The sequence below is a fragment of the Chenopodium quinoa genome, unplaced genomic scaffold, assembly GCF_001683475.1.
Source record: "Chenopodium quinoa cultivar QQ74 unplaced genomic scaffold, ASM168347v1, whole genome shotgun sequence".
Lineage (NCBI taxonomy): Eukaryota > Viridiplantae > Streptophyta > Magnoliopsida > Caryophyllales > Amaranthaceae > Chenopodium > Chenopodium quinoa.
The window spans coordinates 2,613,299-2,685,387 of NW_018743850.1; the positions used below are offsets into that span (position 1 = coordinate 2,613,299).

Sequence of the window (72,089 nt, forward strand, 5' to 3'; positions counted from 1 at the left end):
TTCAGATTGTATTTTACCTAATTATTCTTTTCTATTCTTTTTTACAAAAAATTTATATAGACATTTTCTCTTTTGTACTTTGACAGGTGATCTAATTGGAAAATTATTAAAGATGTCTAAAAAAATTTTGAACTACATCAAGATGCGTCATGAAGATGTGAAATGGAGATTTTTATGTACTACTTATTAATAGGTGGTTATTAACTTCTTTTTCTTTTTTTTTTTCTTGAAAGGTGGTGGGATATTAACCAAAAATGTTGATTTTTTGAAGAATGCGGAAAAAAAAATTTGCAGGAGTTTATAATCAATTTATTATATTTAATTTTTCTCTTTAGTATCATGTTAGTGGTTTTTTACTGTCCTTCAAAAGAAATTAGTTTCAATGCATTATTAAATATAGTGTTATGACAATTTATGCTATCAATAATACTACATTAAATGAATCAGTTTTTTAATTCAATAATAATATTAGATTTCGGTGGAATAAGAAAAAGAGCATTAATACTATGAAATTGTTGTCTTTTATGCATAGCCCTTAAGACTATGTATAGCAAAATCCTTAATTTATACATTTCCAAAAAGAATTACCTTGCAATTGAAAAGTAAATTGAGAAATTAGAATAGCCAAAAGTCTTCAAAAAGCTAAAAACCAATCAAATAGCTATTCTTTAAACAAGGTAGATGTTTTTGTAAATTGTAAGGCACTAATAACCCTAGTCTTAAGGACCCGTCTGGTTTATCTCCGAAGTATAGATTCATATCGCTCTCAAATGTATAAATTCATATCGCTCTCTAATATATAGGGACATTGTTGTTACAACAAGACATGTTAGTGTTTATCACAATGTGCATATCTCAGAAATAAATTGGTACAAAGAACAATTATTTGCCGCGATTCATCTGTTGTAACTTGGTAACTTATCCAATATGCAGCAAAATATGCCTCAAATTTATGTTTTTTACACAGCAGAAAAAAAAAGTCACAATCGATACTAGTACAATTTTGAACGGTATGGCTTAATTGTTTGACAACTGGTTCAGCAATTACAAGCTTAATAAAGCTGCTCACCTAGCAAGTTATTGATCAACAGACTTTTCATCGGCAGATTTGGGCACACACAAGCAGCTTGAACTGGAATGACCACAGTACAATGTTTATATATAGTATAGTACTTTCTTTTCTTTTTTTTTTTTTTTTTTTTTTTTGGTAAGTAAGCAATTTTATTACCAAAAGGAAAGAGGGCAAGCCCTCGCCCAAACTACAACAGTTTTAAAGAGCCATACAAACATCACACAAAAAAACGAGGCTAAACAAAAGAACCTAGGAAAGAAAACAGTACACCAAGCAAACCACTACCTAGGAATACAACGTTTAAGATCATAGAGCCATTTACAATGCTCCTTCTTCCATTTACTACTAATAAGCTGCTGAAATCTGTCAGTAATAGAGGTACACAGTCTGTTACAAAGCTTCTTGGGGTCATAAGATTCTTTATCAGATATCAAGAAAAATATGGTAGACTAGCTGATATTTATATCAGTTAATGAAAAAGCCCAATGCAAAAAAATGCATGTTGGGTTTTTGAAACAGTTCAAATATGGAGAACAGCTTTATACCAAAGAGCTTCATTCCTTTCCATCCATATAAAGTAAACAAGTCCTGCCAGCACAGCATAGTATAGTACTTTCAATGGTCTCAGTTGCCAGCATAAATTTCTGTGATAATCATCAACACATCGGCAGATGTACTGGTCCCAGGCAACCTCGTATAACATATCGGTCCCAGGCAACAACTAGTCGTAGCATCAGAGTAAAAGTAGTCGATGACAAATGATGAATATTTAACTAATAAGGAGAAGCATTAGGACTTATCATTCTCTGGTTAACATAAAAACCGAAATACTATATTAGCAATCAAAGTTCGACAAGAAGCTAGTTACTTCGTATAATATATATCTGAGGTTATTACCCTTCGTGTGTAATTTGATCAGCTAATATGAACCTCACAAGCACATTAAAAGCTTAAAACAGCTTTTATACCATTTTAGATGCACAATAGTACTATAATGATCATGAAGGCGGCAAGGCAGTGTCAAGCACGACTAAGAAAACAATAGTAGGTAAAAAATGTAACAAATATGGGTTAGTAAGCTATCAACAAAAATGTAATGCACAAAAAGGAATTCAACTGTCAGGGTTAATTACCTCCCACAAAGTTTGCACTTATGAGTATTGGGTGAGAGTTTCAAGATTTCATCATAGGCAGTAGAGTCAGCATCTGACATGTCGTGGTCCTGCAGCAAGACCATACTCAGCTCCTTTATATTTTTCAAATTTGTTGCTATTGTTTGTGCATTCTGCTACATCTCGTACTTAATTTTTCTCTCAAATCTTCATACTATAATATCAGCTAAGTTGTTTCCCTTCCATCACCACAACATTCAGAGGTTAGAAAACCCGTTCATTGGATTTCGTAGCCTCTCAGCAACAAACTGCAGCATTACCCATTTCCCTACAGAAAAAATCCTTATTGATAAGAGAATGAAGCCACAATTGAAGATAGCAACAAATGGAGGCAAACAGGAAAATGATGAAGCAGAACCAGTATCTCCTACTGGACAATACTTCAACAGCAAAGTGTTGTCTATTTGTATCATTGCCGTTCTGGAAACTGAAGTTCCCGTAAATGAATCTTGTGTAATGCCACAACTTCGAGATGTCTTCCTACCCCTGAACCCCAGATTTTCATCTGTCATGGTAATATCTTCTTCTAGTCTTTTGTTATTCAACTTTAAACAATCACTAACATAAACCTAAACAAAAAAAGTGTCCCTAACTAGTTAATATATGGCTTCTAGCAGGCATCTGACAAGAAAGATGTAAAACAATGGAAGCGAGTGGAAGTGAACCTGCAAGATCATGTTGTTGTCCCTAGCTTCCCTGATGGCTTATCGGTTGAGTCATATACCGATTACTTCGATGAATATCTGACGAAAATCACTGGGGATCAATTACCACAAGATAGGCCTTTATGGGAACTTCACATATTTAAGTACCCAACAAGCAAAGCAGCTAATCATATAATCTTTAAGCTTCACCATTCACTTGGTGACGGCTATTCTCTGATGGGCGCACTTCTGTCCTGCCTGCAAAGAGCAGATAATCCTTCTCTTCCAATAACTTTTCCTTCAACTCAAACAACCAAAAAAATCAAGAACAATAATGCAATGGAGTTCATCAACTGGATGCCAAGAATTATGTCGTCAATCTACAAAGGAGCCTGTGATTTTGGATGGAGTTTTCTTAAAAGTACTTGCAAGGCAGATGATAAGACACCCATCAGATCTGAGAATAAGGGTCTGGGCTTCAACCAAATCAAGATTTCTACTATAGAATTACCCCTAGACCAAATTAAACAGATCAAAACAAAACTAGGCTCAGTAAGTTCTCCTTTTCTCTTCTTGTTATTTTACCCCATTAAAGTATATACTTTTATTTCAGATTAGAAAAAAATGGCTTAATATATAAATTAAATAAAACCAACTATCTATTATAGCATGACCATTGTAAAATGAAGAGAGCTTAGGAAGCTTAAAACACATATCTATACTCCCACCATATAATCATGAATCAACATAATAACAATTGCCCAATATTAACCCGTCTCATGAGGTCTAGATGTATGCAGAACTCATCCATAGTTGATCAGAATGGGTAGAAGCAATCGTAGATAACAAATGTTCAAAGGGATGTTGTGAAAGTCTGTCACTTTTGACCAATCATTTTAATCCTTAAGAATGTAGTAAATTGAATAGTGACAATAAACTGGCTGTCTTATCATAACTAGTTTGGCTACCAACCTATGAAAGTTTTTAGAGCATAAGCAACTCTAAAATATTTCCAAAAGGATTAAACAAGGTGAACAAAAAACAACATAATCAATTCGGAAATTATGAATATGTTTAACTTTAACACATTGGTTGGATGGGGGGAAATGAAGAGAAAGAAAGGGAGGGGGACAAGTCACCTTGTTTGGTTAATGGCTTAAGGGAAGGATGGGGAGGGAGAGGAAGAGATTCATTTTCCCTCTTCTTTTAATAAACACTATCCCTCCAAAATTGGAGAGATTTGGAGGGAAAATGAAGCTCGGCATTCCCCCTCCCTTTCTTTCCCCTTCCCTTCCTCCTATTTCCTTCCCCTTCCTTTCCCTTCTAAATTGTTATCCAAACATGCTGTAAAAGTCACACTTTCTTTCTCCCAAACTCCATAATAAATGTTGTTCTGCAGAAAGGATCATGTATGAAAGGGATATCTGTGCAGGTTAGGAATTATACTAACAAGTTCAGATTTATAAAGACTTTGCTAAAAAACTTCAAGAAAATAACAATCTAACAAAATTAGTATTCCTTAAGTCAGTGAAAGATACGCGTCATTAAAGGGTCATCAGTTCTGACTTTATCGTGTTTACTTCTTGTAGACAGTAAATGACACTGTTGCAGGCATAATATTCCTCGGTGTTCGAAGATACATGCAAGAAACTGACATAGAATCCAGCAATTCGCAATCAACAGCATTGGTGCTTCTCAACACAAGGAACGTTGGAGGTTATATGTCAGTAGAGGAAATGGAAAAAACACATTCATGGGGGAACCAATTTGCATTTTTGCATATAATGATGCCTGAATTAATCAACGATAAAAACTCCAACATTCTGGATTTTATCTATAAAGCACATAACCAAATCATGAGGCTCAGGAATTCACCAGCAGTCTATCTCACCGCTCAGTGCCTAGAGCTTATAAGGAAATGCAGAGGACCTGAGGTACATAAATGACCAAATTTCTTTATGCAGATATATCTCCTTTTACATTCTTCCTGATCACGCTTAGTCTTTGATCTCGATTTAAGTTAAACTGTAAAAGTGAGGTAATGACACACTAAAACTTATTACACACGATGAGACGTGTGTTTGATCATTACTATCTTAAAATGTCTATTAGTAAAATTCCAGAAAATTGATATTATAAAAATATACATTGTGATTAATCCAATAACATACTATACAATAACATTGATTTTTGTTTTATATACAAGTATACAGAAATGAAGTCAAAGCTAATATGTGAAAAGTGCAAAAAATCATAGTGTCACTTAAAAAAACAGAGGGTGTAATTGACAATAGATACCTACATAGTACCAGTGTTCCCTGATTTCCCAAGGCAGTTTAAGGAATCAGTTTGTAGATTATAAATTAAAGGAAGCTATGGTTGATGATAAGGAAGTTGAGAGTTAACATAAAATATTTATCTATTGTCTTAAGCTTGGAGGGTGGTAGTTCCCTAACAAACAAGTATTTTGTTGAAAAAAATTATTGTTTTGACTTGGGAACACCAGGAAATTTTGAAGCATGGTTATATTGTCTTTCAGGCAGTAGCTGAACTCGTCCATAGTACACTGAATAAATCAAGCATGGCAATAACAAACATGATAGGTCCAGTTGAACAAGTGACGTTGGCTGATCATCAAATAAAAGGCATGTACTTCATGGTTGTGGGCAGCCCTCAGGTAAGCAAAGCAAAATGTAGTCATCTAGTCATTCAGACAATGTTATACTTCCAATTTTTTCTCTTCGTGACTTCAAGTATTTAAACCAACTGAAAGACCTTTCCATGTCATTTTGTAAAACAAACCTTCAAAAAAAGAATCTAACTTTCTTTTATCATTGTTACACTGTAACTGTAAGAGTCGACATTATGTAATCTCTCTAATTATTTCATATGAAAACAGCTCAGTTCTCTTACTTACACATTATTTATCTTGATTCTTCACATTTACTATCTGATTAAAAATCTATGCACATAACCAACTATAAAATCTCTATTTGTGTCAGCAATCTATTTCCTGTAATTGACTCTTTAGCTTGCTTTTTCTACCAATAACGGTTCTATGGTTGGGATTTTCAGAGCCTGGTAATAACAATTATGAGTTATGCACAAACTTTGAGGATTGGAATAGGAGCTGAAAAGGGCTTCATAGATTCACAGAGGTTGAACTCGTGCATCAAGAATGCGTTCAACTTAGTATCAGAGGCAGCTACAAAGACCGGATAAGATCATCAAACAACGAAAAATGGTCAACAATGATCTCTAGCCTTTTAAATCAAGAATTAGTTCAACTACTATTTAAAATGTGAGTGTTGGTATGGGATGGATGTGACTCTGCTCAGATATTTCAGTTAGCTATAATCTTTTGGTCATTTATAAAGGTTGTCTTTGTTCATTGCTCAACTTTTATCTATATAAGCTTGTATTTTTAAGAAGGGTATCCATCCTATTCTGGGTTCAAACAAAAATTCTTTCACATTCTTTTTCCCATCCATGAGTCTACACATGAGGCATGCGGGGAAGAAAATGTGAGAAAAACACAACAGTGACTCTAGCATGAAGTAAACGAATAAGGTTATACCCCTACAGTAATCAAATGAAGCATACTCTACCTAGAAATACTTGATGTTGGTTCTTTATGGCTCATGCTACTTAAAAGTAGATTTTCTACTTATATTTCAAATATTTATAAGCTTCCCACAACCTATCTATAGACGATTTTGTTATTTGGAAAGCAGTAGCAGATGTAGTATGGAGCAAATATAATTAGTCCCGCATCACTAACCTTGGTAATACCATGGTTTGATCTTTAAGCAAGCCATAAGTTTGGCCTACTATCAGCTTATCTAAAAACCCCACATGCTAAAAATCCTCAATATACCACAGGGGAAAGACACAAGAAAAACATAAAGCAGCAAACAATGCCAAAGAACCACAATGCTAATCGAATACGATACACAAAGTAAGATGAGTCCAGTAAAATGGCAAACCAAAGATCACCCAAAACAAACTTATGATACAAGATTATCTCCGTGATAAACAAAACTTAAAGTGTAATTTTTGCATTAAAAATGGGTAAAACCGCTACTTGAGGTAGCGATTTTGCCTTAAAACCGCTACTTGAAGTAGAGGTTTTACTCCATGATAAACGAAATTTGTTTATCACGGAGGTTAACCAGGGCAGCCTCCTATCCCCATGCTAGAAACTAACTTTCTTTTTTCCTATACATTCATAAAATTTGGAAATAGAAGGTGCTTCAATTTGCCTAACCAAAATCTTCTAAGCAAATGAATTCTCAAAATGACAGTTTCGTGATACGATGAAATCAGTAATTCAACAATATGACTTCAAAAGCAAGAACTTAACATTTATAAACCCTAACTACAAAGTAAAAATAAAACTTATCAATATCAATCAACAATAGTGCTTTGCAAAATTCAATTCAATACTCAAACATAAAACAAACCCAATTACAGTGTACCAGAGATAAGGTGCGAATTTAGACTTTATCAAGTAGTAATTGATAAAAATAATTTTAAAAAATTTAATCTATAATCGGCAGAACACAATTAAACCATAAAAATATAAAAAAAATCAAGAACAGATAAACATAGTAAACAAGCAATTCAATTGAGAAAACAGAGAAAACAGATTTTAAAGAAACTCATAGGGAGAGATAGAGGATGATTACCTGGCGAAGAAATCCATTGAAGATGAGCTTTGACTTTGAGCCTTGGATCAACATTACCGACGATGATGTCCGTCATTAATGTCTTTATACTCCGTACACTCCCATTTAGAGGGGTCATTTTGGTACATGAGTCGGGTTAGGTAGGTCACATCGGGTAAGGTGTATTTAGAGAATTAGAGTTGAATCATACAAAATTAAGCCAATTGACCAAATTGGTGAGTGAAAAAAAAAAAAAAAAAAGTATTTTTGTCTAAATTGATATTTTGGCTCGAAGCTCGCTCATACTTCCTGATAATATCAGCAATTTTGGAGCATTCCTGTAAAATAGCTCTCGTAAACAGTATACTATCATCTGCAAAAAATAAGTGAGAAATTCTGGGAGCAACCCTACAAACTTTCGCACCATGTATATCTTTTTCCTTAGCCGCCTTATTTAACAAACAAGAAAAAGCATCAGCACACAATAAGAATAGATACGGGGATATAGGGTCGCCTTGTCTCAGCCCCCTCGAAGGTGTGACAGCACCATAAATCTCATTGTTCAGTTTAAAAGAGAAAGCCACCTTCGAAATACAATCCATCACCCTATTGCACCACCCATCGGAGAAACCCAGCTTCCTCATAACTTTCTCCAAAAACATCCATTCCACCCTGTCATAAGCTTTACTCATATCCAACTTCAAAGCCAAAGTCCCCGATCTTCCCTCCCCTCCCCTCTTCATGGCATGAAAAATCTCAAAGGCAACAGTAGCATTGTCTGTTATGAGGCGCCCTGGCATAAAAGCGCTCTGATTTGCAGAAATGATGGTGTTCAGGAAGGGTTTTAGCCTATTAGCTAGAGTCTTCAATATTATCTTATATAGGACATTACAACAACTAATAGGCCTAAAATCCTTCATGTGCTTAGGTTCATAGCATTTTGGAATTAGGACAATACAAGTCTTATTCAACATAGTAATATCAAAATTCCCTTCCCACCAATTTTTAACCATACAGACAATATCATGACCAACAATATGCCAGAATTTTTGAAAAAATAAAGCATGCATACCATCGGGGCCAGGGGCTTTGTTAGGATGCATCTGGAATAAGGCACTCTTCACTTCATCAGCTGTAGGAATTTTATCAAGGCAATGATTCATTTCAATAGTTACTTGTGGCATCACACCTTGCAGCGCCTCTTCTATGTCCGAGGGATTATCAGAGAGGAAAAGGGATTCAAAATAAGATGAAACAGTACTTTTGATTCCCTCCTCATCCTCTCGTCATACGCCCATAGAATCATAAATGCCATCAATCCAATTTCGTACATGTCTGTAACTCGCCTTTTTGTGAAAATAAGCAGTATTTTTATCCCCATCTTTCATCTCATTTGCTCTAGCTCTTGCAAACCAATAAGATTCCTCCATCCTCCTCAACTCGGCAATCTCCTCCGCAAGACTCTCGCACTTCATAAGTGAAGGACCATCCAAGACCGCCTCTTGTGCCTCTCTTAATTCATTTTCACGAGCTTTCAATTTCTTTCTTACATCCCCAAACTTCTTACCAGCCCATGAGGTAAGGGAGCTTGCACATAGAGCCACTTTTTCATGCGGCAGAGCTGCTATATTACCCTTCCATGCCGTATCAACCACTTCTTCACATTCTGCACTAGATAACCACCAAGCTTCAAAACGGTACGGCCTGCTTCTTTTTCCTCTATCAAAAACGACATCAGTATTCATCATTATGGGCGCATGATCAGAAGCTATTCTCACCAAATGTTTAACCTCAAATTGGGGAAAAAGCTGGCACCATGCATCATCCCCTAAGAACCTATCAAGGCGTTCTCGGATTACAGTGTCCATTGTTTTCCCACGTTGCCAGGTAAAAGCACAGCCTTTAAACCCCATGTCTCTCAAGTTGCACGCATCAATGGTCTCCCGAAAATCCTGCATAAGGTGCTCTCTCCTCATTATACCCCCTTCTTTCTCCATAGAGCTGTTAAAAAAGAAAGTAACCTTCACGACAATTTGGTAAAAAATTACTCTCGCGACAATTTGGTAAAAAGAGTTAAGATTTATGCAACAATTTGGTTAAAAAAAAAAAAAAAAAAACCAGGCGACATTTAGACCAAAAAAATCTGCTTCTTTTCGGCAAACTCTTCAAAAGTCCTAATTAAATTGTTTTGTGTTTTTTTAAATTTATTTTTTTCATTTAAAATTCAAAATTATTGTGTCATCTCCTTTTTATTTTGCTAAATTTTGAATTACATAAATTTATTTCCAACCCTTTTTAAAATTAAAAAAATGGTTAATTGTTAATAATGGGTAGGAAAATTAATTGAAAATTAGTATTTAAACCTTTTTTTTTTCCTTCAAATTTTATTTCCCAAGGGTTGGAAATTTAGGTTATACCACGAAAACGATAGCAATAGCAAGAAGTTTATTAAAAATTTTGAATTTTTAGGCTTAATTGTCACCTGTGAGTTTTTTTTTTTATTTTACCAAATTGTCGCTTAAGGTTAAGTTTTTTTACCAATTTGATGCTAAGTTTAGTTTTTTTTTTTTTTTTTTTTTTTACCAATCTAGTCAATTGTCCTACAAAATTAAAGCCTGCATTTAGTTTGGTTAATTTAAAATTGAATCATGCCAAATTAACGCATTCGTTTAAAATTCAAATTTATACATGATTAGTGACATGAAAAACCGGTTAATTATTTTAAAAAACAAATAATATTATTCATGTGTCTTTGGTTGGCTAAGGTTGGTTTTTTTAGGGTGGGGGAAGAGTTTAGGGCGGTTTTGGGGTGTAGAAAGGGAGTCGGGGGTAGGGGAAGGGATGAGGAGTCGATTTTGGAGTGAGGGAAAGGAGAGGAGCCAATTTTCGTGGTGGGGGAAAGGAAAGGTGGCCGACTTTCATGGTGGGGGAAAGGTGGGGGAGCGTTTTGGGGTAGGGGGAAGGGGGGTTGTTTTCGTGGTAGGGGAGGGGTGGTTTTCGAGGTAAGGGGAAAGTGAGAGGGGTTGGTTTTAGCGTAGGGTAAAAGGAGGGGGTGGTTTCCAGGTGGGAGAAAAGGAGGGGCAGGTTCTGATGGTCGACCTCGGTAAGGGGGTTGTTTTCGATGGTAGGGTTGGGGAAGGGGGGTCATTTTAGGGATTGGTGCTAGGGTGGGGGGTTGGACGTCGACAATGGGGATAGTTTCTTGTTAATGTTTAGATTTTGGTTTTTTTTTTTTGCTCTTTTTTTACCAATAGATTAGTGGCATGTGTCTAATGACCTATTATAACAGGCTTGATAACTGTGAGCCCTGATAAAAGTCAATCCTCCTAAAATTGACATTATTCAATAATAAACCAATGTTGGGATTAATTAAAGTACCGCAAAAGTTGGTATTATTTAAACCAATTTTTCTAAAATATACAATACTCCCACCGTTTCTTGAGTTCTACTCAATGACTAAAGCTATGCAAACAAAATAAAATGTATGGGTACATTTTATTTAATCTAATAATTAAACTCAATAAAGTGGGGTTATACATAATTGAAAAAAAAAAGTTGTCATTATAAGAATAAAGTAAAAGTAAGTAGAATTTAGGAAAACATATGAAAACGAAAAATATGTAGAACTAGGAAACAGAGGAAGTATACTGTAATATCCCGTATTTTTATACGTATTTTAATTTAAATAAGTATTTCTTAAAGTATTTAAATAATTCGAAATGAATTATTTATGGTTTTTCATTAATTTAAAAAGAATTATTTTAATTAAAAGTTTATTTTTAATAATCTTGAAAATATTTTATTTCAAGATTTGGAAATATTGGGGCATATTATTTTGTAAAAGGAAATATTTAAGTCAATGTGTTTTTAAAGAAAGTCAAAATACTAGTTTGACTAGGAAAGGGATCATTAAAGGTAGTAAAGGAATTTTAAGTAGGAGGGTTATTGAGAGAGAGTATAAATACCCACCATATGCCCAAGGTGGAGTGCACCCAAAGGTAAACTCTCTCTCTCCTCTTATTTTCTTTTCCCCTTAATTTTTCCCCTTCCCCTTTATTTTATCTTTGCTTCAATCACCACCCACACACCACCACACACGTCGGCCACCATCACACGCCGTCGGCCACCACTGCAACCACCAGCAGGCGCGCGGCAACAGCCCTGCTGTGGTGTCGATGCTGCGGTATTCGAAAAAAAATTATTCTTTTTGATTTTTAATTAAATCTACCCTTAATCTAATTATTGTTTTGGTTTTTGTGATGTTTTTTATGATGTTTGATTTTAAGTATGAAGTATATAAATTTTCAGATTTGGTTTTTAATTAAAAAGCCCCAAATTATAAACCCTAGGTTTCTAAGTTTATGTATATTGATGGAAATTGTTAATGGATGATTTAAATTATTGAAATAAGTGTTTTCTTGAAAGGATTTTTAATTACACATTAATTGGGAATAAAAGTAAGGGTTTTAAATTAAATTTTAGCTTGTTTTAGAGAGTCTATGAGTGATTTAAAGAGTGTATATATTGCTGGAAATTTAGGTGGAATAGGTGTTAATGCCTCTTTGTAATTTTGGTTTGTAGGAGACTTTCAAGTGAGTGATTTTATTTAGTCGTGGCGATTTTGAGATCATATTCAATGTACGTTCGCATACGTGGTAATTATTTGAATATGTCGTAGAAGCATGCTAGGCTTTGTTTAATTAATTCCAAGTAGTATCATGATAGGTACGGTGTTGGTTGGAATTTGTTGATTGGATTGATGTTGGTAAATGATTTGTGATGTATGAATTATTTGTGATGAATTGGTGATTGGAATTAATTATGTTGGCATGTTGATTATGAACCACACTTTTATTATTGGCATGATAGGGAGCATGTTTAATTAAACTAAATGTTTAATTTGGTTTGGAATATGAAAAGGAAATTTTATTATGGTTCATATAATTTTTAGGAAAAATTGCTTTAAATAATACGAACTTTACCCCGTCCGCTAAAAACAAGTTGAACTTTTGTTTATTTCAGAATAATACGAACTTTGGGGGGTGTACGCTTTAAACAGGTTATTTACCTACAACCTGAGTAACCGGTTAATTTTTTTTTTCTTTTTAATAAATTCATTTAACAATGTAATTAAGATTGTAATTAATCTTAATAACAACTTTAATTATGATTTTATTAATAATTAAATAAAAAAAACTTTAAATTAAAAAAAAAAAAACCCCTAACCAAGCCCCCCGGAAACCACCCCTAAACAACCCCCCACCCCACTTGACTACCTCCCCCACCAGAAACCATCCCCCTCCCAAGCCCCCATCCCTGTTTCCAACCCCCACTCCCCTCCTCGTCCCCGTTTCCGGCCCCCTCCCCTTCTCGTCCCCGATTCCGACCGCCCTCCTTTCCCCATCTTAGATTCCGGCACCCCCTCCCTTTCACGCAAGATGAGTTTCGTTTTCCGGCATGTGGGGGTTCGGTTTCGGGTTTGGGTTTGGATGCTTTGGTTGTGGGTTTTAGGTATGTGGGGCGCCGGATCGCAATGGAGGAAAGGGTGGGGGGGTCATTTTCGGGAAGGGGAAGGGGAAGGGGAGGGGATTCGTTCAAGGGTGGTGGGTAGGTGTCAGGAAGGGAAGGGTAGGGGTACAGGATGGGCTGGGTGGTCAGGGTGGGTTGGCCGATGTGAGGGAGGGGCATGGGGCGGCGGTAGGGGGTGGTGGCTAGGTTGGATAGTCGGAGGGGGGAGGCTGGCAGGGTGGCTGGGTAGGGGGGAGGATTTTTTTTAATATTATTACCTATTAAAAAATAAAAATATTAAATAAAAAAACAAATTAAATTTTTTAACCCAATTAAACATTGACACGTATCCCATATACCTATTAATCAAGTCAACAACAGGTCATAACCTGTTTAAAGCGGACACCCCCCAAAGTTCGTATTATTCTGAAATAAACAAAAATTCAACTTGTTTTTAGCGGACGGGGTAAAGTTCGTATTATTTAAAGCAATTTTTCCTAATTTTTATTGATGCTATAAGCATGATGAAGGAGCTATTTAAGTGTCTTAGTACATAAGAATAAATTATATTGCGGTGCTTATGTGCACTTAAGGTGTTTCTAACACCGAGCGGGATAAGATTTGCGGTGCATTATGCGTTTAAGATGTCTTTGACACCGAGGTAGATTAAAAAGGGTTCAACAATTAAATTTATGTGGTCACTAATTATTCAAGAATTAAATTGGTATGTTTGATTGCTTGAATGATTTATTATGATTGATTGTGTTATGGTTTAGAGTCATCACCAAGTATAATAATATGTAAACAACATAAAGAGAAAGAGATTGCGCACCAAAACTCTTGGAGCGTATATACCTTGAGTATGAACATATGGGGGGAGTTATGGGGTTTTATAATTAACCATGACTTCTACTGGGAGTACAGGACGCTGTATTTTCCTTTTTTTATATATGCGCAGGATGTCTAGTCACTTTATGTGACATTTGTCTACCCGGTTAGCTCCCAGTGTAGTTTACCTCAATTTATTTGACGCAGGGATTTGGTGAGAAACCCGTTCGATGCGTAATCAAATTAAATAAGCAATTTAGTTATTTATTTATTTATTGGTTGGTTGTGTTGTATGTTGTATGCTTATAAACAGGTGTAACAAGGTAAGTTGTGTGTTGATAGGATGAAAGCATGTTAGTGTGTTTTAGTTACGCTTATGTACTCAGAATTGTTGATTGTGTGTGTTGTATGTTTGTTTGAACTTGTCTTTACCTTGGCCCTACGACGACCCATTTCTAATGGCGAGTAGTGGGGACAAGTAGAGAGAAGCTTTTCAGGTGATAAGCCGTGCTTTGTGCATGTTTGTTGTCTTCTTTTTAGTTGTTTTTATTAGTCTTGTTTAGTATTTTAGTCCATTTTGGTTTGATTTGGTTTAGTTTCGATGATTCGATGCTTTTATGGGTAGTTTCGTTGTTTTTGATGTATTTCAGGATTAACGAAGCAAATATGGAGATTTTTATGAAGTCATGAGACTAAACTGAGGCCCATGGACTTTCACGAAACTCGTTGGTCGAAGAACGAGTCATTTAGGCCTTTTTGGAGTCAAGCACGACCATGTTTAAGAGAGGCACGCCCATGTATTGTTGAAGAAAGAAAGAATAAGTAATCTGGAAGCTAGGCACGTCCGTGCCCAATTTAGGCACGTCCGTGCCTAGGCCTCAGAAACTGAAGAAAACTCTCTGGAAGTGAGGCACGTCCGTGCCCCTGCTGCTACCTCCGAATTTGCATATGAGGCACGTCTATGCCCAATATAGGCACGTCCGTGTCTGGAGTCCAGAAGATGAGAAGAATTTCACTCGAAGCGAAGCACGTCCGTGCCCAATATAGGCACGTCCGTGCCTCTTAGGAAGATTACGCGCTAAACTTTCTTTTGTTTTCTTATCTTTTTGTTGGGAGTATAAATACCCCAAAACTTTATTATTTTGGGGGATCGAGTATTTTCTTTTTAGACCTAGTTCTCTCTAAAACTCTTACGTTGCTTTTGTAATTCAAGATTCAAGTTCTACTTTTGCAATTTTCATTTATTTCAAGATTCGATATTTTCCTTTCATTCTTTATTTCTTAACTATGTTTTCCTTGATTGTTTTTGCTATTGTTTATTTCAATATGTGTGAGTAGTTCTTATATTCCAAGATCTAGGGTAGCCCAATTATGATTGATGCATGAATCGATTCTTTAAATTCTCTAATGACTATTGCAATTATTTATGCTAAATCGATTGTGGTTATGCCAATACTAGATTAGAGATAATTAGTATTGTTATTATTCCATTGTTTTAATCACAACGAGAGTTGGGTTTTAACGGAATTAGGTAGATTAATTTAGGGTTTGAGATTCATCACGAGAGTAGTTGAATTGATAATTGGGAAGTGAAGTAAAGTGTTTAATGTCTCTAATTTGCATGATTCCATGAGAATAGGCTTGATTGTGGTTAGAGAAGCCATTGATACTCGAGAGAGGTCCGTGGTGTTAATTAGGGTTTGCTTTTCCCCATGTTAATTGGATCTGTATGTTAGGGGTAGATAGTTAATTGCATCGATCATAATTGTAGTGATACTTGATCTTGGATATTTTAGATAATTAATTCATCAGTTTTATTTAGATCGTTAATTCTACTTAGTTATTTAGTCGTATTTATTCATCATTTTCATTAGTTACGTGCTTAGTAATTGCTAGAGTCTAATTAATTAGTTAACCCTTAGTCTCTTGGGACTCGACCCTTACTTACCCTACTACATATTAGGAGGATAGTTAGGTATTATTATCTTTGTTAGGTGTGCGGTCGCCTATCAAATTTTGGCGCCATTGTCGGGGACTAACGGTTTCTTTCTGATTATTTGTGATTCGTTTTTGCTAAGCTTTATTCGTTGCTTCGGCTATTGTATCTTGTGTTTTTGATACTTTGCTTTTAGTTCCTTGTTGCATGCAAACACGAGGTTCAGGGTCAGACGATTTAGCACCTTTTGATTCTAAAATCGAAGCAACTGCAAGGAGACGAAGAGGTAGAAGAAGAAGGAGAAATCAGAACAATAGAACCATGACCGACCAAGCAGCGAAATCCCTTCTGGAGTACGGTATTCCTGATACGACAACCGGACTCCTTTCTAGCATTGTCAGACCATCCGTCACAGCTCAGAACTTTGAATTGAAACCGCAGTTCATTCAATTCATCTCCAATGATTCATTTGCAGGCATACCACATGATTGCCCTGTAAGTCATATTGATCGTTTTCTGGAGAAATATGATACAATGAAAATGAATGGTGTTACAGATGATGCTATTAGACTACGCCTTTTCCCTTTCTCATTAAGGGATAGGGCAAAGGAATGGTTGAGAGATGAAGGCATTGGCTAGTTCGATACATGGGACAAGCTAGTGAAAGCCTTCTTAGTAAAGTTTCTAGGACAGGAGAAGACTGCTAGGTTGAGAAACGAATTATCCACCTTCAAGCAGTCAGATGATGAGTCCTTATACGATGCGTGGAGGAGATTCAAGCGATTGCAGAGTCAATGCCCCCACCATGGTATTCCTGAATGGATGTTAATCCAAACCTTCTACAATGGTCTAACTCATGAGTTCCGTATCTACATTGATGCTGCGTCCGGGGGTTCTCTATTGACTAAGAACCCAACTGAGGCAAAGGAACTAGTTGAGAAGATGGCGGCCAATGATAACTATCACCCAGGAGGCCGAAATAATGTGAAATAGGGTGGTAAATTATATGTTGATGCTCTAACTCTTTTGACTAGCTCTGTGCAGACATTAACAAGCAAGTTTGATAAACTCCAAGCTGGAACATCCACTAGCTTACCTGAGACTTGTCAAATGTGTAATGTGCAAGGTCACATTGCACCCAATTGCCCATAAAATTCAAATGACATGTCAATTGAGGAAGCCAATGCATTCTACACTTCCAACCCCAAAAGGCCATATGACCCCCACTCTAACACATATAATGAAGGTTGGAAGAATCACCCAAATTTTTCCTACAAGAATACTCAAGCCCAACAAAATCCACCTCCACCACCACCTCCTCGAAACAACAACTATAATCCACCACCTGGTTTCCAACCAAGGCCACCTCCAGTCCAACAACCTATGCAACCACCTCCTCAAAAATCCAACCTTGAACTAATGATGGAGAATTCTATCACCACAACCAACAACAAAACAGTTCCATACAACAGCTATAAGCCCAGAGTAAGCTCATGGAAAATCAGATAAGCCAGCTTGCCCACCAAGTTGGCCAATCCTTAAAGACACCGGGCACTTTTCCGGGCCAAACAGAGCAACCACAGAAAGGGCATATGAATGTTGTTACTTTGAGGAGTGGAAGGCAATTGGAAGATTCTCCTACTAAGGAGCCATCAAAGGAGGTCATTGAAGAAGTAGATGAAGGTGAGAAAGTGATCGATAGTGCTAAGGTCGAGGATGAATCAAAGGAAGCAACTCCAAAGCCGCTTGCTCCGTACGTGCCTAAGGTTCCTTTTCCACAAAGGTTAGCCCAAGCTAAGCTTGAGAAAAAGTACGGTAAATTTCTTGATATCTTAAAAAAAGCTTCATATTAATATTCCGTTCTTAGATGCTATATCCGAGATGCCTTCTTATGCTAAATTTTTAAAGGATATGCTTTCTAACAAGAAAAAGCTAGAAGAGAATGCTACAGTTGCTTTGACTGCAGAGTGTAGTGCTATTTTGCAGAATACTCTCCCTAAGAAATTAGGTGATCTAGGTAGCTATTCAATTCCAGTGAAGCTTGGAGATATTGAAGTTAACAGGGCATTATGCGATCTTGGTGCAAGTGTGAGTCTCATGCCACTGTCCATCTGTAAGAAGCTGCAAATGGGTGAACTCAAACCCACACGCATATCCTTACAACTTGCAGACAGGTCAGTTAAATTTCCTTTGGGAGTACTTGAGGATGTACCTCTTCGTGTAGGTAAATTCTTTATTCCCTGTGATTTTGTTGTGATGGAAATGGAGGATGATGCACATGTTCCTATTATTCTTGGTAGGCCTTTCTTAGCTACTGCAGGTGCAATCATTGACATGAAGAATGGTAAGATCACCTTTGAGGTTGGTGATGAGAAAATGGAATACTCACTTTTAAATTCTATGGGTACTCCCTCTATGGGGGAGACCATTTATCAGGTAGATGTGCTTGATGATCTGCAGAGTGAGCAACTTCCTTTGAGCAAACCAGATGATGCACTTAAAACAGTGCTAGTAGGGAAGGATGATGATGGAGATTGGGAATCAAGGGAGTATGTCAGGCTACTTGAAGAAACAAAGGCCAACCCAATCGCTAATCCAATCAGAGAAATACTTAGTGCAGTGAGTATTGGGGAGAGTACTACGCCTCCCGTAGTAGAGTTGAAACCTCTCCCTTCTAATATGAAATATGCATATCTTGGTCCTAATAATTCATACCCTGTTATTGTTAATGCTGAACTCAAGGACACAAAATTGGAGCAATTGCTCAGTGTTTTAAGAACGTATAAAAGTGTAATTGGGTACACCATTGATGATATTAAGGGTATTAATCCTTCTTTCTGTATGCATAAAATTATTCTTGAAAACGATCATGCCTCCTCTATAGAACCTCAAAGAAGGCTTAATCCAAATATGATGGAGGTAGTGAAAAAAGAGGTTCTAAAATTGCTTGCTGTAGGAATAATCTACCCTATCTCTGATAGTAAGTGGGTTAGCCCTGTACAAGTAGTACCCAAGAAAGGAGGTATGACCGTTGTCAAGAATGACAAGGGTGATCCAGTCGCCACTAGGACTGTTACAGGATGGCGAATGTGTATAGACTACAGGAAATTAAATAAGGCCACCCGGAAGGATAATTTTCCCCTACCCTTTATTGATCAAATGCTTGAAAGGTTGGCAAAGCATTCCTTTTTCTATTATTTGGATGGATATTCTGGTTTCTTTCAAATATCTATTCGTCCTTGTGATCAGGAAAAGACTACATTCACATGTCCATATGGAACCTTTGCATATCGCAGGATGCCATTCGGATTATGTAATGCTCCCGCCACTTTTCAACGTTGTATGATGGCAATTTTTTTCCGGTCTTACAGAAAATTATATGGAGGTATTTATGGATGATTTTTCTGTCTATGGAACATCTTTTGATATATGTCTTGAAAATCTTAAAAAGGTGCTCCAAAGATGTAAGGAAGTCAATTTGATTTTGAACTGGGAAAAATGTCATTTTATGGTGCAACAGGGAATTGTCTTAGGCCATGTTGTATCTAATAAGGGTATTGAGGTAGATAAGGCTAAGATAGAGGTCATAGAGAGTTTACCCCCTCCGAACTCTGTAAAAGGAGTTCGAAGTTTCCTTGGTCATGCAGGTTTTTACCGTCGTTTTATTAAGGATTTTTCAAAAATTGCTCGACCTCTAACTGAGCTTTTAGCTAAGGATGTTCCTTTTGTTTTCTCTGATGCTTATCTTGAGGCTTTCAACAGGTTGAAGGAAGCTTTGATCTCTGCTCCTGTCATGCAACCCCCAGATTGGAGCCTGCTGTTTGAAATCATGTGTGATGCTAGTGACTATGCAGTAGGAGCTGTTTTAGGGCAAAGAAAGGAGAAAAAGCTTCATGCCATTTACTATGCTAGCAAAACTCTTAGTTATGCTCAAATGAACTATGCCACAACTGAAAAAGAGATGCTAGATGTAATATATGCAATTGACAAGTTTCATTCCTATTTGGTTGGTTCTAAAGTTATCATTCATACAAATCATGCAGCACTGAGATATTTGATGACCAAAACCCATGCAAAGCCTAGGTTAATTCGGTGGATTCTTCAACAACAGTATTATGACATAGAGATCAAGGATACAAAAGGGACGGAGAATGTTGTTGCAGATCATCTCTCCCGTCTTCTCCTTGACCCTGAGGATGGGGACGATATCCCTTTTGATGATTCTTTCCCTGCCGAACATCTATTAGCTTTATTGCAAACTGAATCACCTTGGTATGCTGACTTGGCTAATTTCCTTTCCACTGGTACAAGGCCTCATGGCTACTCCTCTCAACAAAGGAAGAAATTCCTTCATGAAGCAAGGAGATATTTTTGGGATGATCCGTTCTTGTACAAGCAATGCGCGGACACTATGATTCGAAGATGCGTTCCAGAAATTGAGGTAAATCACATTATTTCTCATTGCCATGACTTACCTTGTGGTGGAAATGCAGGCCCTTCGAAGACAATTGCAAAAATCTTGCAATGTGGATTTTATTGGCCAACAATGTTCAAGGATACATACTCCTATGTCAAGGCTTATGACCAATGTCAACGGACGGGCACTATATCTAAGAAGAATGAGATGCCACTCAACAACATACTTGAGGTCGAGTTGTTTGATGTGTGGGGGATAGACTTCATGGGTCCGTTTCCTTCTTCCTATGACAACCGTTACATCTTGCTAGCCGTTGACTATGTATCAAAGTGGGTGGAAGCAATAGCTACTCCAACCAACGATGCTCGAGTGGTAAGTAAGTTCTTCAAGAAAATTATTTTTCCACGATTTGGTATCCCACGTGTGTTGATTAGTGACAGGGGCGCACATTTCTTGGAGAATCGATTTGAGGCAATGCTAAGGAAGTATGGAGTACAACACCGGCTTGGAATTGGCTATCACCCTCAAACAAGTGGCCAAGTCGAGGTATCCAATCGAGAGATCAAGTCCATCATTGAGAAAACAGTTGCAAGAACAAGGAAGGATTAGTCCGCAAAGATAGATGATGCGCTATGGGCGTACCGAACGGCCTTCAAAACGCCAATTGGTACAACCCCATATAGACTTGTCTACGGGAAAGCATGCCACTTGCCCGTTGAGCTAGAACATCGAGCATTTTGGGCCATTAAAAGCTTGAATTTCGATGCTAAGGCAGCGGGAGAAAAGAGGTTGTTACAACTGAATGAACTTGATGAGCTCCGTCTCGAAGCTTATGAAAGTTCAAAACTATACAAGGAGAAAACAAAGAGGTGGCATGACAAGAAACATTGTGAGGAGAGAGTTAAAAGAAGGAGACCAAGTCCTTTTATTCAACTCGAGGCTGAAGCTATTTTCTGGTAAACTTCGGTCCAGATGGTCGGGTCCATTCAAGGTTAAGAAGGTTTATCCCTACGGCACTATTAAGCTATGTAACGCAAAAGGGGAAGCCTTCAAGGTTAATGACCAAAGAGTGAAGCACTATCGAGTTGGTGACCCTATAGGTGAAGGAGTGGACCTCACACTCTCCACCCCACCACAGGAAAATTGAGCATAAAGGAGGTCGAGCTTAAGACCTTATAAACAAGAGCTAGATGGGAGGCAACCCATTCTCGATCTCTTATTTAACCATTTTTATTTTTATTTGTTGATTTATTTATTTATTTATGTATTCACCTTGTTCTCTCTCTTATGCAGGTTTCAAAAAAAAAAAAAAAAAGAAAAGAAAAGTTCTGCCAAAGAGGCACGTCCGTGCCTCAAACCCAGAACCCCAGCCGCAGACTCTGCCTAAGAGGCACGTCCGTGCCTCAGCCTAGCTGCAATTTTTCCCGAAGAGGCACGTCCGTGCCCCGTCTTTTTATACCAGGCACGCTCGTGCCTTTATTCCACACACCTTCATCTCTCATCTCTCTCCTCAAGCATCCCTCTTCTCTCACCTTCAAAAACTTCATATCCTCCATAGCCCACTCCCAAATTCATCAAAACCTTCACCCTCTCACCCTTTCTACCCCACTTATACAAAAATCTCCCATCCAAAACACAATTATACCCCATATTCAACAATTAACATTCAAACCCTAGGTTTTGAAATCAATTTGGGGGTTTTTGATTGTAGCTAATTTGGAGCAATTGGGTGACCAAGGAAACCTCCCACGGTGTTCTAGATTGCAATTGCGGGTCATTTGCGGGTATTCAACACCCACCACACTTTGGGTATACTCTTTCCACACAATTTCTCTCTCTACGTTTTTAATCTATGCTTAATTTTAAAAATTTCTTCATATGAACTTGCTAGAGTAAGTTGTTTGTGAGTAAATCTTGCCCATTTTGTTATTGGATGAATTTGTTTGAATAGTGGTGACTAGTGAAGTTTGTGGAGTCCTTGTTGAATTTTGTTAAACATTGAGGAAGATTTTGGAGTTCTTACTTTTGTGGTAGTATATTTGGTTGATTCTTGTGCCTGAATTGCATATTTTGTTGTGTTGTTGTGAATCATGGCTTCTTCTTTGAACCCTAGAAGAAATCGCCCCAGGAACACATCCACATCGAGTCTAAGAAACCAAACCCTACCACAACCAACCACCCAACTCCCTCCCATAGAAACCTACGGGATAAATTTCGGAAACAGTGAAGAGCACATGAAAAACTTTTTACGAATCCGAACACGATCTATTGTCCCTACTAGGTTTTATGACCAAGAAGCCATCGAAACTTTGGGGATGGGTAATGAAGTCCCGAGGATTTTTAGGCGTTTGGGGTGGAGTGGATTCCTAACGAAACATGCCCTCACATATTCCAACATCACTTACGAGTTCCTGTCGACCCTAGTTGTCTGACGTAGATCAGATGCACCTAGAGATATTTCATTCAATTGCTTTGGAGAGCGCCACACCCTTACGATGAGGGAGGTTAATGTATTACTAGGTTTCCCCACACACGGATAGTTAGGCAGACCCAACTACGATAGGTTAGATGGATATAGTGATCTCGATACGTGGAAGAACCTAACCGGGCTAGATAGTTATGATCCCATTCACTCGAAATCCACCTGTATCATTCACCCAGCCATGCGCCTAATCTGCAGACTCTTCTCATGGACCCTATTTTTTAGATCGAACACAGGGGGAGTCTGTTCGGCTAAGGAACTCTATTTCTTGTAGCATTTTATAGACCACCCCGACCCTGCTGACTATGAGGAGGCCATTAACCCGGGGGCATGGTTTATCGACCATCTATATCATGTTGCTATGGGGAGCGGGGATATTGCTATTGGAGGTATGATTACTCTGCTTGTTAGTGGTTATATTACTGACTTTGCAGATTTGGAAGAGTACAAGGTAGCCGGCCCCACCCTGCTGAACTTTTAGGGGCTGCAGCAAATGAATTGGGTGAGGAGACGACGTCGTGGTCAAGGCTACGAATGGCTTGTCGGTCGACCCACATTACCCCGGCCCGCACCTTATGCATTTCTCCCACGGGAAGGGATTCCACCGGTCGCTGGAAAGGATACCTGGATCATCCCCCCTGATTTCATGTGGCCCCCTCAACATCTTGAGGGTGTCCCATTACACGTGGGGGAGGGCCAGGAACACATGGACGAGGATATCCCCAAGCTAGGGCCGCAAGCACCACCTACCTTGGAGGAGCAGGTTGCCTCCATGAGGACTGATTTGGGCCACGTTATGCATGGAATGGGCGAGCTGAGGAGAGATGTTAGTTACACTCAAAGGGCGGTCACAAACTTGTCGTTGTCCCATGACAGTATGGCGACAACATTTGGTGATTTGAGAGACCAGATCGCCGCCTTTCAGTCCGAGTTCTATGATATTGGGAGCATAATGCGTCAGCATTTTCAGGGCGGTCCTAGCTCCGGCCCGAGGTATGATTCTCCCCCTCCCAATCAGTAGACCTGTTTCCCTCTCCCCTTGTCCACTTTCCACTGATTTATGCATCCATTGAGGACAATGTATGGTTTAGCTTGGGGGAGGGTTAATTTTTCACCATGTATATATTAGTTTTTTTTAATGTTTGGTCAGTTTTTCTTTCTTATTAGTGTCTTTGATATGCCATTACACGCTTATGCTTCTATGATAATTATCATACATGTGTGCTTTGTGAAAAGCTTTTCGAAAACCTATTTACCAATTTGCTTGGAATTGAGTAGGTTTGTGGCTAGGATGGTCTCCCCGCTCTACTTATGTGAATAGTTTGTGTTCCCGGTGAGATTTTTGAGCCATCTTTGACTGATTTCACTCTAACTCAGTCTTATTCTTTCACGTGTGATTAGTTGTCCTTCATATAATTGAATTCTTGGTTTTGCTCTTTGACTATTTGAGACTTGGATGATGCATGTTGTGGAAAAGTGATTGAAATTTCCTTTGTAGAAATTAGAGCCTCAACATTCTAGGTCCACAAAATAATTTTTTTACTTTTGCATTCACCCGTAGGTTGAGCCACTTTGAGCCGTGTTTTCCCTTTTCTTGATACCTTACATTTAAAGCCATAGAGCCGTTTTTTTTAGGTTTCTTTTGAAGGAGCATTACACTCGCTTAAGCCCTATAAGTGACTTGTTTAAGCCCTATAAGTGACTTGTGAAAGAAAATAAAAAAAAAAAGGAAAAAAGAGAAAAAAGAAAAAAAGAAAATTAAAAGTTGAGTATTATTGAAAAAAAAAAGAGAAAAAGAAAAAAAAGAACAGAAAAGAAAGAAAAGGAAGAAGAAAAAGTTTTAAAATTCCATATATCCATACCTCAAAACAAATTCCTTCGTTTTACAAGTTATAAAAAAATGATTAGGAAAAGGGCTATGCTTATATTGTATGAAGTTGGAGGAAATAAGGTTGGTTTGAACCCGATATTTGAATGTGTAGTGGGATTAGGAATTTCTATACTCTTGAACACCACATTTCCAAATAACGTCGTCGAACCCTCTATTAACCAAGCCTACCCTTTTTGGAATTCATGATTTTCGCAATTGCATCATCGTTTGAAAGTGGAGAAAGTCACATTGCAAGTCTAAAGAGGACAATTCATGTGAAGTTGACATGCATTCTATGCCTAAGTTGAGTGATTTCATATTTCACCCCGTAAACACATGAGCGTTTATCAAAACTAAAGTGAGAGCTATTCATGTTTGTGTGAGTTGGTTTGGGGAGATGTGTGGTAAGATGTTTGTCGATTCCGAGTATAAGAGGTTTATGGTGGTTTTATGCACCTTGATTCTGATTTTTGCTTTTCTATTGATTTCAAATGATGGCACATTATGATGATTTGAGAAGTTACCTTGCTCCTCCGTTGTGATTCATGGTTGAATGCTTGAGGACAAGCATTGGTTTAGCTTGGGGGAGTTTTATAAGCCGTGTTTTGTGCATGTTTGTTGTCTTCTTTTTAGTTGTTTTTATTAGTCTTGCTTAGTATTTTAGTCCATTTTGGTTTGATTTGGTTTAGTTTCGATGATTCGATGCTTTTATGGGTAGTTTCGTTGTTTTTGATGTATTTCAGGATTAACGAAGCAAATATGGAGATTTTTATGAAGTCATGAGACTAAATCGAGGCCCATGGACTTTCACGAAGCTCGTTGGTCGAAGAAAGAGTCATTTAGGCCTTTTTGGAGTCAAGCACGACCATGTTTAAGAGAGGCACGCCCATGTATTGTTGAAGAAAGAAAGAAGAAGTAATCTGGAAGCTAGGCACGTCCGTGCCTAGGCCTCAGAAACTGAAGAAAACTCTCTGGAAGTGAATTTGCTTTTATTTTTAATAATACGAATTTTAACATGAATTTGCTTTTAACAAGTGACCAGTAACCTGATAAAAAGTGAGAAGTGAGTTTTATTTTTTAAGTTATTAGGGGACTACTTTTTAAAACAGCACTAAATTAGTTAAGACGGTCATGCAACTAACTATGCAAGTACGCTATTTTAATATTGAAATGATTTCAAATTAAACGTAAGCACAAAGAAACATGAATGGAGAAAATTAAAACAATATGTAAAAGTTGCTACAACAGCAAAGAACAATACAAGTTCAGGTTGGTATGTTCAAACAACTTAAGTTCAATGTAGTACAAGTTGCTTTATTTGTCATAATAATGTGGGTGAAGGCGAATCCGAAGTCCTTCAACTGATACGGGATCCGGCGTATAGATAATCTTTTCATTGGTATTAGCTTTCGATAGCCTAAATCGAGTGACCACATTGTGCAGATAGACCAGGGTCTCAATCCGAGCAAATTCCCTACCACAGCACATATGTGATCCTCCTCCTACGAATACACGAGGCGGTAATTTCTCTTCAAATCTTCAAGGGTCGAATTTCTGAAGATTTGGAAAGTATGTTGTTGGATCCATATGTGTTGATTAAACATTCCAAAATATATATATATATATATATATATAATATATATATATATATATATTATATATATATATATATATATATATATTGAATCATGTGAAAACCAACCTTAAGTTAAAAACTGAAAATACAAAATCTTGACCGTCCATAAAGATCAATGGCTGAGATTAGATGAAAAAAACACGCGTCCTTTTTATTGCCTTTATCCTACTTCATTCCTTTCTCTCTCTTTTTCAAAGCTCCATCACTGTAATTCTACTTCAAATTTCTCGATTCTTCTTCTAATTTCATGCTACTTCAAAATCACAATAATGTAATAGCTTCGATTCTTCATCAAATTCGTTATCATTATCGTCTACGATCTAGTATCATGTAAGTAAATCAATTTTGATTTCGCTAATTATATCATTTTTACATCATCCGATTAGTTTTCTTTATTTTGATTTCTGCAAATTTCATGCTATTAAGTGTTGCTTGGATCTGATTAATGGAGCGTCTGACGACGTTCGGTGGGTTGTGGGTGGTTTCGGTGATTTTTGGTGGGTTTGTTGGTGGTTTCGGTGATTTTCGGTGGGTTTGTGTGTAACACCCCCAAATCTCCCTCTACGGAATATGTAGAAAATACGTATAAATACCGTAGAGATAGACTTGGGCGTATTACCGCCGCGTAATAACGCAAGGCTTATATTTCAAAATACTTTTGCAGCGGAAATTCTTTATTCATTATTAATAGTACTTCAAATAAAACTGTTCATAAATCATGACACAAAAACAACTCAAACTTTTCCTAAGCTAGGTGAAATTCCCGTGGACTCCCATATGCATCAATCAACTTCCACCTGAAAAGTTCACCTGCTTACCATTATGGTAAACAGGGCAAAGCCAAAACCAAAGCACATATTAGCAAATTGTGCCAAGTAGATTATGTGTGAGATAAGTAAAACATTAATTAAAACACGTACATTTAATTCCAATAATTCCAACACATTCTTTCTAATATCATACTCATGCAAGAACTTTTACAATTCAATTCTTTCAAGACAAGTTTAAAACTCAATCGATTATATTTCAAAATCAATTCCTCACTAAGTGTGCACACCCCCCAAGTGGTTTACTTTATGAACAAAGGCCAATCTTGAGGAAAGACTAGGTCATGCAAAGTCCATAACCTTCTCTAATCCATTCCCTAAGTGGGATTTATAACATATCGATTGATTTGCTTAAAAGCACCTTTTAAAATCCGTTATACTTGAATAACAATAAACTTGTAAATCGTTTTTAATCCAATTCTTTTTAATAATTTCAATCACGATTCAAAGTCTCTTTTGTTTTAACCAAAATCATTAATTTCAATCCATCATACAACATAATTTCATAAAACATAATTTCATACGGAACATAATTACATAATTTTATACGGAACACAAAATATAATTTCATACGGAACAATATAATATAATTTCATGCGGAACATAATAAAATAAAATTTCATACGGAACATAATAAGAAGCATACCAAGTCATAATTTCATAAGGGTTGTATTAAAACATAATTTCATAGTCAACTTTCGAAGGTATCAAACCACATAACATACCTTGATCACGAACACAATTACTTCACTTAATCACGAACACCCTACACATTATTATAACCTTAATTAATATAAGGCTATCAAATAAACACAACAACTTAACCAAACTACCCTATATGTGCATGAATTAATTATAAAGTATCATTATATTTTAATAAAATAATTTTCTGTTTTTATAATTTAAATAATTTTTCTGTTTTTATACTATAATTTATGCAAGAAATAATATATATATGAAAATGCTTAGTAATGTAAAATAAGATTAGGAGAAAGGAGAAATTGAAGGATGGAGGTGGAACCAAAGCAAGGGAGGAGCAAGGGTGGCCGGCAGTGAGGTGGCGGCTGTTGGTGGTCGCCGGCGGCAGCAGGTGGTCGCCGGTGAGGGTGATCGCCGGTGATGGTGGTGGCCGGAAATTGGGGAGGAAAAAGAAGAGGAAAACCGTGAGGGAGAGAGAGCTTTCTTGGGGTTTTAATGTGTGTCTTGGGGTATTTGGAAGAGGGGTATTTATAGGTGTTTAGGTCATGGGTTTATAGCAATTTAGGGTTGTATAATTTATGGTAATTTCAAAGAATAGAAATTAGGGTTTTAAATGTATGGAAGAATATTAGATTTTATTTGGTCATGAAATTTTGTTTAGTAAGTTTTGAGCTTGGAGTGCAAGTATAGAATAAGATCAAATAAATTTTAGATTTAAGAGTAGAAATAAGGAATTTTAAAGGATTTTTATTTTTAATAAAATAAATTAAAATCATTTAGAAAATTCATGAGTGGCCGAAAAAATTGAGCTCAATATTGCTCAATAATTCCGGTCCCTCTATGTTAATTTATGGATTTTGTAAAATAATTTTTATGCCTAAAATTAATAATCCAATAAAATTTATTTTGTGAAAATTAATAATTGGAAGAATAAAATCAGATTTTTATCAAATAAATTGGGGTGGCCGAAAATATTGACTTATAATAATTAATTAAATCAGATTTTTATTATATAAAATCCGAAAATTAATTTATAAATATATATTTCATGAAAATAATTAATTTGGAAAGATATTAAAACAATTTAGATTTTTATTATATGAAATCCGAAAATACAATTTAATTAATTTATTTTAACCGAATTAATATAATTTCGGTTTATCTATTTAATTTTTGAGAAATCAAAAATACTATTTATAACATAGGTATAAAATAGTTTCATTTATTAGATTATCCATTTTAATTAGTTTTGTAAAATAATAAGACAAATGATTTAGGCACCAAAATTTAAATGTCATTTTGGCTCCAAAACTAAAATACTCTTTAGAAAAATAATTAATTTAGAAAAAAATACGTCAAAATACGAGACTAAAATAATCTTTAATTTAAAAAATACCTTTCAAAAAATACGGGGTATTACGTTGTGGGTGGATTCGGTATTTTTGGTGGGTGTCGGTGGTTGTGGTGGTCTAGGTTTGGGGGTTTTGGTGGTGTCGGTGGTGGTGGTGGTCTGGGTTTGGGGATTTCGGTGGTGGTGGTGGTCTAGGTTTGGGGGTTTTGGTGGTGTTGATGGTTGTGGTGGTGTTGATGGTTGTTGGTGGTTTCGGTGATTTTTGTCCCCCTCTCTCTTTGCTGGTGTTTGTGTGGCTGTTCAGATTAGAAAGCTTACACCAGATCGTTCAATTCTTTGCAGAATGTTCTCGATGTCAAGTAGGTGTTGTTTATAATTTGATTTATTCTTTGGTTTCGTTGGATGTTTTGAGGTTTAAGGAATTTGTTTTGATTTTATTCGGAAATAATTTGGACATGAGAGAATTGGCAATTCATTTGGATGTGTTAGGATAATCCCTTTTGTGAAGAAGGGATTATAAATGTAAGTATATCTTTATTCTTTCCAGCAAAATGTTGTAAGCCTCTCTGTCTTGTCTTTCTTGTATTGCTTACTTGCATGATGAAAAAGGATTAGTTTTCTATGGTGGTTTATTGGTTAAGCTGGGAGATTTTGGTATTACGTGTAAATATGATCCAGGAAGAAGGCTAGCCTATGTTGGTACCGCATAAACTATAGCTTCGGATATTTTTGACGCAATTATAATGAAAAGGTTGATATATTTGTTTGGGATGACCGTAGTACATATGGAAAAGTTGTATATATATGTTGTGTGGCTCGTTAAGCAAAATTTATGAGTTATTAGCTTTATTGTTTTTGTGTGCCCAAAGTCTATTAGCTTAATTGGTCGAGCATTGTGTACTTGTATTGTGCACATGATGTAGGTTCGAATCCTACATAGGCTTACATGTAGTGATCTTTTTAAAATGTAGTCAAAATTAATATATTAACCTGACCTCTGTATAAATGTTAAATTGATATTGTTACCTTATTTTTATATATAGTGACCTCTGGATAAATGGTGTCAAATTGATATAATTACCCGAAGTATATATATAGTTACCTTATTTTCGTATATAATGACCTTAGTATCATGGAAATGTTGTAAATGTTGTCAAAATTGATGTAGTTACCTTATTTTTAAATATAATGACCTTTATGTAAATGGTGTCAAAAATCAGTCGATATAATTACCTTATTTTTGTATATAGTGACCTTAATGTAAATGTTGTAAAAATTGATATAGTTACCCTTTTTTTGTATATAGTGACCTCTGTTTTTAGTTTTCACCATAAGCCCTGTTTTCAACGGAACCTCCCCGTATATATATATATATATATATATATATATATATATATATATATATATATATAAATAATGTACTTTATTACTTGAAGAAAAATAAGTCAGCCATAAACTGCATAACATTAAAATCATTGGCAGATTTTGACAATTTTTCTTGGGGGTCAAATTACATTAATATTATTAATTGTACATATACCATCATACTTATATAACAAAGTATATTATTACCTTAATATTATTAATTATTATACAAATACCATAAAAATAAAATAATCATTGATATAATTTTATTTCAATAAGTAATTAACCTTTGACATTACTAATTACTTCCATAACTCATAACTTCAAAGGGTGGATAGATAAAGGTATTATTTGTTATGAGACTTATGACTAATAAATAAAAATCAAGTAATAGCTAAGTTCATTAGCTAAATACTAAAAAGTCTGGCACAACAAAAAAAAATTGAAGAGGATCTAATAATTAAAGGCATTGGAATTTTGGATAAAAATAATGCATAAATAGAATAACAAAAAGAGATAACTAAAAGGGTAATATTGTAATTTTGTGTAGTGCAAATAGCTAGTAGTAACGTGTGATTCATTTGCTTTGGGATTTGTGCAAGAAAGATAAAGTGAAAAAGTTATATACTGTAGTATAACATATACTCCTAGTAAGCTTGGACGTTTGGTACCAACTTCTTTTTGAGGGAGGCCAAGCTCTTGGCTGCCCCTTTAAAAGTCCGCCCCAGATTAAAATATAATGATAATCATATTTCAATCAATCTCCATAAAATTTTCAAGCACTAAAAAGAAAATTAAATATTTTAAATACGTTGTCTTTTTTTAAATTTAAGTAGTACCTTCCATCCCTTTGGGACTGTGAAACCGGCGTAAGAGATGTCAGTGGTGGCTTCACGAAAACCTCCTATAACAGGTGGTTTTAGTCTCATAGATTCACATACGACGTTCCATGTATACTTCATTTTCAGAGTATCCTTTATAGTCAAAAACTCTCCGTTTTCTTTTGATTGTGCAATGTCTAATTGTTCTGTGAAAATTAATCATAACACAGTACATGAAATACTTCTAGCCAACGAGTGTAATATTATGATAGGAAACCAAAGAACTATTATAGGCATTCTCAAATACTGTATAGATTACCATCAATTTTTATGCAACAATTAATGATACGGAGAACATAATTGTGAAATGAACTTAAGTTGTACTCCTTTGTTTCGTACTACGTAGTACTATTTTTGCATTAATTTGATTGACAAATAAACTTGTCGTACACAAAATTGACCATAATGCTACGGTGTATATGAAATAATATACACATTGAATCCCAATATAATTGACACAAGCAAACTTATTGGACATATGCCAATAATGCGCCAATTGAGTCGAGTGCATATAATACCGACTGAACTAAATGTGTAAATTTTTTGAACTAAATGTGAAAATTGACCATAATGTTGTACTAAATGTGTAAATTTTTTGAACTAAATGTGAAAAAATAAAATTTTTTTTGAGAAAAACCGACTGAACTTCATTAAGATAAGTCTAATTCCGCAAGGCTTATAATACCTTCCGGGAAAGGGGCAAAACATACATGTTCCGGGGATCCGGAGAAACATGATCTAGCAATTAAGTGTGCTACAGTATTACCTCCGCGTTTAACATGACTACATTTAAAGAAAGAGAAAAAAGAACTCAATGTGAAAAAATAAATTTGACTCAAAATCAATTTGCATAAAATTTGAACATAAATGATAAATATTTAGCCTAAAAATGTACTGTGCATATATAGGGTCAAATGAGAATGATTTTATGTGCATATTTTTTGTACTAAATGAGCATTTTTTTTTTTTTTTAACTAATTAACACTTTGTTTGGATAGGAAATAAGGAAAGGAAGGGGAGGGAAGGAAGAGGAAGGAAAGGGAAAAGAATGGGAGGGGGAGGTGAGCTCCATTTTCCCTCGAAATCTCTCCAACTTTAGAGGGATTATGCTTATTAAAGAGAGAGGAGAAATGGATCCCTCCCTCTCCTTTCCCTTCCTTCCCCCAATCCTTTAACTAAATAAGAGAGTTTCTCCCCCTCCTTTTCTCTTCCCTTCTTTTCCTTCTATTTCCTCCTATATCCAAACAAAGTGCAATTGTACCCAAAAAAAAAAAAAAAAAAAAAAAAAAAAAAAAAAAAAAAAAATCCTCAAATTTGAGGTTTTGAACATAAGTGCACATTTTATGTTTTCCGGAAAATTGAAATTTTCTTTATTAGCTCAAAAATCAAATTTGCACATATCGTGGAAAAAATATACAAATCTAATGAAAAACTTTAATTTTGCACAATTTTTTCCTTCTCATCCTTCTAATTTTAAGAAAGTTCGATCTATATATATATATATAAAAACCAACAGTATTTAACAATATATTTTATGATAAAATTTATTTTATTTTATTACTTTATTTAAAAGAAATACTCAAAGTTAATATATATATCATGTAGTGAAAAGAAAAAAAATGTCAAATTGTCAACTATTCTAGAATGGTGTACATATATAATTTTTGTTTACATTTGTAATAAATAAATCGATATAACCCAACAACTAAAAACATATATATTACATATTACATGATTTTTATGTATTGATTTGATCCCTATAATATTACATATTACGTGGTAATCTAATACTTCATCCGTTTTTATGCCTCCAAAAACATAATCTCTAAGATAAGCCGGGGCCAAAATATCTCACATTATACAAGCCTTGAACATGTTTATTCTCTTGCAGGTTATACTTCGCAACAATCAAAGTCCAACTATGCTCAAATTCTTCCGTCAGAGTCATTTAATAAAGATTGTAAAAATCAGCACACCATTTTTGATAATCCTCTCATAAAAGTGTTGCAAACCAACAACTGAATTTTGATGTGATATGCCATATACAATAACTATGTTTTGTAGTTGGCATTTCAATTTCAATTGCTTTACACATTCAAGGATCTTGATTAGTGATGATAGTCTTTGGGGCACTCTTCATTATACCAACAAAAGTCTATTTTACACTTGATAAAAAGATAATTGAAGTCAAATAAGTAATACACTTTGTCAATATAAGCTATAAGAGTGATTGTATCCGTTAAAATAGAGAGAATAATTAGGCTATGATTTACAGAATCATTGACTAACATATATTCCAAAAAAGGTGGGCAGAAAAATATTTACCATCACTTGTTTCCAAATTTTGTAATTATGAATATTTGACTACTATACCGTTTCCACTTAAAATGACAGCCAACTCAAAATTTATTGTCCCGCAACTCAACTATTCAAACATTGTACAAAACTTAATTTCTTATTTCAGGTTTGAAGACATTGGCGGATGCAAGCATTTTTTTTTTTTTGTTTTTTTTTTGGTTGGGAATAAGTAATCTAATAGTATATGATCATCAATAATCACTATAAAATTTGATTATTTGATCTAATTCAAATTGTTACTATTGAGTATCTATTAATTTGATAAATTGGATTGTTTAACCTATTTAATGGTTGTAATATGTACATTTTTGGTTCCTTTTACGTATTTCGTTTCGAGCATTTTTTATTTTACGCATTCTTTTATAAAAAAAACTGTACATAATATTCCAACTATACGTATTCCTACTTTTTCTTAAAAAAAAAATGCTATTATTAATTTTATGTTTATCAAGTTATTTATCCCATACCTTCCCTCAGGTAATCATAAAAGTAATACTTAGTTACTTACCAAGTACTTCATTTATTAATTAAAAAATAAAATTATCTTCACTATAAATACTCTTTCTTAATCATTATGAATAATACCCAATGTAAATAATAAAAATAACTGAGGGAGTAATATTTATTACAGAGCATTTCTATTTTTTATTTTTTTAAACAATGCATTATTAATGATTTGTATGTTGTCGGTGTACAATAATGACCCGTCACCACCCACAAAATTCTGAATCCGCCACTATTTGAAGACTTTGAACCGTTCATGGCATGACTGAGATGTCTATCTTCATCATAATTTTGCAGTACGTTAATTTGTTTTATACTACTTCTTCTGTTCCAAAATATGTTTATTTTATTTTTCGTCATAATTTTACAGTACGTAATTTGTTTTATACTACTCCTCTGTCCTATAATATGTATAATTTATATAGTACGGCCTTTTCTTTTGCTCTAGTTCATTATTTTGCTTATCTAGTTATCTTGTGTTGAAGATGCTTGGTCGCAAGCCCACACATATGAATTAAAAAATTTCATAAACGTATGTTAATGTAAATAAGAAAGGAAATATTTTCTTTTGTTTAACTATTTAAGAAAGGAAATTTCATCAATTCCAAGAAGGCTTAACGCTTAAGGTAACTTATATGTATAAGCAGTCACATGCATACCATACCGATTGCTTCGTAATCCAAGAAACGAGCATAGAATCGTATTCAAATCATCTTGTGATCTTATACTTAGGCCTAACTATAAGAGCAGTTCACATTAAACATGCTCAATTAACATAGTTATTGCCTTAAAGTTGAGCCAGAGTAATAAAATCTTCTGGTCTAAAAAAAAAAAAAAAAAGTTAGACCTTGTTCTTTTTCAGACGGTAGTGATGGTTCTTATGCCCCGGGAGTGTTCTTCTTGGTTCTTACGCACATAGCTGTGATAGATTGTAGCTGTCTTAGGTTCAAGCTTAATTGTATAATAGTTGATGATGCAGGAGTATTTATACATAGGAGATAAATTGTTGCCATAGAGTATGCAAGTTATGCAAACATTCTGAATCCCTCACAAATTTTAATATAGGATAAGCTCTTAGCTTACATAAATATATATTGTATTAGATGTCCTTATTCGCTCTTTGTTGCTGCCTCATAGATCAACTCGAAAGCATTCTTGATGCATGAATTCAACCTCTGTGAGTCTATGAAGCCCTTTTCAGCTCCAACTCCAATCCTCAAAGTTTGGGTGTAACTCATAACTGTTATTACCAGGCTCTGCAAGTCCATAGAATAATAGAACCATTAGTGGTAGAAAAAAGTTGTCAAATTATGTAGAAAATAAGTTCTAGTGGTTGGTTACTTATATTGATTTTGGAAACAGACTTTTACACTTTCTTTGGATATCAATATAGAAGTGAAAAAAGGGGAGGGAGAAAGTGGGGTTCATTTTCCTTCCAAAGCTCTCCAATTTTGGAGGGATAATGTACTAATAATGTTTATTGGGGGGAGGGGAGGTGGGGGATCTTTTATCCAAACATGGAAATTGTTCCCATCCCTTTCTTTATCCTCATTTCCTTGTATCCAAACAAAGTGTACGTTAATAAATGAAGAGTCAAGATATTTAAAGGGGAAGATCAGATAACGATATGAATTTGATAGAGAAAAATTTAGAGGTGATCATGGAACGGGTTGGACTTCAACAAAATGTTTGCCTGTTTTATGAAGTATTGTGTCTGGCACAAATATAAGGCTGTAAGTAACAAAATTAGTTCCGCATCTTGGTCAAAAGTTGCAAAATTGGGTTGGGTCAAAAATATTGCCTGAAGCTTAGCTGAGTGGGTTGATCCAGTTTTTGATCAGCTTCTAGCTATTAATCTAAAACTTGGGATCTATTTTTTTTTGTAAGAAATTACTTGTGTTACAAATTATTTGATTTGAATACTTGAGGTTTAAGAAGAGAAATTTTGGGTGTATATATGACTACATATTTTACTTTGCTTACCTGAGGACTGCCAGTAACCATGAAGTACATGCCTTTTATCGGATGACCAGCTAATGTTACTTGCTCAACTGGACCAATCATGTTTGTCATTGACATGCTTGATTTACTCAATGTACTATGGATGTATTTCGCCACTGCCTGAAAGAAGTTTCAAATAAATTGAGGTTAAAATACACCATTCTCAGTAGACAATATGACAGATGATATGTGACTAAAGTTGTGTAGTCACTTAGGAAACCTGCAAGAATTTTTCACTAATACTTGTACACACCTTAAACGAAGATGTAAATGAAGTATGAACGGAAAAACTTAGAAGGCTGTAAATTGTATTTTCTTAATGTGTACCTCAGATCCTTTGTACTTCCTTATAATCTCCAAGCACTGAGCAGTGAGATAGATTGCTGGTGAATTTCTGTACCTACTGATCTGTTTTCGTGTTTTATAGATGAAATCAAGGGGGTTGGAGCATTTAGTGTTGTTTGATCTAGGAAGTGCTATATGCAAAAATGAAAACTTGTTTCCCCATATTTTTGTATGTGCATTAGTCATTTCTTCAACGGACATGTAGTCTCTCGTAATCCTAGTGTTGAGCATCATCATTGCTGTAGACCGTGAATTGGAGAATTTTGTTTGAGTTTCTTGCATGTAGAGTCGAGTCCCCAGGAAAATTAAGCCTGAAATAGTGTCATTTACTGTCTGAAGGGGGGAAAAATATATGCAGTGTTGTCAGTAACCCTATCATTTTATAACATCAGGAATTCAGGATAATTTAAGAGTAGTATTGTATATTCCGGCTTATTGAATTTTAGGGAAATGATGCATGAGATCATAGATTTTTGCTCTAACATGGAGCTTCTGTTTCTAAAAATATTAACTTGAAAGTGATCATATAGATAATCTCAAAAATGCCTAACTAGAATTCCGATTCAGACATGAATTATATACGAAGTATTACATTAGGGCAATGTATATTACAATGCTAAAACATGGCATTGGAGAAAAAGCAGTTCATATATGTATACAATAGACAAAAAGACAGATTGAAAGAGATAACATACCGCACCTAGTTTTTTTTTGATTAGTTTGATTTGGTTGAGGGAAAATGCAACAGTAGAGACTTTGAGTGGAATGGAACCCGGACTTTTGCTTTCGCACCTGATTGGTGTCTGATCATCTGCAATGCAAGTGCTTTTCAGAAAACTGTATCCAAAATCAGAAGCTCCTTTGAAGATTGCAGATAAAGCTCTTGGCACCTTTGTCATACAACCCTTGCTATTAGTGTTCTTAACTTCTGACCTTGCTCGAGTTGAAGGAAACGTTAACGGAAGGGAAGGATTATCTGCTCTTTTTACGCAGGAAAGAAGTGCTCCCATCAGAGAGTAGCCGTCACCAAGTGCATGGTGAAGCTTGAAGATTATGTGCCCTGCAGCTTTGCTTGTTGGGCAGTTGATTATGTGAAGTTCCCATATAGGCTTATCTTGTGGCAGTGGTTCCACACTGATTTTTGTTAGATATTCGTCAAAATAATCGTCGTAAGATTCACTTGATAAGCCCTCCGGGAATCTAGGAACGTAAACGTGATCTTGAAGGTTCACTTCCACTTTTTTCCACTGTCTTACACCCTTCTTGTCATCTATCTGCTAGAAGAAAATTACTAGTCAGTGATAATATAATAGCTGTGTGTTAGTGGCTGATAGAAATAGAAGAAGATAATTACCATAATAGATGAAAACCTGGGATTAATGGGAAGAAATACGTCTCGAAGTTGTGGCAATGCACAAGATTCATCTATGGGAATATCAGATTCTAAGATGGCTAGAATACAAGAGTTTAAGGATTTGCTGTTTAAGTATTGTCCTGTAGGAGATACAGGTTCAGCTGCATCATTTTCTTGTTTGCATTTTGTTTCTATTTTCAATTTTGACTTCATTTTTTTTTTCCTATATGCAATGTAGCAATAGTGAAGGATACATATAGTGTTGATGTTGCAGTAATTTGTTGCCAGATAGGGGCCTAATACCAACTAAAATTATACTATTATTTCTCAGTGACTGTAGCAGCCAAACAGGAACAGGAACAACTTAGTTGATGGAATTAATAACGTTTGGTAGATGGTAATAAACTGTGGTCATTGGCGGACTTGGCCTTGTGCCTGGTGGGTCAAATGACTCACCAAGGCCCAAATTTTTTTTTAAGTTTTTTAAAAAAAAAAATACTAACTTTGAACCAAAAATGTAGTTGGGTTTTTGATGAAATGTGAACCTAATGCTTGTACAAATTTTAATCTTGTCAATTATTAGTTTGTTAATTATTAGAGAGCTAAGCTTGTCATGTTGTCAATTATTAGCTTGTTAATTATTAGTTAGTTAATTTTAGTCTTGTCAATTTTAAGCTTGTTAATTATTAGTTAGTATTGTAATCTTGTCAATTTTCTATTTGGATGATTTTTGTAAATAATTTTTCTTGGGAATTTTGGTAAAAAAAATTTTTTACATATTTGGTTATCGATTGTGACTCACCAGTCGGAAATTCCTGGGTCCGCCACTGATTGTGGTAATTGTAAATTTGTAATAACCCTGAATGTAATTATGTAACGAAGGTAACATATAGTCATTGTTCATCATTATACAACTATATCCCCGAGTATCCTTATGTTCGTGTTTTCTTTGTAAACTTATTTCCATTACCGCTAGAGTAGTACTTCTTCTATGCTGGTAAGGTTCGGACCTTCACATAATGTGATTAGATCGTTGAGAGTAGGACACCGAACCATTGCTATGGACATTGCCATAGAAGTATAGAACCCGCCTTGCAAAAACACCAACCACATCAGTATCAGGATTCCCGAGGACAGTAAAGTGTTAGAAAAGTCACAAGATACTAATACAAGTGCTATAAATGGGTTTGGTGGGAAGTCAACGATTTGTCAGAAAATGCTGACATTAATGTCCATGATTTTTGACCAATTGTACGCAATTTTTTCCTCTAAAAGGTTATTTACGTAATCAAATGACACCCTCAAAAAGTAACAATCTCTTTACTACTGTCACTGTTTCCTGGAATGCTAAACATTGTGTGCATTAGTATTCTTCTTCACCTGGGTTCTGGTAAAATTGTACAAGTTATTTAATGTTGAAATAATTATTAATCAGATGCACCACACATTTTATGTTTTAGTGGTGATGAGTCACTGCATGTCTATGTTGGTAAGGACAGATCAATATAAATTACTCAGCTGTGTAACAGCTTTACGATAAGGGGAAAAAATGTGATTTTTCCTCGCGTCTTTTACAATGTGGGACGACTCATATGTGGGTTGTTTGTGGGATCTCATCAGTAAGGTGAATGATTGGTCGAGTACTTGGGAGACTAGCTATGAAGGGTAGTAATTTCTGTAACAATTATTGACTAGCTACAGTGTGGGACGACTCAAATGTGAGTTGTTCACGGGATCTCATCAGTAAGGTGAAAAACTGAAAATGATTGGTCAAGTACTTGGGAGACTAGCTACGAAGGTTAGTAATTTCTGCAACAGTTATAGACTTGTAGTCTTACAGGCAAAGGACGTTTCTTTTTCTGAGTTGTATTGATCAAGGATGCTGTATGGTAGGTGATAGATGAATTTGGAAGTAAATGTTACGCAGATGAATCACTATTTCGGGTATAAAATCATAAACTTAGTTTTGTTTTCTATTTTGTTTACTAAATAAGTGAAGGAATAGCTAAAAAAAGTTCCAACTACATCAAATGGCAATAAACATAATGATTAAATTTTGAAATTTCAGCCTTTGAACATTCAATTTTGTATAGTTTTTTTTTTTTTGAATAGCTTCAATTTTGTATAGATGAAATTGTTCTTTTTTACAATTCCAACATTGTGAAGATGCCTAAAAGTACGAGTAAGACAATGACCGGAATAATTATCCCACTCTATACAAGATTGACATCCAATTACAAAACTCCCTAATACCAAGTTACCAACTGACCTTCACCCTTCCGAATCTGTCATGACACAAACCTAGCTTGAAGATGCTGTCTCAAATGAATCTATCGATTTCCATCAGTAAAAGGCAACTGGGAATGAAATAATACAAAATCAAGGAGCCTGTGAATGTTTCCTAAAAAATCAATGAAATTAGACGCTGTAAAACCTATCAAGAATTGCCTGCATACTCTATACTATAATTTACATCAGCTAAATGCTGATCATTAAGTTCATTAGCTACTGTATCCATATTTATGTCAAATGAACCATTTCTGGGATGCGAGGGATTGTTCCCTTTGAAACCCCAACCATCTAAATTCCGAAGCCATGGCGGCCTTGGCTTCTGGTTGTTCCACTTCTTCTGTCGATTATGCCTCTTCCCTGGGAAATTTCGCAATCCCTTTTCATGACGTAATGCATTCTGATTCGTGGCAACAGAATTTTGTGCATTCAGCAAGCTTGCCCCAGATGTACTCGGTATGCCTTGATCCCTTTGATCACCAGCATGGGAATGGTAGCCTTCCCTTGCTTCTTCCTGGACACCCATCAGACTCCTATCACATGGATAAGGCGGAAGTGGTGGAAAGGGTTGAAAAGGCATGGCAGGAGCAATTGCCCAACTATCAACAGTTCCACAATGAAGAGTTCCGGATTGTTGTATGATGGACAAGGGAATGCCATATGCTACAGGCAAACGTGGATTGAATCTCTCCTGGAGAAGGCCCGATGGAACTGGACACTGTAGAGAAGAAGAAAATCCGGGGGGACTATCATCAACAGGATCGCGTGGATAAGAAAACCCAGGAGGAGCGTCATCATCAGAGTTCTGCATCACGTCATCTGTTCCCTTGTTACTATGCTTGGGTAAATTCTGAGCACCAGAGCACCCACTATCCTCCTTTGCCTCGATAACTAGGGTTTGCCCCCCTTCACTAATTTCAACTTTAGGGCTTGTTTTAATATTCTTGGGTGACCTAGCAGGCTGATCCCATCTGCTTTTACGCTTCCGAGGTCTGCTAACAACAGTCTGGTTATCAGTTAACTGAGAACAAGAGGCCTCTTGCGTTCTAGCATCAGCAGGATTGTTCGTTATTCCTGATTGATCAGAACAACTTATGCGTTCTGTTTCCATTGCTCCTTGCCCTCTCCAATGATGGCATGTTCCATAATATCTATTAGAGTTTGAAACCCTACGAAACTCTCTCCTTCGATCCACTCGATTAAATTTTCGAGGAATCCACCTATCCCGAAAGTTCCGCGCAATTTGATGGACCTGGTGAAGAAGCAAATTAGGGATTAAATTTTCAAAAAATAAATCAAATCCATCAACACAGTTTTTGCACTTAATGACCATCTTTTTTTGGATGGTAGAAGCTGGAAAGTGTTCGGTTAAGTTGGCATACCATATTAGATATGCAGAGGCATGTACAAATAAATGAGTACAGTAGAAGACCAAAACAAGAACACTGTCACTACACAGATTGGATCTTTTAGGAAATTTGGTTCTGCCAGACTACCACTATGATTGTTAATATTTAGTTCCACAGGAAAGACATCATAGGACAGGAAACAATTCGTGTAACAGAATGGAAATACAACGCATGTAACAGAATGGAAATATAACTGAAGGTCATAGAAGTGTCAATGCATATGGTACTGCAAAACATTTGGTCAAGTTCCAACAAACATATTATTTGCCAATATTTAGAACACAAAAGCCCTTTTTGTATAGCGCCTCATAGTGGCTAAAGATTCAGCCATATTTTACTAATTTCAGAAATATTCAGATCAAATTTGAACACCTTATTTCAGGTGAAAAACAGAAAATAGCCTGTATCACAACATAAAAATTTTAGGCTTCTTTTTTAGTTTAAGATTAGCCAAGACCAAAATGAATGTAGCACAACATATAAAGGGACTATATCAAATTAAACGTATATCACATCTATAATTCATACAAGAAAACAGGAACATTACCTGGATATCCTTGTGATTTGTGAAATATAATATGGATTCCCTCAAACTGCAGCAGATAATTAAAGTTGTAATCAGCAAATTAAATAAGACACAAATGAACACTTACATAGGTTTCTCGATAATTTCATGTACAAAATAACCAAAACCAGATATATGAGGTTCCACTTCATACTTTTTCCTTGAGAAACAGATATCAGCATTTAATCAATTGGGAAACTAGAAAGTATTCGAAACCAGCAAATTCTAAATCTGGACTTCATACGTCCTCTTTACAGCCTATATAGACTACAGTACATCCTACAAATAGAGGCCAAAAAGAGCAGACCAATCCCAGGAAAAAAAAAATAATGTGAACTTATTGAAGCTATCAGTAATTCAGTACGCTTAATCAGAGAGCTTCCAGCAGACTTCTTTCACTTCCGAAGTTTCTAAACCCTTCATTAACTGCCAGAAAAGAACTTGAAAAACAAGATAGTTAAATTATTTTCTCTAACCTCTCAACTCCAGGATTTACAGGATCTTCATTAATGCGATCCACAGTCAAAATCTCCTTCTTAGCCAGAAATTCCAAAGCCTGCAAGAACACATCCCACATTGTTCAACAGATGCATCATCCACACACATTTAGACATAACTAAGAAGCATACATATCACCAGGAGCTATAAGCAAGTAGACAACAGAATAGAATTTGCTGCTTGGTAAGGGTTACAGGTACATGGAAGCAGCCTTAATTAACCAGTAATGTCCTACCCCAAACATAATTCAAGATATGCATCATCCATTTGCATTTAGACATAACTAAGAAGCATGCAATCTCAATTAAAACCTTTATAAAATAAAATAAATAAACAGATAGAAGCCGCAGGAGGGGATAATCTCCAAGAGTACATAGAAGCAGCCTTATCCATAACCAGCTAAGCTCTTAATTATTCAACAATGCTCAAGGATATGAACAAATTACTTTAACTCCATTAACCTCAGATGACAAAAACCCACAAAATGAGAGCAGTTTAAGACTAGAAGTTTCAGATGTGCACTTTAGCTTAAGTTAAGGAAAACAACAATTTTAGGATACAACGGGCATAGCACATGCAGGATTGGGTGATTTCTCATTTGATACTTTTACCTGAATTAACCCATTGTCAACACATATTACGTTCCCCATACATATATGCTAATATGCTCATTAGTTTCTAACAAATCTATACTTTGATCCAGCTGTGACATACAGCAGCGGTATAGGCTAATAAATAAAAATTCGGAGTGTCCCGTATACAGGTCCACTTGGACTTCCATGGTCTTTGAAACCAAAAATTAACCATTGAATTTGTCACAAATAATAGAAGTATACTCTCATGAAAGTACTTATATATATACAATAACAATTAAATGCTGCAATTCAGCATATATTAAACATATTAGCAGTCAAAATTTGTAAACGTTGAATCAAAAGTAGACATATAACAAGGGGTGACAGATATTCAAAATCTTGGCAGAGGTCAGAGTCAACCTTCGAAATGTGATAGTGTTGAAAATTTGCAATGAAGTAAACAGCAAGAATTTCAGCAAACAGAAACCAGTTATATCTTAATTCTACTGTTCAAATTACACAATCGAAGTATACTCCAATCTACTGTCACTGACACACCAGTGAACCGGAATTCCTCCAAACTAATACTTCATTGGTGTTTTACTAGGACAACAATGTTCAGCCTGTAAGACTCCCACATCAGTTGGTAATGTGTTATTAGGACAACAATGTTTGGCTGTAAGACTCCCATATCAGTTGGTAATGTGTTACTAGGACAAGAGAATGGATACTTAGCACTTCATTTAGACCACAACCATGCAAAAAATTTTCTTTTATTGAGTAACATAGATTTAACGAATTCCGATTAATAGACCATATCAACGATATTTCTAAGCAGCAAGGCATCTACAATGATCAGATATATGTTCAAGAGCAAGAAAATGTATGAAACAGTATATCTTAATATTCCATGCAAGATTGCTGAAAATAGTAAAAAAAAACTCCTTGGCATAATGGGTGAAATATTGGTATGGTTGTTGGAAAAAATTTGACCATTGAGAGAAAGGGAAACAAAATAAATCCTTTTAAGTAAAGGTTTCTTTTCTGTTATATGGCCATTAGGTTAGAGGACAGATTGATAAGGAAGTCATATTTGACTAGTAATGGCTTCTTTTCTGTTAGGCACCTAACTCAAGAGGTTTTCATAGACATAAATAAGACAAACAAAAGAAGTATTTTGATTCTTTAGAGGAAGTAGTAACAATTTGAAAGAAATGCAACTTTTTGCTTCCTACTTAACGTACAGCTTATCCCCCCTTAGTTTTCTCTAGCCTTCTTCACTCAATTACCTCAATTCTCATAAAACAAAATACTGTCATGTAATCCTGCTGATTTCCATGACATTAGTAGTTAAATCACTTTTTGCTCCCAGTGATCAACGGATAGAAAGAATTTTTAGAAAATAAAATTTTAAGAACCTTGAGGTCTGGGCACAGGGCAGTACATCATAACAAAAATTTAATCATTATGCAGAAAAATTTATTTTTATTTAAGGTTTACTCTAGCTATGGCTAAATTATAAGGCTATCAGAGCCTAACAATAAGATCACACACGCGTGAATAAACCACATCAAAGCTATTCTAGATAATACCATAACACTTCTTTGATGTACTACAAAATTAATCAGATACATGTATTGGAACCCAAATTTGTCAAAAACAACAACAGATTCACCACCTTTTATTAAAGACCAAGAGGTTCATGCATACCTTAAGAAGCTTCCGTAAGATAGGAATCTTCTGAAAATCACTTCTGTAAAGCTTCATCATATTATGTAGCATCTGCAAACCTGAAAAACAAAGAAGTTTCACACATCAAGGAATGCAACAAATACAGGCAGGGCAGATGCTTCATCAATACAAACAAGATACCGTTTTTGTTGATTATGTCCAGAAGCACCCCGCGTGATGTGGTTTTCAATATCGCGTCAAGTATCATTGAAAGATCTCTATTGCTGCAGCAAAGGAAAAAAAAAACAGTGGGTCACAAAACCAGAGCAAACAAAGAGAGCAGAATCACAAAACCAATTCCAATTCAAACATTCAGTCAGAATAGCAGCGATTTCCACCCGAGAAATCTCCAAAATTTAATATTGAATACAGTTCTGGCTGGCCTACAGAGTCATACAATCATGTAAAAAAGAAGCAAAAATCAACACCTAGTAAGTTTCAAGCTGAGATCAATTTCAGCCACTTCAATACAATTGACACCAAAAATTCCAAGACTGTCCATTTCATTTAACTCCAGAGTTTTAGCCACAATATTACTAGCTATGCCCCCTAACAACAATATTAATTGCTATGATCTAGAAGGAGCTCATGTGATATAAAGAGAGATAGAGAGGGATATAAAGAGGGACCCATGTGACAAGGACAGAGATAGAGAGCCCATCTGCCAAAATAATATAATGTTTCACTTGTTTTGAAACTTTTTAGAATGGGAAGTGTTGCAATAATATTAGAAAAGAGGGAGTTGGTAAAAAAAATCCCATTCTTGGAATCAGTATGGGATCAAAATTCATTTTTCCAACTCTAATAAACCAATAGTAGAGTACATAAAGTTTCCCTCTCCAAAGAACCAAACTCAATCCAAAATATTTTGATTTCTCAGTAAAGGAGGTCAGACACTCAGACCTCATTGCCTGATATTGGAAAAAAAAACTAAAGTGACCAATAAGTTTAGACATGTCATACTAAAAATTGAGACAAAACATTGTTACACTGAGACAGATGAGAAATTAAAACAAGACAACCAATTCAACAGTTAAACCAAAACTCACCTCTGAATTGATCCCCCATTGCCACTATCACCAGAAGCTGCAGTTAGAAGCAAAAGTTTCAAGTAGCCTTTAGAGGCATCCTACAAGGAAAGAAAAGAGCCAAAAAAAACAAACATTCAGCACCTGAATCCCACCAGATTTCTTATTTATTTGTCTTCTTTCTTTGGTCATTTAAGGGAGGGGACTGTTATTAAGGACAAGAAGTGTTCAAACCAATCTCGAAACATCAGTCAGTTACCATACCTTCTTTTTGCAGATACCACCGTCAGCATCAAGTAATTCGTTGAGCTTCTCTTCAACTGTGAGTTACATGAATTATTAGTGATAAAGTATTATCGATATGGTTAATCATAATAAAAATAAATAAATAATAAATAAAATGAAATAAACATACCTGCTTCAAGATGACCATTGACAGAACCCTCCAGTATTTTCTTTGGCTTGTAGGACAAAATCTTCGATCTCTGGGCTAATAGAGGAGCCTTCCCAATATTGGCTGAATTGCCACTAACTTTGCGGTTCTTAACAGATTTAGATGGATGAGAAATTTTCATGCGAGAACGAGGTCTGGCAATACGTGGTTCACACTCAATGTCAACTTCAGACGCCCTACCATTAGAATCAATCAAACCAGATAAAGACTTTTTTATTGCATTATCCACATGCAGTAAATCCGATTCTGGGGAAGATGTTAGTGTGCTCGTATGTGCTGTTTTTGAAGTATGATTTTCTACAGCAGATATATGTTCAGTTCTCAGATTCTCAGGTCGCAAGTCAAATGACCTATCTGTAGATTCATGAACGGAGTCCTTTACTGGCACGCTTTGTGATTGCCCAACATCATCAATCAGAGAGTCTGAATTATTCACCATTTGTCCTTCAACTATAATTTCTGAATTGTTGGAAATTAAGTTATCCTCACTTAGAACCTGTTCAACATCCTGATAACTGGATTTAGCCTTCATATCCTCTAGGGTACGGTCAATTCTACCATTCTCATCAACGACAACAGGTTCTGGAAATTCTTCATCTGAGTCTCCTTGAACAATTACTTGTGTATTGAGTGGATCACCTCCAATATAACCCCGACACTTACGAGAACCACAGTGACATTTCTTAGCAGCAGCACCAAATACACGTACATAGTTGTAGTCAAAAGTCAACTCTTCACCCTGCATGTCAAGTTACCCACCTTGTGAATATTCATCATAGCAGTTCAACAAGTACATCAATGCCATAGTTAACCAGAAATAATGAAGTTAACAAGATCGTATTCTTCAGTCTACAGACTCTAACCTGACAATCTCACTCCAAAGATTAAAAGTTCGTAGATTTTACTCTTTGATATGTTACTCGCAGCACTATGCAGTGCCTCTTTGAGGTTTGGGGCTTCTTTTTAACCCTCACCTCCTCTTGTAAACAGGGGAAGACGCCAGGCATCTTCTATTAAAACATATCTATTTATCTACTCTCTCTAATAAATTGATTGTAAACAGCCTCCTAAGAGACCTAAACCCACCAAAAGTGGCATCTATAAATGGTACTTATTGATGTCCAACTGTTTCCCATTGTCTGTCAAAATTCATCAGTTAAACCAAACAAGACCAATGTAACCATCCAGGTCAGGCGGTTGAAGAAATCAAGCAGGAGTGTGAAAGGGGCAGGCAAACAAGATTTTCACTAAAGCTGAGGAGCAGTAGGATTTTAGAGAAGCAGCGATTAAAACTCGGGCTCATATGGGTTGCCACAAGGTTTGAAACTTATTGGTCATAGGGCATATCTGATGCATGGAAACATTACACAACCCCTGAATATTTGTTTCAATAACATTTCAGATGCATCAAAATGATTTGGGAAAGAAAATGACTGAAGGAAAACATGGGAAACAAAGTTCCCTTCACAGGGTGCATGTTTTCCCCATCACAATTGCAATATGTATGCACACTTTTTGGCAACAAAAATAGAAGTTAAATAGAGGTAAAAGAGATAGCTAAGGGGCCACAAGATGATCTTTTAAAAGTTGGTAACGCCAAATATACAGTCCATGGCAGCTAAAAGCATATCCCAGGCAAGCCAATGCAGATGATGTTTACATTACCTTGCTTACCAGCTCATTCTCTATCTTGGAATGAGAAATAGAGTGTTTAGGGGTTTCAAAAAAAGGAGGGGGGGGGGGGAGGAAAAAGACACGGATGATTCCCTTTTTAGTATACAAGGTCATTTAATCAATCCCTTTAACACTATGTTTCCCCCACATTCCTCAGCCATGACTCCTCTACCTCGTTCCCACTAATGGAATTATCCCAATCCCCAAACTCCTCTACACCCAATCACCTTGACCAACATTTACCACCAAATCATCTTGACCAACATTCACCACCCCATCACACCACACCATGACCCAAGTCACCCAACCAAACACCCAATCCACCAACCACCCTAAAATGCCCAATCCTAACACCTTGAAAAGGAGAATACCACCCCACCCTCCCCAAAACAACCCCTATCCCCACAAAAAAACCACGCAGCCACCCCAAAACCACCCTTAGAATAATCCCAACCAGGCAACCACACCACCCCACCCCCCATTAACCCAATTATGAAGAAAATCCATCAAACCACAAGAGATAAAGAGAGAAGGATGGCCACCCTCAATTATTGCCGCCACGTTACCCGAAGAGAAGGGATGTAGGGTGGGAAGGTGGTGGTGGTGGCAATGGTTATCGTTTTCATTCCCTTTCTCCCTCTATGTCCACACCAACAAGTAACATTTAAGAATTTTCTTTCCTTTCCCTTTATATCCCTATTTTAGCCCTTTTTTCTTTCCCCCTCCACACAAACAAGTAACATTTGAGAATTTTACTTTCCTTTCCCTTTTTATCCCTTCTTTAGCCCTTTTCTCTATCCCCCTCACACAAACCGTCCTACTTTCTACTTGTAATTCTTTTCCTTTTTTCATACAACATGGGATAGTCATGAAGCATGTTGCTTAGATAATACAAGCATTAGATGCCAACTAGCTTAATTGTCTAAAGTAGGGTGGGTACCTATGACCTTATATCAAATCCCATTGACTCAATTATAGCATAACTACAATGAGTGTCAAGTCTATCAACAGAGACTTGGGAAAAAAAAAAAAACATTTCCTTCCTTCCATCATACAAAGATTCAAAGAACATAAAGAAGCACTACCCTATGGCAATTCACTCAAAGCACCACTACAGAATAGGAGTAGTATTATATAGAGAGGTGACATTTTACAGACATACACAGAAATTCTGGTATACTATGTTTCTACCTAACGACCACTACATACTAATGAATTAGAGCATTAATGGGTTCATTTAATAGCAGAAGAAAAGGGGGAGAGTACCTTCTTGATATTCCTCAACGCAAAGAGGCCAACACATATTTCTCCATTTACTACCCACTGTATCCAAAAAAAAAAAAAAAAAAACATGTAGCTCAATAAAAGGAAAAGGAGATAACACAGATTCTTTTGATTGCGATAAATTGAGATAATGCAATATTTAAATTTCAAGTAAAAGTAGACTGCAAACTTTAATACTACCTCCGTTTCAAATTATTTGCAACGATTAGACATATTCTACTCACACTTTATGTCAAGTCGTTGCAAATAATTTAAAATGGAGGTAGTACAAGAATTCAATGGGGGAAAAAACAAAGCCAAAAAGAATAATTTAAAAATAGGAAAATGGAGCACACCCAATGGCTTAACTATAATATGTACCATTCAGCACACACACACACACACACAAATAAAAAAATAAAAAAAAATAAATAGAAAAAAGGGCAAGTCATCTTTTTAATCTATTAATGACTTATCACATTTTGAAAGTCCATCACGAAAAAACACGTATAACTTCAGACAAATTACAATTTTCAAATAGTTTAGAAGGTGCTAGAATTTTCACCAGACATTTAATTTTATACAAATACATTAGGTAGCCAGTAAGAGTGCTTACCCCCATAAGGTAAAATAAATAAAAATGAGGAAGAAAAAGAAATATCAGATCACACTACAGGTAAAAAGAACAAGTTCTTCAAAAGTGAATTCACCTTCTCAGTACGACAATTAGGATCACAACTATGGTTAACAAAGCGACCTAAGTTTCCTTTGGCACTTGCATCTATAACCTGTGATTCAGGACAAAATGAAGCACATCAAATACATGACAGAAATATTACATATCCGTCAAGAATCTGCAACACATAAACTACAGAAAGTTAACACTTAACAGAGACCTTAATATAAAACCCTACCCCCACCAGTTTATATGAGCAGGGTATTAATCAAAAAGAATATCTTCCAACAATATAGAAGAAACAATGATCCATCATCAACAAAGCAACATGCAATGCCCCATAAACTTCTTCAAGAAAGTACATTTACTTGCAGTTTGCTAATGATACTGTAATTTTCTTGTCGGACAATCTAATTAAAATAAATATGCATCAACTCCTATTCAGATTTTTAAACTCTTTTTCATATTTAAGTTTCTTTTGGTATCTCAGTGCTTGAGTGTGTCATCAAGAGCTTGCCCTTCTCATACTTCAATCTCCTTTTAGCAGATCTAGGAATGACTTTTAACACTTTGGTGAGAGGATTCCTGGAATGCTAGATAGTAATTCAAATTCCCCCTGTATTTTACTCTACTTTATAAGCTTCCAACAAGTGTTAATAAGACTTTAATAATTAGATATAAGTGATGAGACTGTCTGTTGTATTATATTAGAGAAATCAAAGGCAATTTGCCAACTGTAAAAGGAAAGTAGCATAGGTTACTTAAGTGCCTACAGCAACTGCATTAGCTGTTGTACACAAACAAGCACACAGAAAGCGTGGAGCCAATAATGAAATTCACGAAAAGAGCAATATGAACCTCATTCCCATTCAGGGTCATAAAGTAGAAATGCTTGTGACCCTTTGCAGCATAATCTTTTTGCCGTGCCTCATAAGATTGCAAATCCAGCACCTAGACAAAAATGATGTGATACTTGTTTCAAATAAACTCAATGCATAAAACAGAGCACATACTCTGACCATTAATGAATAGGAATCTAATAGCAACATAGAATAACAACTTTTATTTCTGAGGTATCATAATTCAAATTACTAAGTATAACGTTACCAAAAGAATAATCAAATAGTTCAGATATGTACCTCGCCAACATATTCAATGAGAAACTGCCCTTCAGAGATATTTTCCAAGACTTGCAATCCATAACCCTTTTTCCCACAACGAAACCAACTCAGCATGGCATATTGCTGTTTTTGAAACTGCAGGAAAACAGAATCTTCATAATATGTCTACAAAAGAGAAAAATTTATCGTAAATAGTACCATGTAGTACTGTTCACAATCAAGCACCTACCAGCTGATTAGAACAAAGATCTCCACATGGGCAAGTTCCTTGAACACACTCAATGTTCAACATTCTATTCAAACACTGACTGCCACAGCCCAGCCGACCATCTACAGGAGGTTTGCAATGGCAAACCATTATCTGATTAAAAAGAGCAACAGTGAGAACAAAACAAGCAAGGTAATTAATAGCACAAAAGGTAAGATAGGTTTACTGAATAAAAAAAGTGCATACACGGGTGTAAGACTGTACGTGTAAGCTTTATTTAAAAATTACAGGACATCACTTCAAATTTTATCTCAAATCAAATAACACTGGAAAAGGCATAAAGGAGAAGCAGTTTCCGGGATATATATTGCCCCAGCAGAAAAGGCATAAACTGTTATATGCTTATAAAAAAGTCAAGAAGCATCTAAATTCATCATCTGCCAATTATTGAAATCGAATTGAAGAGTAGCAGCCTAGTATGACATTACAAGATCACTAAAACTTAATAAGTTAAGGAGAATCATCAAACCTCATCCATAGATTGGGCCTTGCGACTGCGGTGTAGAAACAAGTTAGACTTTATAAGCATCCAAGTTGAAGGCTGCAAAGCTGAAGGACAAAATGAAAAGAGTAAATCCTAAAAACTATATAAACCATAATAACTTTAGAAACAATTAAATTCCACTACCAAAGCCAAACAACAACCTGTTGATTGCCCAAGACAACCACCCTTGGAACCTAAGTGCCCACCACGAACATCTTCTTCATCAGATATTTGCAACTCAGCATTGATCTCAGCATTAGACTTCTCTTGAGGGATTGAACAATCAGCAAAAGCTTGATCTTGGTTATCCTTGCAAGTCCTATGAGCAACATTATAATGAATAAAAGATAGAGAAATAGGCAAAACCAAAAACTAGTACCCAATACCAGACATTAGCCAGTCACCCTATTCACAACCTACCGAGGATACACCAGAAAATAATTTTTCAAATAATACTTCCTCCATTCTTTAATAGTTGACATATTTGGTTTTGGCACACAAATAAAGGAGGGATGAGTGAGAATGACAAAAGACATAAACACCCCTACCCATTAACCCACCAACATCCCCACCTTCCTCAACTCTTCAGCCCCACCACCATATGTCCACCTTCAGATTCTTCACGACTACCAAACACCATCAAGTAGTTTCTTCTCCCTTTGTCCTTTGAATTTCTCTCTCCTTTAAATTTCTCTTTCCCTAGAATCAACCCAGAAATTCGACAATTTAAACAAATCATTTTTTTTTTCAAAGAAAATACTGATTTCTGTCAACACAAAAGTATTAAATGAAACATTAATAATGTGTAAAAGCCCAGATTTTGTGACCCATTTTGACTCACTTTCTCGGATCTCCGGCAAATCCATCTCGTCAGAACCCTAGTCACTACTTTACTACAAACCACCGGCAGAGCCCCTGAAATCCTCGAATCTCCCAACGCTACCTTCAACTTTTAATGGTGGCACTTCCTTCCAACCTCCAAAGAACAACTTTGTTTCTCGTGGAGAAGGTGGCAAGGGGTTGGTGGTGGTGGTGATAATGGAAGATGGGTGGTGGTCTTTGCCTTTGGATTAGGGAAGATGATGATGATGGAGGTGCAAAAGTTCAAGAATGGTGAAGGGAGGAGAAAGGAGATAAAAAATGGAGTACTAAAAGAGTAGGAAATTTTGAGTTTTGCTACCACTAAAATACACCACTCTAACTTTTGCTACCCATATAAATTTTTATATTATTTTACTACCACCTAAAAGCAAAAACATATGTTTTGCTACCACTTAACAGAATTGGTTACTATTTCCATTAGTGGGGCCCAGCCACCTTCCAGCCACCCCTGTTCCCTGCTCACACCAACAATCAACCACCCAATCACACGTACAACAGCCCCTGTCCCACCACCACGCACAGCACCTCCCTATTTCATCCACCGTCACTTCCATCACCACTAGCAATCAACTCCAATTTCCCCTGCTCCATTATCCGCCAACAACAGCACCCAGGCAGCAGCCTACAATCGACCACCAGTCCCTGCCAATAACCAACAACACTGCTGCACAGCCACCCAGTACTCCCATTATAGTAGCCCAGCTCTGCTCGCCCTACCAATTTCTTACCCTCAACCGCCAGCCCGCAATAATCGCACCGCCACTCAGCTCTCACCATCACCGCTCACCCCACGCACCTTGCAGCACCGCAAAACACAGCAGCAATTGACGCAAACCAACCACCTCCACCAATCGCAACCAATCACAGCAGTTAACCGCGGCCGCAGTGGCATCAAGCAACCACCATTTGGCCCCACCCCTCCTCGAAACCACCCTAAACGGGTAAAAACAAAACCCTAAAACCCGTTTAGGGTTAGGGGTGCCAGTTTTTGGGTGGGGGAAAGGGAGGGGCGCGAGGTCGCCGGCGCCGGGGGATCGTTTGGGCACCGGCAGCCGGCACGGAGGGGGGAGGGGTGGCTGACAGGTTGTAGTGACTGAGATTTTTTTAAGTTTTTTCTTTTTTTTTTTAAATTAAATCATTATTTAATGAGATAATGGGCCTCACTTAACAAAACTCTAACGGATTCTATTAAGTGGTAGCAAAAGCTATATGTTGTAACTTTTGGAGGTAGCAAAATAAAATAAAATTTTAAATAGGTAGCAAAAGTCAAAACAGGGTGTTTTGATGGTAGCAAAACACAAAATTTCCTTAAAAGTATTGAGGGTAAAATGACAATTTCACATCAATATTATCTAAAATAGAAATGTGTCTGCTAAAAAGAAACTTCCCATAAAGGAATACATGTCAACTAAAAAAGAACAGAGGTAATAGAAGATATGGTGCTACGAGCCTACAACACTAACAAATACTTTACAATTTAAAAAAGTATGAACATCTAAGCAATTCAATTTAGGCCAAAAGGAGAACACAAAAAGATTTTCTTATCTCATACTCTGCATACAAACATCACCTCCCACCTTCCCTCCTTCCTAAATAATATAAACACATTGTTTATCAATCTCTTGTCAAAATGAAGAATAACGAGCAAATTTGTACAACTTTTAGCATCACCAACACATAAGCAAAGAGCATTTGAAGAGGAATGAAAGAAAAGGCAACCATCAAGCACACATAGTCATAGCTAAGAATCCTTTTCTCCAGCCTAATGTAAAGCTTAAATCCAGGCTACTCCTCCAAGAAGCCAAGAACTACTTCATAATGCCAATTTTGTTGCCATCGCCAATACTATTTCATATTTTATTAGTTAATATCTTTACAATCGCTATCATCCCTATTATTACCTTATATAAGTTTCCTCTTTCCTTTGAGGTTAAAAGAACACAGAGGTCAAGGTAGTCTATATCCTACCCTTCACAGACCCTTCTCAATAATGAAAGATATGGTGCTACAAGCCTACAACACTTTTGGTTAGCCGACACAGATACTTTACAATCCTAAAAAGTACAAACATAAGCGATTTAATTTAGCCCAAGATGAGAGCACAAACAAATTACTCTCATATTCTGCATACAAACAAGTCTCCCGCCTAAATGGTATAAACTGTTTGTTTTTCAGTCATCAAACTGATGAATAACAAACAAAATTGCAAAAAATGTTAGCATCACCAGCATAGAAGCAAAGAGCATTCAAAGAGGAATGACAGAGAAGGCAGACATCAAGCACACATACTCACTGATAAATCCTATCCTCCAGCCTTATTTCAAGCTCAAATCCAGGCTACTCCTCTAACTTCACAATGCCAATTTTGTTACTGCATCAATGTTATTATTTCGTTTTTTATTAGTTATTGTCATTACAATTGTTATCACTTACCCCTATTATGCCTTGCATGACCTTATGTAAGTTCGCTCTTTCTTTTAAGGTTTAGAGAGCACAGAGGTCAAGGCAGTCCATATCCTACCCTTCACAAATGCCCCTCAAGCCCCCGCCCGCCCGCCCCATACACACACCTTCTTACTAGGTGGTGATAATTTCCATAGATAAATCAATAATTACAAATGGACAATGTGCATTTGCAACAGACAAGAATTTGGGGCATTACCATACAATATTTGACTAATTGATAGAAAGAAATGGCCCATTACACATAAAAATCCAGCTATGTACGGCTAGCATAAAACCAACAGCATATTATCACTAAATGCAACCTAGGCTTGTTTGTAAAGAGAGTATCAGCAATATGACATTACCATCTGCAGTCTGTTTCTTCAATGGTATCTGCTAGGTTAGCAGGTATGCAACGCCACTTTAGACACTCATCACAACAAACCCATGCAAGACGAGGAGCCAAGGTCTGCTTCTCAGCTCCAGTTGGTACAGGATCCAAGCAACCTGCATTCTCCAGTTGCACTTCATTGCTAGAATCTGTTCTTCCCACATCAATCACATCATGATTCCCTGAAACAGTTTGCAATATCTTTCAGCTCGAATAGCAAAGCTATAATCAAAAGATTCAAATATAGGAGAAAACATATAAAAGGCACCAAGAATGAGCCAGAGAGAAACATAACCGATAAATTTTGCATACCTGTCCCTGGTTGGGCCCCTATCTTGTATGCCTCACTTAAAATGCCAGAATCCGTCACTTTTTGCTTACTCTTCAGCTTATTGTTACCTTTCGGTAGGCTAGAAGGTTCCTTTTGATGACCAATGGCATCCGTGTTCTTAGACTTATTCTTGGGTTTCCCTTTGGCTCTTGAACCTTTGGAATTTTTTGTTTTTTGAGTTTTATTGGAAGGAACCAACTGACATGAACTCCCAGAATAAGCAGATTCAATCCCAATGTTTATACTAGGACAAGTATTGATATCAGAACCATTGTCCAGACTCGAAGCCCTGTGACAACCTTCAACAACTGGCAACAACTCTGTTATAGTTAGCTCACTGCCAGAGGTGTTGCTTGGAGGATTTTCACTATCCCCATTTACATTATCAGTAGAACAAACATCATTAACTGAATCCTGCAATTGACCACCCTTAGTAAGCACCTTATCTCTATCAGCACTATGTTGGTACTCTAACTGAGGATTGCCTGCTAGACAGAGTTTGTCTTTCTTGTATCTTCTGCTCTTACTCTTTTCTGAAGAAACAGGGAAGCTGTGACTCTTGGGACAGGCATTGCCACAAGAGGCCCTGGGCCCAATAATAGAGTCAAGTGCCTGGTCAATGACCTCTGAATCAGGTGATGTACCGGGGTCTGAAAACTTATCAGCAACTGAGCTGTCCCGCTTTTCAAATTCCAGTAGAGAAGCATTTTCAAGACTACACTTGCCTGACTCAGAACAAATCTCTAGGTTTGAACCTGAAAACTGAACATTTGATGTAGAATTGCTGCATGGCATTAATCCAGGCATCTCTTTGGGAGCTGAACCATCCATCACATTTCCTCCAGCACTATCAATATAGGGACATAAACTCAGTCCCTTACCTTCATTAGAAGGCTTAAAGCCAGGTAAAGCGTCAAACACTGCAGGAGGCATGCCATCCACCTTACGAGACTCTTCCTTTTTCCCAAAAGTAACCTTAATGCGAATTGGACGAATAGGAACTTCTTGTCTGTCCTCTGATAAAATTGAGCTTGCAACCATCTTAAGCTTATTTTTCTTCCTGTTCTTTTGGCCTGCCTTCTTTTTTCTTGATCTTTGATCTTTCATTAAGTTTACGGAAATCTCATTGCTCTGTTGAAAGTACTTTGACAATGTTTCTGACATCCCCCAACCAGATGAACAACTTGATCTACTCAAGCTACTACGCTTTTTTCTTGTAGCCTCTGAAAGAAAATCAATGTTTCGACAGAGTGACACTTTAGAGGCCTTCTTTGTGCATTTAGTTGCATTTTTTGCCTTTTGAACTTTCTGTACTGATTTTCTACTCCTAGAACTCCTTCGCAAAGGCAAAGAGGAAGTGTCAAGACATTTCAATTCACATGTTTCATCGTCAGTTCCAGCATTATCCTTTTCTGTGTAACCAGCTTGGTTAAAACTATCAAATGCACAGGTAAAATTAGGAGCAGCATCACAACCCTTCAATCTAAATGACTTTGGCATCACCAAGCTCTTTGAAGACCCATTAACCATAGTCCCAGAATAAACAGCCCCCAAAAAACCTCCATCAGTGGAATTGACACAGTCTGCTTTAGTATCTGACATATGCTGTGCTGCAGAACCACTCAGAAATGAGTTCATCTCACGCTCACAAGGTCCCCCATCAAGACATAAGTTGTTTAAGCAGCATTTGATGTCTGATGCATTTCCTAATTCAGAGTCGTTATCATCGTGCTCACACTTCCTCTCAGTAATCGGTTCAAAATCTGTATCGGGAAAAAAGTCTCCTGCATTTTCATCTCTATGATCCAACTCAGAGAAACCGTCCTCAGAAGAGGATACCAAAGCAGTGTCCTTTTCACCTTTAGGTTCCGGTAAACTAATGTCCAAGCCTGAAACAGAAGGGGGCACAAGAATCAACTCATCCAACCTCTCACCTAAAGCATCACACACGAGCTCCTCAGCGCTATCAGTACATTCTAAACCAGCATTCTCAATAGAAGCCTCAGAATTCTTAACTACAGGCACAGGACTATCAATTGTTGTATGTCTATCTCCCATTCCCAATTCACCTAACCCACCACTCGTGTCCGAGAAACAATGCTGCTGACAGGCCCGTCCCTGAGCCAGGGCAGGAGGGGCGGCCGCCAAGAGGTCCAATTTCATAGTTCAATCCTAACATTAAAGGGTTCTGCAACACATTAACAACAAATTTTGATTCAATTATTAAAACAGGCTCCAAAAACCACATAATTTTAGGGGGAAAAAGCATATTTGATTCAATAATCAAATTACAACCAATAGGTTCAAATATTCGAACCCTAAATTAACTATATACTGACAATTAAATTAAATTAAATTAGATAAACAATTAACCCTAGATTGTGAAATCAACATGATTATTACAAAAAGAAACAACTTACCTCGGAAGCTGCATCAATGGAGGATAGAAATGTCAATGGAGAACTGAGACAGAGAGAAGAACAAGACTACGTTCAAAAATTCCCAGAAAAATTTACACATAAATAAAATTAAATTAAATTAAATTAAAAATAAATAAATAAAAATAAATAAATAAATAAATAAAACACTACAATTAAATTAAAAACAACAAAAATAACAATAACAAACAAAAAATAAAAATCTGGGTACCTGGTTTTGAAGAAAGAGAAAGAGATGAATTAAGTCGTTGAAGAAATTTTGTTGGTTTTTTTTTTTTTTTTTTGCTATGACATTATTTCTTGAATAATTTTTTATTTTTTTTGGAGGTGACCTTAATTGAGAAGGAGGGAGGAGAGAGAATACGAGCAAAGGTGTGTCAAGTGAATAAAACGGTTCATATTGGAAAGAAAAAAAAATCCAAAAAAATCCCAAAAAAAAAAACAAAAGAAGAAGAAAAGTGTCCTTAAGAAGAAGGGCACTGAAGGAGAGGAGAGAGAAAGCGGAAGACTTTGCTCGTCGGTCCAAACAAGAACAAGACGACCTTTTTTTATCTATCCTTTGTTAGTTTGTTGTATGAAGATGAATGTGGGTGCGGAGGAGGAATTGGGTACTTTAGGGAAATTCTTTCAAGTGTTTCATGATCGTTATACTTTCTCGGTTGTCTTTTTAAGGGTATCTTTATCGGTGAGATTGTACCTAATAGATGGTCGGCTGGATTGGATTTGATAATGGATGAGTTTGATGGTTTTGACATTTGTTGTTTATAAAATAGATGATTCGAGGTTGTACAAAAACACAAGAGGGATTTACTGATGAATAAGATTTGTTAAAATTTGAAAATTCGTTAAATTCGTTATATTATATTACCTTGTTGAAACATACTATATTATAACTTATATATTGAATTTTCATTTCAAACTTTCACACGAGTGTTAACAATAAAGTCATGTTGGATACAACAATATCTGAAGGTTATAATTGGTAAGTTGATATGAGTTTCACCTGGTCGCATTAAGGTAATGTATTTATGTATGTTTTACTCACTTTTAAAAAATTGCAAATGGTAATTTAAACTATCAATTGTTGTTTTTACCTTATTGGACAGCAACTCTCTTATTAGCTCTCTTAAGTCACAATCCTCTTTAACTACGAATAGAATGTCTTGAAATATTTGTCTTACTAAAAGGCGAGGTATTTCATTCCATATGAACCTTCTCCTTGCAACTCTAATTTATGCGACAATTACAAAAAATGGATTAGATTTATTAGACAGAAATCCCAAATACCATCTAACTAAGTTAGTTCCCATGTCATGCACAGTAATTTTCAATAACCATTATTAAACCATTAGTATAATCATAATTAGTTTTTTATAAGCAAAAAAAATCGAAAAATATAGTTGACACATTTTAATCAAAAAAAAGGGTTACGAAAGATATGTTAGATATAAAATGATGTAGAAAATGATCAAAATTATGTTAAGAATGTTTTTTATATAACTATATAGATATTTATGTTAAGGATATGTCAAAATTTTTTATTTTAAGTAATTATAATGTATTAAAACAATATATATATAAAAAATAAATAAATAAATAAATAAAACCAAGGACACACCAGGAGTTGACACGTGTCATTGCTGGTGTGTCTTTTAGTATATAGTTATAGTTACTAGGTTAGATTCGTTATCTATAGTTATAGATTATTGATAATTATTAATTGATAAGTATTATAATCATAAATTAGTCGAGTAATAAAAGTAGGCAAAGAATCTAAGCAATATTTTTTTTCTTGTTGTAAAATCAGTCACAAATTAATTTAAGAATATGATTTTTGGTTTATAGTTGTCCAAATTTATTTAGAAAGACTTTGTGAAATCTTATTTATTTAAAACATAATATATACTACATATTAATATGAAATATGTATAAAAAAAATATATTATTATTTTGTAAATAATTTGCTTCCTTAATTAATAGATTTTTTAAAAAAAAAAATAACTAAGGACATACCAGGAGATGACACGTGTCATTACTGGTGTGTCTTTTAGTATATATATATATATATATATATATATATATAATATATATATATAAAAAAAAAAAAAAAAAAAAAAAAAAAAAAAATATATATATATATATATATATATATTGCACAGTTTAATAGTTCAAATATTAACTCTCACAAATTTTAAACTATTACTTATTATATTGAAAGCTTTTAGTGTATAATAATTTTAGTCACAATAACGTGTGCCCATCTAATCATCTATCACGGTACTCCATATCATATATTCAATTCGATGTTGAATAAAATGGTTTAGAAATAGCTACATGATAGAGGTTTACAACCTTTATAAACATCTTGGTCATATTTTACCTATTTAAATCTAGTAATGCACATTCACATATCTTATATATTACCCTTTATGTGCACTTTTGTTTTAATCAAAATAATAAAATATACTCTATCATCCCATAATATAGTCACAGACTTTTTCAAAATAAAAAATCAGGTGTACAACATTAAATATATTGGTTGAAAAGTCACCCTAAAATGATATATCAAAAGTTCAGAGTCATTCTGACATATATAAAAGTTATATATGCTTTGATTAAGGGATTTTGCTCCCACCAATCGGAATGCGCCATGTGGGCCAATCAAGTCCTGCCAAGTGTCCTCTAGTTGGACCTATCAGAGTCTACCACGTGCCACGCGCCTATTTGTCCACCATGGACCTATTATGTCGCGACACGTGGCATCCTCCATGCCTAATGGAAAAACCGGTCACCTAGGCCCAACTTCCAAGGGAAGCACAATCAGCCCTAGGTTAACCTAAACCTAGGATTGGCACGCTTCCCAAGGTTATAAATACCTTCATTAATCCTCATGAAAGGGGATTACGCTCGTCAATTACTCTCATAAAGAGAAAATACACTTAACTTTTCCGCATTAATAACTCCTAAAACAAGTACTAACTTGACCGTCGGAGGCGGAGCTCCAACCACTCGGAGTCTCCGTTTGTTTTGCAGGTACATGCGTCTGGTTCCAGTCTCAAAATTGTAACTCTCCCGCAGGACATCAAAAAACCCCGAAACATTTTGGCGCCGTCTGTGGGGAGAGTACTTTTGAGATGGCATCAACGTCCGTACCTGAAGAGAGGCGTCCACTGGACGACCCTCAAGTCTACTCAGATCATGATACTGAAAATGAGGTTGAGTTTGAAACACACACAGCCTCAGACGGGACTTTAAGGGCCCGACGCACCCGTCACACCGAAAGGAAAGAACGGGTAGATCAACAAGCTGGACCCAGTAATCCAGCCGGCACACCGCCTGATCAGCAGCAGGCGGCTGAAGGGTCTGCTCCCATTACAAGAAACGAACTCATGACCTCATGAGGGGCTTCAAGGGGGAAATCCAAGAACTGATCAATAAGAAGACGTCTGCTCTGTCTAAGGAGCAGTCGGCTAAAAAACCTTCCCATTCAGGAAGAAGGAAGCATGTTCAAGGACGAGAGGCGACCCCTCATCCTAACTCTAGGAAGTGGGAGCCGCCTGTGCTTGACTTGACAAAGTACCGTTTTCCCTCACCAGGGAAGAGAAAGCCCATCCGTCATATACAGGCGGACGGGTCAAAGAAAACATACTCAGACGCTCGGCTATTGCTAGAGCAGAAGAAGAACGACCGACTGTCATAGTCGGCCTCCACTTCAGACTTCCAAGATAGTCTGCACAATACCTCTATGAGGTATACTCAGTCAAATCATGAGATTCAGACAGGTGGTACCTCCCGTCGGTCTGGATTTCATAAAGACCAGGCGGTACCAAATTTACCATACGTACCGCAACAACAATATTTTTTGCAGCCACCTCTGTTTGGAGGACAGGCGACAAAAAATGTCCAGCCTTTAGACTGGCAACTATGGTTGCTAAGACTTGGAGAACAGCCGTCCGCCTTCTCCAAGGAAATTACTGAGGCCGCTCAGCCGACCAAAGTTAAAAATGTGCTAGTAGGCGCCTATGATGGCACTACTAACCCTGAAGACCATTTGATGGCATTCACCAATCTAATGTACCTCCAAGAGTTGGATGATCCCACTTGGTGCAAGTGTTTCCCAGCGACTCTCAAAGGAATCGCACAACAATGGTTCGGCAACCTGCCGACTGGTTGTGTGAACAACTTTAGGACGCTTGCTTACTTATTCACCTCCAACTTTGCTATGAACATACCTGCAAAGAAGACGACCCTTGATTTAGGGACGATTCAGCAGGGTGAGAAGGAGGGGCTCCGTTCATACATCAGGCGGTTCAACCTGATGAGGATACAGATTCAAGGGCTACCGGATGAGGTGTCCTACACTGACTTTTTCAGAGGTCTCAAAGATGGGTCGACCTTCAAGTTTGACCTGGTTCGAAAGAGGGTTGCGACTCTTCAATAAGCTTTCATTGAAGCAGAATCCTATATACAGGCGACTGATCTCTGTAGTACTGGAAAGCAGTCGGACGGAAGGAGGTCTGACAAAAAAGAAGGCCAACCAAAGCAGTCGGCCAATAAAGAAATAAAAAAGAATAAGAGAACGGACGGTTACCTGAACGATTGAGAAGTTGACGAAGATCTGGAAAAGTAATCTGAATATCAGCCGGCTTGTCAGAATAGGTGGTAGGCTAGAAATGTCCAAAATGTCAGAGCAGGTTCAGGGGTCCGAGTGTTCTCTTAAAAAGTTCTCAGGTGTGAATAAATGTGAAGTCAACATGCCCTTATATAGGCAAGGGAAGAAGTTGAAGGGACACTCTCCAAATTCAAAAAATGAGCGGGAAAAACTCCCGGCCTTTCACCAAACGACACCTGTAGCAGGTCGTCGCCTGTTACGGGCCGACACCTGTCACAGGTGACATGTGACCAGTCACGTGCCACCTGTGAGGGGCAAATGATTAAGGGATTTTGCTCCCGCCAATCGGAAAGCGCCACTGGGCCAATCAGGTCCTGCCAAGTGTCCTCTAGTTGGACCTGTCAGAGTCTACCACGTGGCACGCGCCTATTTGTCCACCATGGACCTATTATGTCACGACACGTGGCATCCTCCATGCCTAATGGAAAAACCGGTCATCTAGGCCCAACTTCCAAGGGAAGCCCAATCAGCCCTAGGTTAACCTAAACCTAGGATTGGCACGCTTCCCAAGGTTATAAATACCTTCATTAATCCTCATGAAAGGGGATTACGCTCGTCAATTACTCTCACAAAGAGAAAATACACTTAACTTTTCCGCATTAATAACTCCTAAAACAAGTACTAACTTGACCGTCGGAGGCGGAGCTCCAACCACTCGGAGTCTCCGTTTGTTTTACAGGTACAGGCGTCCGGTTCCAGTCTCGGAATTGTAACTCTCCCGCAGGACATCAAAAAACCCCGAAACATGCTTTATTGATAAGGATACAATATTTAAATTATTAAAACCAAAATATGAGTGAGTAAAAGTAACTACATCACCTTATAAACTTATTATCCCGTTGTTTATATACTTCAAAATCAAATCAGGTTAAACATTACCCAAAATAACTTGAAAGTACATTATCCTACCATTGTTTTTTTAGTGTTTCGAGAGCCACATTCGATGTACACTACTATTATTGTAAATCAGATGTACACAAAAGTGTTTATAATATATTTGACTTATTTATTGATAAACTTTATCAAGTCTAAGACAACATACAAAAAAGTATTTTTAAATAATTAATAAATCTATAAAGTACCAAACCTGACAATCCTGACGCAGACCGATGACCCTACTCATGACTTGAAATCGACCCAAAAACATTGACCCGAAACCCAAACTTGACCCGACCTAAAAATAGAGATAACCCGACACCGAACTGACCCGACCCAATTGTACCAGACCCGAACTTGACCCGACCTAAAATTGAGCCGACATAAAGTTGACTCAAAGTGTTTAACCCGAACAGACCCGATACCCGAAATGTCCTGAACTAAAGTTACCTTATAACTGAACTAAAAATGTCTAGTGCTAAAAATGACTCAAATTGTTCATCTCCAACGGTAGCCAAGCTCATATAACTGAATTGATAGTTCTTTTATAATAATAACAAAATAAAAAATTATCAATTTGAGCTTGATTCACAAATGGAACAACCCGAACATGATCCAACCTGATTTTCACCCGACACGAATATGACCCGAACATATTCGGCCCGAAAATGGTATGACCTAAACAAGCCCAACCCGAAATTGACCCAACCCGATACCTAACCAGAGTCATACCCGAAACCCGAATTGACCCGACTCGACCCGTACCAGACCCAAATGTTAGCTGACCCGAAATGACCCTACCCGAATGACCCATTTGCCAAGTCATAAACCTATACTAAAAGTGAATTTTAGGATAACACATGTCATTCCCTTGTCGCCAAATTCTTTTCATAATTTGTGTTTATAAATATATTTTAAATTAACATTTTCAAGACTAAATGTAATCATCTTATTTAATAAAATGAATTAAAACAGGTCTATTATTTTATTTAGTACCAATAATAATAAAAATCAATAAAGATATACAAGTACTACACAGTAGTACATACTTTTTTAAGAAAAAAAATAAATTATGAGTGATTAAAAGAGCGGAAAAGTTTTTATTCTAGAGATGTCACATGCCAATTTAAAATTTAGGCACTTGTGTTTACTATAGGTATATACTTCTAACTTCCTCCATTTCTTTTAATTTGACATGTTTTGACTTTGTACATTATTTCTTAACTACTTAGTTACTTTGTTAGTGTAATAAGAGTTACTTGGTCAGTGTTAAAGGGGTTATCTCGTCAATATTATAGGGTTACTCTGTCAGTGTTATAGGGTTACCTTATCAGTATTACAGGGATTACTTGGTCAATGTTATAGGTAGGGGTGAGCGTAGCAGGGTACCCTGTAAGAATCTCAGGACCCCGAACCGGATCCGGAACCTGTTCAACAGGTTCCTAAAAATTAAGAACCGGAACCTACAGGTTCCAGTTTTGGAATAGGGTACCTTATTTTTCAAAGTAATCTTAATAGTTACTTGATAAATTGTTACAGAATTTCAAAAAAAATAAAATAAAATGGATGCTCACAATAAAAGCTTACAACTTTAATACAAATATAACAAACCAATACTGATTGTCTAGTATATTTAATACAAAATTACAAATACTTATATTAATACCATTAATTAAACCTGTAAGAGTAAGATGAAAAATGAATAAGAGGAGGGAGAAAGGCAGGTGACGACTTGTGTAGGAAATGAGAAATGATGTATGAGCTTGGGGTTTTTTTTAGGATTACTTAATTATATAATTTTGATATAGGCTTTTATATTTGTGTTTAAATGATAGGTTCCGATTTTGTGTACGCTAGAGGGAACCTGTACTAACAGGGTACCCTACAGGTTCCGGGTCCAAAATTTTATTACCCGAAATCAAAACAAGTTGCAACAGGTTCCCAATTTTATTACCCGGAATCAGAACCTGATCTACAGGTTCCGGTTCTGGAACCTGCGGTTCCAAGCAGATTCCGGTTGCGGGTATTTGCGGTTTCGGTTCCAGGTCAGGGTACTCTGAATTTTTGCTCACCTCTAGTTATAGGGGTTACTTAAATTTTTTATAAGTGGCCACACGGTGTGGCTAACCACATACAACACGGGCTGTTCTTTTATATGAATCAAATCAAATGTACAATAAACCAATGGATTAAGGAAATTATAACTTTCACTATTGTGCATTAAATTAACTATAACTTAAATTTTGTGAGGTTTGGTATTTGAACTATTATATCCCTAATTGCCAGTATCCAAATATGGTTTAATACACGTTAGAATATCATTGTAGTTATTAACTTTTTTTTTTTTTTTAAAAGAAAAAAACTATGTTTGATTTCCTTACATGTTCCTATTTTCCTAATTTTGTACACATATTTAATTTCGTATTGTTATCATTGTGGCCTAGTGATTGTCCAATCACATGTTTTTTTAGTAAAAGGATATCGAACAAAAATTCATGAATTCTACTTGTATAAATTAGATTACAATGCGTTCAACTTTGCTAATATATCTATCAAAAAATGATATAGTAATACTCCATAATTAAATTGCATTTTTGCTTATACATTTCAATCATAAATTGCATTGTTTGTGGTCAGATCGATATCAAGAATAAAAAAAATATAATAAATTTGTAAGATATCTTACTACTATATATTTGATAATAAAATATATTGTTCATATTAATAAGGATATATGTATATATTATACTAATTGATTCTATTTTAGTATAATAATTGATAATATTATCTTGTACTATAACTAGTATTATAACTGATATTATTATACTAAACTTTATTTTGTCCCTATATGAATATAATTTTAGTATAATATTATATGCGAATTTTATGTGTAAGATTTATAGAAAATAAAAGGTCTTAAAAAATTTAGTAAACTAATTTCTTTATTTAGGATAGTGAAAAAGGGTGGGAATATTTTTAATGACAAGATGACATGTAGAGCTTTTGATTGTAGTGTCCTCTATTTTAGTATAGTAATAGAATTTGTGACTTTTCTTACTAAATAACTATTATATTCACGTAATTTTCTACTTTAAGGAAAATAAGTACTAAATCTCAGAAGAAAAAAAAAATTGGCAAATAATATTATATAAGATCAATTTATTGTGATGTATAGTGGAAAATTTTGTGATGATACTCATTAAATAACTACCGTGTATAAAGTGAAAATATTTTCTACTGTATGATATATAGTGGAAATACTTTGTGAAATTTTCTACTGTATGAAATATAGTGGAAATATTTTGTGAAATTTTGTCCTGTATGAAATATAGTGGAAATATTTTGTTAAATTTTCTACTTTAATTTAAGGAAAATAACTACTAAACAATTCGTCAATGATATGATATATAGTGGAAATATTTTGTGATAGTCATTAAATAACTACTGTATAATATATACTAGAAATATTTTGTGAAATTTTCTACTTTAAGGAAAATAACTACTAAACAATCCGTCAATGATATGATATATAGTGGAAATATTTTGTGAAATTTTATACTTTAAGAAAATAATGAAAATATTTACTACATAGGATCAATAAAGTTTATATATTTTTTTGGCAAAAAAAATTATTTAAGATTAATTAATACTATTCTAGTATATACAGACTGTGATATTTTTTTTTATATTATGCATAATATTTATAGGAAATAGAAGGTCTTAAAAAATTTGTGAATAATTGCTTTATTTAGGATAGCAGAAAAGAGCGGAAATTATTTTATTATTAGAGTGACACGTGGAGCTTCTGCCTGGAGTGCCCTCTGTTTTAGTACAGCTATAAATATAGATTATTATCACTTATTACCAAATCAAGAAGTCATCACGTTTAAGACCATGTTTAGTAGTTCACCTTATTTTTATCAGATCTGAAAAAATAAGTTCTAACATACTTTATTGTTTTATGTGTGGTTTTTATTGCTAAGTATCTTTGATTTTTATAATTAATTTTTTTTATAAAAATTACATATTAATAAAATACACATTATTACGAATCTAACAAGAACCAACTTGATTTATTTTTTCTTTATAGATTTTCGTTCACATAAGGTTAAAGTTTGGTCAAATCAGATAATCAAATAAGATCAATCATTGACAGGTTCTAGTCGTATCATCTAATCAAAAGTAATTTCTAAGTCCTCTAACTAAAGTAGATAGAGAAGTAGGGTTGAATCCACAAGGAAACAATGTTTTTTTATTCCAAAATAATTAATACGTAGTATAATCTAAATTATTAAGTAACAAATATGGTTTTATGAGAATTAAACTAAGGGAAATAAATAAACTAACGCGAATAAGAATAATAGGAATAAAAATAAATCAAAGCCTAGGGTATAGGTTCACCAATAAATAATACTCCGGGATAAAGCACAACAATCAATTATCAATGCATCAGTAAATCAGATCATAAAGGGCTTTCGCTACGTATTACAATCTAGCGGTATTAAATCGCATCTCTCGAATCTTGACTTAACCATTTATAAATTAACCTGCCTATTGAAACTAAGTCTAAACATCAATTCTCATCTGTCGAATCTCGAATCAATATTGCATAACTCATACAATTAAACCAGGCCTAATCTAATTGCATAGCATTAAATCAATCAACACGAAATTAATCAAAACATTGACAATCAACAATAATAAATCACCCCTTTTTATTATTTACGGATCCCCACGAACCTTAGAAATAAACTACTCACACGTAATGAAATCTAAACTAAGCAAAGCAATTAAACAAGACATGATTAATCAAAGCAATTAAATTACTAGAAATAAAAGGGAAGAAAATTATTACTCAAATAAACGGAAATAATGAATTGCATAAACCATAGAGTGTTGAGAGAAAAAAATACTAATGTAAGCTTAAAACTAAAATCTGGAATTTTAACTAATGAAAAACGACATTGTCTTGCTTAACAAAAAGCCTATTTATATTAAAGCTAAGAGTCCTAAACATAAAACGACGATTAACGTCACTAAACTCTTCAAAAAACACGCGCCCGGAAGGGCGCCTAACCGCCTGGTCGGGCGCGTCTCCAGCTCGCCTCCTTTATCTTCCTCTCCCGGCAGGGCGCGCCTTAGGGAGAATGTCTTCTTGGCTCTTCCTTCCTCACCCGGCCGGGCGTGCCACAAGGCGAGGTCACTTCCCGGTCGGGCGAGTCCACCGGGCAACATAGATACCTCGTTTAGGCTTCTTTACTCGGCCCAATCCGAATATTTTCTTCTACGAAACAAGTCCAATGCCTCGGTTCTTTCTTCTTTGCCGAGCCCTTAATCACCGGCTTGATTACTCTAACGCGGTCCTGGCCTACAAAATATGGTCATATGAATGTGATCCAAATCCAATGCTCGTATTGGCTCAAATAAGTCCAGGAAATGCTCCAAATCCGCTATTTTCTACAAAATAATACCAAAGCTACGAAAACACTAAAAACGCATATTAGTAATAAAAATATCTCCGTAGAGCCAATAATACTCCTAAATATGACCAAGGGACGAGGGTAAATCACTATATAAAATGGACATATCAAACTCCCCCAAGCCAAACTTTTGCTTGTCCCAAAGCAAAGATCTCATTAATAAATAAATAAAACATACTTCACCCCAAAAATCAACTAAAACCAAGTATAATCAATTCAAGGCAAATCCAACAAATATGCAACAAAGTCAACCAATCAATTCCATCCAACTACTAATCCACCCTAACAATCGTCAAACAAAGCGAACCACAAGTGTATATGGAATTCATGACTAGTGCTCACACACTCTTCACTCATATATGTGGCGGATATAGTTTGTATCCGATCGCTCTCCATCTAACCCCTTTAGTGTGAACAATGCCCTCTCAAACTCACAACACTCGTGTGTTTAAAAAGACAAGCACTCAACCTATTAGTCGACTTGAAATATGTCACATCATTCTTCGCATTGATAAACAACTAATTTCACTTCCATATAGCTTTATGCACAAAGGTCGGAAGGTGTTCAAAGCTTGTAATGTAAGGCTAGGGTAAAAGGGTAGGAAATATTTTGGAAAATGTGATAGTAAAGCTATGCTTTAGGGAGCCAAATCCTAATAAAACCAAGGTCAAAAATAAATAATGACCAATCATCTCCAACACAACTCAACCCAACTCCACAAAAATTCACCAAATAACTAATCCAATCATATCAAAAATTCCCAACACTTACAACTTCACTCATAAAAATATAGCAATGTAGAATTAGAGTGAATCAAACAAATTTTGAATTTTTTTTTCAACTTGAATTTTTCTTTGGAACTTTTTTTTTTTTCTTTTCTTTCTTTTGAGCAACCTTCATTTAGAACATTTGAACATTGAAACAATTTTTTTTTTTCTTTTGCTCTTTTCTTTTTCTTTTGAAATTCACTTTATTTTTTTCCTTTTTTTTTCATCATGCTTTATTTTTCTCAAGACATGTCAACTTTCAAATCATCAAAAATAAACCACAAAATAAACCACAATCAAGAACAAAACAAACTCTCAAAACCCACCTACATTGTGCAAAAATTAAGCACGCTACAAACTCCCGCACTGACAGGCTAAAGTCGTATCACCCAATCAAAAGAATTTCCTAAAACCACTAACTAAAATAGATAGGGAAGTAGGGTCGAATCCACTGGGAAACAACGTTCTTCTATTCCTAATTAATTATATAATCAAAATTATCAAGAAGCAAATAAGATTTGTGTGAAATTAATCTAAAGGAATAACCAATAATAAAAACCTAGGGTCACAGGTTCACCAATAATTAATACTACTCCAGGATAAAGCATGACAATCAACAATTAACATTGAAAAGATAACATGATTAACAGGCTCTCGCAATTTATTAATCAACATAGATCTAATAGGCTCTCGCAATTTATTAAATCTAAGTTCCCATTGAAAATAGCCTTTAATATCAAATTAACATCTGCTCGATTCATCAATTCAATATTGCTATACTTATACAATCAAATCACATCTGCTCGATTCATAATCCAATTGTAAGGAATTAAAACAATTCAATAAGAAATTATCATGCAATATCAATAATCAATAATAACAAATTATCCCTTCATATTAATCATGGATCCCCCAACAATCCTAGAAATTAACTACTCACACATATTTAAATCTAAACTAATAAAAGCATATATAAAAGACATGATTGAAATCAAAGCACAAAAATAGCAAAGCAATTAAATCAAAGTGATAAACAAAGCAATAAAAGAGACGAGAAATAATACCGAATGAAGGAAATATGAAATTGCACTAAAAGAGTAAAACAACTTGAGTTCAACAATAACCTCTCACTAATCTCTCTCTAAAAGCTTAGGAATGAAAATTGTAATCTAAAAACGTAGCTAATAAAGCTTACAAAAGAGTTTTTTTTATAAAAACCCCAAAAATAACCAAAACAACAAGTCCTAAATATCCTTGGAAATACTCGCGCCCGATCGGGCGAAGGGCTGCTCGATCGCGCCCCACTTTTTCTTCACATCGCCTTGCTAAGCATCCGCCCGATCGCGCCCGGTCTTCTTTTCTCTTGGCTGAGTCTTTCTTTCTTTTCCTTTGGGCTCCAATTACTTGTGGCCCAATTCCTCTTCCTTAGTCCATCACTTGGACCAATTCCACGAACCAAGCCCTTAGTCACCGAGATAATCGATCTTGGGCTACAAACGAAGATCATGAATGTGATCATAGCTTCGATATCTCGTAGTGACCGAAAAACCATAGAAATCACCAACAAATTGGGGACATTCCTGCAAAATAAATGCCAACTCTACAAAAAACTCGAAACCACACATTACTAGTACTAAAAATAGCACCGAAGAGCTCAAGTATGCACAAAAATGATCGTGGAACGGGGGATAAAATAGCATATAAAACACATATATCACTCACCTCACTCACTAATAGCTCCCCCAAGCCAAGCTTGGGATTAGTAATCAATGGGGAAAAATAGGCTTGTAACGTGGCCAAATAAATAATGAAAAGTCAAGGCAACAACATAGGCAGCAAGAAGGGAACATATGC

General features: G+C 35.9%; 5 protein-coding genes across 6 annotated transcripts; 2 read left to right on the plus strand and 3 right to left on the minus strand.

Annotated features, from left to right (window-relative positions):
• The first annotated feature begins 2,541 nt into the window (after nt 1-2,541).
• On the plus strand, nt 2,542-3,558 carry LOC110686281 (O-acyltransferase WSD1-like). The gene is made up of 2 exons (XM_021862896.1): nt 2,542-2,757; nt 2,862-3,558. The coding sequence occupies exons 1-2, from the start codon at nt 2,542-2,544 to the stop codon at nt 3,504-3,506; spliced, it is 861 nt and encodes a 286-aa protein (XP_021718588.1). The 3' UTR covers nt 3,507-3,558.
• Nucleotides 3,559-4,299: 741 nt separating this feature from the next.
• LOC110686282 lies at nt 4,300-6,110 on the plus strand. The gene is made up of 4 exons (XM_021862897.1): nt 4,300-4,320; nt 4,478-4,822; nt 5,428-5,565; nt 5,964-6,110. The coding sequence occupies exons 1-4, from the start codon at nt 4,300-4,302 to the stop codon at nt 6,108-6,110; spliced, it is 651 nt and encodes a 216-aa protein (XP_021718589.1).
• Nucleotides 6,111-8,841: 2,731 nt separating this feature from the next.
• On the minus strand, nt 8,842-9,552 carry LOC110686283. Its single transcript, XM_021862898.1, has one exon. It carries the CDS (start codon nt 9,550-9,552, stop codon nt 8,842-8,844), a length of 711 nt encoding a protein of 236 aa, XP_021718590.1.
• Nucleotides 9,553-34,701: 25,149 nt separating this feature from the next.
• LOC110685616 (O-acyltransferase WSD1-like) lies at nt 34,702-38,388 on the minus strand. Its single transcript, XM_021862161.1, has 5 exons — nt 37,918-38,388; nt 37,259-37,837; nt 36,546-36,896; nt 36,201-36,338; nt 34,702-35,473 (listed from the first exon to the last, which is right to left on the minus strand). Exons 1-5 carry the CDS (start codon nt 38,128-38,130, stop codon nt 35,327-35,329), a joined length of 1,428 nt encoding a protein of 475 aa, XP_021717853.1. The 5' UTR covers nt 38,131-38,388; the 3' UTR covers nt 34,702-35,326.
• Nucleotides 38,389-39,989: 1,601 nt separating this feature from the next.
• LOC110685936 (histone-lysine N-methyltransferase ASHH2-like) lies at nt 39,990-59,170 on the minus strand. Of its 2 annotated transcripts, none has more exons than XM_021862491.1 (19): nt 58,651-59,170; nt 58,422-58,487; nt 55,983-58,189; nt 55,645-55,852; nt 52,114-52,271; nt 51,938-52,017; nt 51,430-51,561; nt 51,219-51,335; nt 50,938-51,030; nt 50,114-50,191; nt 49,407-49,463; nt 46,428-47,205; nt 46,277-46,332; nt 46,034-46,113; nt 45,126-45,208; nt 44,964-45,043; nt 42,657-42,736; nt 42,163-42,208; nt 39,990-41,458 (listed from the first exon to the last, which is right to left on the minus strand). In XM_021862491.1, the coding sequence occupies exons 3-19, from the start codon at nt 58,162-58,164 to the stop codon at nt 40,355-40,357; spliced, it is 5,412 nt and encodes a 1,803-aa protein (XP_021718183.1). In that variant the 5' UTR covers nt 58,165-58,189; nt 58,422-58,487; nt 58,651-59,170; the 3' UTR covers nt 39,990-40,354. The 2 variants fall into 2 exon arrangements, with proteins under 2 accessions (XP_021718183.1, XP_021718182.1); XM_021862490.1 differs by having other exon boundaries at nt 58,422-58,464; nt 58,651-59,169.
• Nucleotides 59,171-72,089: the final 12,919 nt, after the last annotated feature.

Bases quoted from the DNA above. Each gene is read 5' to 3' on its own strand.
- LOC110686281 (XM_021862896.1), top strand. From the start codon at position 2,542: ATGAAGCCACAATTGAAGATAGCAACAAATGGAGGCAAACAGGAAAAT. The intron at 2,758-2,861 runs GTAATATCTTCT...GGCTTCTAGCAG, and splicing joins CCAGATTTTCATCTGTCATG to GCATCTGACAAGAAAGATGT.
- LOC110686282 (XM_021862897.1), top strand. From the start codon at position 4,300: ATGAAAGGGATATCTGTGCAG. The intron at 4,321-4,477 runs GTTAGGAATTAT...TACTTCTTGTAG, and splicing joins TGAAAGGGATATCTGTGCAG to ACAGTAAATGACACTGTTGC. The intron at 5,566-5,963 runs GTAAGCAAAGCA...TGGGATTTTCAG, and splicing joins TGGTTGTGGGCAGCCCTCAG to AGCCTGGTAATAACAATTAT.
- LOC110686283 (XM_021862898.1), bottom strand. From the start codon at position 9,552: ATGGAGAAAGAAGGGGGTATAATGAGGAGAGAGCACCTTATGCAGGAT.
- LOC110685616 (XM_021862161.1), bottom strand. From the start codon at position 38,130: ATGAAGTCAAAATTGAAAATAGAAACAAAATGCAAACAAGAAAATGAT. The intron at 37,838-37,917 runs GTAATTATCTTC...TTCTTCTAGCAG, and splicing joins CCAGGTTTTCATCTATTATG to ATAGATGACAAGAAGGGTGT. The intron at 36,897-37,258 runs GTATGTTATCTC...TCCCCCCTTCAG, and splicing joins TCAAAAAAAAACTAGGTGCG to ACAGTAAATGACACTATTTC.
- LOC110685936 (XM_021862491.1), bottom strand. From the start codon at position 58,164: ATGAAATTGGACCTCTTGGCGGCCGCCCCTCCTGCCCTGGCTCAGGGA. The intron at 49,464-50,113 runs GTGAATTCACTT...TTTTGGATACAG, and splicing joins CTAATTGTCGTACTGAGAAG to TGGGTAGTAAATGGAGAAAT. The intron at 41,459-42,162 runs GTAATGTTCCTG...CTTCTTCACCAG, and splicing joins CAAATCACAAGGATATCCAG to GTCCATCAAATTGCGCGGAA.